At 33.8% G+C, this 60,948-nt stretch overlaps 4 protein-coding genes across 8 annotated transcripts; 2 read left to right on the plus strand and 2 right to left on the minus strand.

Moving 5' to 3' along the window:
* The first annotated feature begins 27,799 nt into the window (after positions 1-27,799).
* LOC147394618 (transcription factor BIM2-like) lies at positions 27,800-40,690 on the plus strand. 2 transcript variants are annotated; one of them, XM_086453209.1, is made up of 13 exons: positions 27,800-28,041; positions 28,184-28,409; positions 28,514-28,812; positions 29,165-29,242; positions 31,571-31,984; positions 33,992-34,067; positions 34,160-34,281; positions 34,581-34,686; positions 36,546-36,615; positions 36,719-36,814; positions 38,165-38,622; positions 39,464-39,593; positions 40,256-40,690. In XM_086453209.1, the coding sequence occupies exons 3-13, from the start codon at positions 28,776-28,778 to the stop codon at positions 40,364-40,366; spliced, it is 1,698 nt and encodes a 565-aa protein (XP_086309335.1). In that variant the 5' UTR covers positions 27,800-28,041; positions 28,184-28,409; positions 28,514-28,775; the 3' UTR covers positions 40,367-40,690. The 2 variants fall into 2 exon arrangements, with proteins under 2 accessions (XP_086309335.1, XP_086309336.1); XM_086453210.1 differs by having other exon boundaries at positions 28,519-28,812.
* A 2,028-nt stretch (positions 40,691-42,718) lies between these two features.
* LOC147394619 (uncharacterized) lies at positions 42,719-45,246 on the minus strand. The gene is made up of 4 exons (XM_086453211.1): positions 45,130-45,246; positions 44,991-45,055; positions 44,846-44,906; positions 42,719-43,035 (listed from the first exon to the last, which is right to left on the minus strand). Exons 1-4 carry the CDS (start codon positions 45,239-45,241, stop codon positions 42,884-42,886), a joined length of 390 nt encoding a protein of 129 aa, XP_086309337.1. The 5' UTR covers positions 45,242-45,246; the 3' UTR covers positions 42,719-42,883.
* A 3,496-nt stretch (positions 45,247-48,742) lies between these two features.
* On the plus strand, positions 48,743-52,162 carry LOC147394620 (Alpha-L RNA-binding motif/Ribosomal protein S4 family protein). The gene is made up of 4 exons (XM_086454634.1): positions 48,743-49,075; positions 49,199-49,306; positions 51,596-51,670; positions 51,802-52,162. The coding sequence occupies exons 1-4, from the start codon at positions 48,942-48,944 to the stop codon at positions 52,031-52,033; spliced, it is 549 nt and encodes a 182-aa protein (XP_086310760.1). The 5' UTR covers positions 48,743-48,941; the 3' UTR covers positions 52,034-52,162.
* A 3,128-nt stretch (positions 52,163-55,290) lies between these two features.
* On the minus strand, positions 55,291-60,558 carry LOC147394621 (uncharacterized). 4 transcript variants are annotated; one of them, XM_086454288.1, is made up of 6 exons: positions 60,130-60,557; positions 59,459-59,526; positions 58,224-58,327; positions 56,858-57,675; positions 55,649-56,013; positions 55,291-55,554 (listed from the first exon to the last, which is right to left on the minus strand). In XM_086454288.1, exons 3-6 carry the CDS (start codon positions 58,231-58,233, stop codon positions 55,446-55,448), a joined length of 1,302 nt encoding a protein of 433 aa, XP_086310414.1. In that variant the 5' UTR covers positions 58,234-58,327; positions 59,459-59,526; positions 60,130-60,557; the 3' UTR covers positions 55,291-55,445. The 4 variants fall into 4 exon arrangements, with proteins under 4 accessions (XP_086310414.1, XP_086310415.1, XP_086310416.1 ...); XM_086454289.1 differs by having other exon boundaries at positions 59,459-59,529; XM_086454290.1 differs by lacking the exon at positions 58,224-58,327 and having other exon boundaries at positions 60,130-60,558.
* Between the last annotated feature and the right edge of the window lie 390 nt (positions 60,559-60,948).

Raw genomic sequence — 60,948 nt, forward strand, 5'->3', positions numbered from 1 at the left:
TATTGAACACTAACTTGAGTCCATGTTTGAAAAATGTAATTTAATCGCTTTTTCATGGTAGATTTCCTTTCATTGATTATTTGGTTTCTATCTGGTCTTACTTCAAACCGAAGTATTAATTGAACCTATTATTACTATATCTACCTAATCTTAATAGTGTGACTTTATTAGTCGAGCGTCCAGTCCAGTGATACACGTAATTTTTTAAAAGCCCTATAACACACTTACTTGACGTGTCGGCATATAATTTTGAATTTATAACCTCCCCTCTACGTTTCTATGAATATTAAAGATACCTCCTTCTATTTTCAAACTAATGACATGCCATTTTTGACCTTGGTCTTCTCTTTTAAACTAATATAAAAAATTAAAAAAAACTAATATCAATACCCTCATCCTCACCATCATCATCATCACTACCTCCATCATCATCCTCATCATCTTCATCTTAATCTTTGTTATGTTATCATCACCTTATCATCAGGATTAGCTTTTTTTAAAAAAATTAACAGATTTTAAACCATTTTTTATTAATCTATAAGTGAAAGACCAAAGTCAAGGGGCATGTCACAAATTCGAAAACATAGGGGTAGTCAAATATTCATTGTGGCGTGAAGGTGCCACATGTCATTAGAGGAGGAGTTTTCCCCCCAAAGATTTTTCCAAATAGTTTTTTGTTTTTGATTGACTTGAACAACTACTATTATTAATGTTAAACTTTTGAACATGAATTTCTCTGAAAACAAATATGTTTGATAGGGCCTAGGAGATACTTATTTAGTTTGATTGATCTTACTTGATAAGTTATTAAGTATAACGTCATTACATGTGACTGTTACTGACACTCACCAAGAAACTACCCTTAAAAAGCTTCCTAGAAACTGTGGGGTATAATACAATTGGGTCAACTAAGGATTATTATAGTCTAAAAAGAAATTCCACAATTTCTAAACTCTTTCCTTTTTAGCAAACCATACCATAAACCTTATAATAGTAAACTTGATCATCAAGAATTCTTAGCTATATAATAACAAATGTGGTTTCAACAAAGCTCAATAACCAAGCAAGCAAATTACAAGCCAATCTACAAGAATTCTTGGTCTGTCGAGCTAAAACTTTCTTGAGTGTCTTTGTTATAAGATAAAGTGTATATAGTACACACGAGCGAAAGATGATCAACAAAGAGAAGAAAGTGCGATGGTACACGATGCTGTTTAGATCGATGTCATCGTGGTTCGACCTTGATGGAGGTGGCGATGTGAAGTGTTCGAAAACTGTATGGCCCACTGGGCCCGAAGCAACCATGGTTGCTGCTGCTAAGCATTTCTCTACTTCACATAAAGTTCACTTGGGTTGAAGATCTCTTTGTTTTCTTTTTCTGTAAAGATTGACTAGTATTGTTAGCTTCTTTTTAATTGAATTATAAATATCTTCTTTGAAATAAGGCACTTATGACTTATGAGACTCCTCCAAGTGGGAGGAAATTTGATGCATTTCTTAATGCACATCTCGAAAAAAATATTCCAAACTTTCTCACAATGGGTTTGGCCAGGCCCAAAAATTTCATTGTCCCGATGCAATAATCCTCACTTTGTAGAATAAACAAACCACTCTCATATAGACAACCACCATTAGCAATCACCAAAGAAATAGACAGAGAAAAAAAGCAAGAACACAAGATTTATGTAATTCAGTGAGATTGCCTAAGTCCATGGCTGCGTTATAATCTCTCTTCCTCAGAAAAACTGAACGATTCATTATAGGATATATATATATATATATATATATCCATACAAATGCCGAATTGGGGAATTGGGGGGGTGGACTGCACCCCGAGCCCCTCAATAGGGGTGCGCTGATCCCAGATCAACTACCCCCAACAACAATACAAGGCCCATCCACACATTTACGACATAGTTTACATAAATGTTCAGTAATTTTTAAAAATGAATCAGGATCCAGAACGGTGTCCCATTACTATAGAATAGGAGCGGTGTCTACGTGACATGATTTCATTTGTGTTTAAAACACATTGGGTTCCTAAACAAGTTTTGTATGCAGCCCTATGTATTTTAAATCCAACCAAAACGCACCACATAAGCACTGTTTGTTGCTATAGGAACAGGACACTGTTCTGCTGGTTCACGACGCTTTAAAAATATGTAATTGGAACTGTAACATTTTCAAAGAGGAGAAAAACCTCATATCTTGGGAAAATAATGGAAGACTTCTGATGGGTTCTGTGTGGGCATAATTTAGTAGCTAGGGATAGTCATTCGATCATCCTAACAGAGATGGATTATATTAGTGAATATCTTTTTGACATTTTCCTTGTTCAATCAAATGGTGAAATTGATTTTTCCATGACTATTTTTTTTTTCAAAGGAACCCATATTTCTTTGAAAATGAATTCCCAACAATCATAGATACCTTAAGAAATGCCGAAAAAATTTCGTCTAAAAGATAGACACTGATTCAAGATTGCTTAGTTTTGTATCACAAAATTTCATACCTTGAAAACTGTGAGAATTTATAGAGTTTTGGAAGGCATACCAAGGCCTTAATATGATATATTAAGAAAAAAAAATCGAATCCCTAGAAATCTCCCCAAATCTCAGCCTTATGTTTTATGCTCTACTCACATGTTTGAACTTTCAACTAGAAATTAAAAATCCAATAAGAAAATATTGTAATTATTGTACACTAATATGAGTCCATATTTGAAAAAAGAATTTTTATTATTTTCTTCATGTTTGATCCCCTTTTGTAGACTACTTGGTTTCTATCTGGTCTTACTTTAGGTCTTAGCTTATTCTTCAAGCCAAAGTATTAATTGAACCTATTATTACTATGTCTACATCATCTAAAAGGTTTTTTGTTTTCTGATTGACCAGAACTACTATTATTGATGTTGAAGTTTTGAACATGAAATTTTTCTTTAAAAAAAGAAAAAAAATTGTCTTATAATAGGGCTTAGGAAGAGAAAATTATACAAAAGTGACATCCTAATAGTTAAGATTTATTAAGGTTTAGTTTTATTGATCTTCCATACTAAAAATCAGGTTATATGTTATTGCTCCAGACAAACTCTAAGCATTCTCAGCTATGTTAACTTGGTAATCAAGAATTTTCAGCCATATAATAACAAAGGTGGTACAAATTAGGGTTGGCAATGGGTCGGGTCGTATTCGTATCATGTTAAGGTAAGGATATTATGAAAATTTATCAAACCCAGATCCAACCCATTTAATAATCGTGTTGAAAACTTAAACACAAACCTAACCCATTTATATATAACCTGTTTGATAAAATTATAATCTTTATTGGGAAAAATAAGTGTCATTTCCACCACCAAAAATAAGATAACATTACTAAAAATAAAGTCGCGCAATCATAAATCAATATCTACCAACATAAATTAAGTATTACAAAACATAAATTAAGTTTTATCACAAAAAATAGGTAATTTAAAAAATTCTTAAATATTTGTTGATATATTTAAAACTATATGTTAATGATAGAATAACAAAACGGGTTGATGCCACTAACCCAGTCCTGACTTATTTAATAATCGTGTTAGATGGTTGACACTATTATGATCCAAACCCATTAATTTCGTGTCGTATTCGAGTCGTGTTCGTGGGTCATGTTAAAATTGCCACCCGTAGAGTACTAACAAAAGTCAACAACCAAGCAAGCAAAACTACAAGAATTGTCGGTCCATCCAGCTAAAGTACGTTCCTAAGTGTCTTTGTAAGATTGTAAGGGATAGTAGACAAGAGAGGAAGATGAACAAAGAGAACAAAGCGAAGTCGTTGTGCTTTTATGCTTTTGACGAAGATGGTGATGTGAAGTGTTCCAAAACTGTGTTGCCCACAGGGCCCTAATCAACCATGGTTGCTGCTGCTAAGCATTTCTCTACTCCAAATAAAATTTGGTTGTGCTAGTTTCTGTTCTGTGTACTTTAATGAAGTTTGTGGCTTTGTGGCCTAGGGCTGAAAATGGGCCAATATTTGGACCGGCCCGATATTTATTGGGTGTGGTTATTCTGATGAAGCCCATTTAAGAATTGGGTTGGGCTGGGTTTGGACATTTAAGATAAAACCATGGGGTAGCTCTTATAGGCCCAGCCTGATTATTAAATACATGTATAATTTAGTGGTATTTCCTAAATAAAAGATCATCATCAAGATGAACAAATGGTGATCACTCTCTTGAAGATCTCTTTGTTTTCTTTTTCTATAAAGATTACTAAGTACTATTGTTAACTTCTTTTTAATTGAATTGTAAGTATTTTCTTTTAGTATATTATAAATGGTGATGACTCTCTCTAATCAAAATATCAAAATTACTGTGTCAAATATGTTATGTTTACGCCTTGTCTTTTGTTGGAGATTGCAAGGGACTAATAGGGGCAAATATGGTATTTGAGAAGGAATATGAGTTCGTCATGGTTACGGGAAACCTACGATTTTATCAATAAGGATTTATGGTTCTTGAACTTGTTTTAATAGGATTAGAAGTTTCAGGATGTGCTGATTTTTGGTGAGGATGATCTCCTCATTGTAGAGATCATCCTCATAAAAAATCAACTTATTCCAAAAATTTTAACCCATATAAGACAAAATAATTTAGCAATGGTATAGGTTTATTAATTTGTAGGGTGCTTATATACTAATGAAGAGATCATCCTCACCAAAAATCAATTCATTCTAAAATTTTTCACCCATATATGACAAAATAATTTAGCCATGGTGTGGGTTTATTAATTTGTGGGGTGTTTATATACTTATCCATGGGATATAAGAGGTAATATCCTTTTAAGAATAAGGGCATACTTGCCCATGCTCAAAAAAACGAAGAGAATACTTGTCCGCATCTAAAAATCGAAGTGCTTATCGCTTCAACACTTTTTTTCAGCATCAATATAGTGCTGAATTTTTTTCGCTTATTTTCAGCAATAAGCACTGAAAATATAAAATAAACAAACACGTTATTTTGACAAAAAGTGCTGAATTGAATTTTTTTTAGCAATAAGCGCTGAAAAATAGTACAAACAAACACTGCCTTACTTGACGTGTCGGCATATAATTTTGAATTTATAACCTCCCTTCTACGTTTCTATGAATATTAAAGATACCACCTTCTATTTTCAAACTAATGACATGCCATTTTTGACCTTGGTCTTCTCTTTTAAACTAATATAAAAAATTAAAAAAAAACTAATATCAATACCCTCATCCTCACCATCATCATCATCACTACCTCCATCATCATCCTCATCATCTTCATCTTAATCTTTGTTATCATCAGGATTAGCTTTTTTTTTAAAAATTAACAGATTTTAAATCATTTTTTATTAATTTATAAGTGAAAGACCAAAGTCAAGGGGCATGTCACAAATTCAAAAACATAGGGGTAGTCAAATATTCATTGCGGCGTGAAGGTGCCACATGTCATTAGAGGAGGCATGTTCCCCCAAAGATTTTTCCAAATAGTTTTTTGTTTTTGATTGACTTGAACAACTACTATTATTAATGTTAAACTTTTGAACATGAATCTCTCTGAAAAAAAAATATGTTTGATAGGGCCTAGGAGATAATTATTTAAGATTAATATTATAAGCTCCCAAGATTTAGTTTGATTGATCTTACTTGATGATAAGTATAAGGTCATTATTATATGTGACTGTCACTGACACTCACCAAGAAACTACTGTGGGGTATAATATAATTGGGTCAACTAAGGATTATTATAGTCTAAAAAGAAATTCCACAATTTCTCAACTCTTTCCTTTTGACCTTATAATAGTAAACTTGATCATCAAGAATTCTTAGCTATATAATAACAAATGTGGTTTCAACAAAGCTCAATAACCAAGCAAGCAAATTACAAGCCAATCTTCAAGAATTCTTGGTCTGTCCAGCTAAAACTTTCTTGAGTGTCTTTGTTATAAGATAAAGTGTATATAGTACACACGAGCAAAAGATGATCAACAAAGAGAAGAAAGTGCGATGGTACGCGATGCTGTTTAGATCGATGTCATCGTGGTTCGACCTTGATGGAGGTGGCGATGTGAAGTGTTCGAAAACTGTATGGCCCACTGGGCCCGAAGCAACCATGGTTGCTGCTGCTAAGCATTTCTCTACTTCACATAAAGTTCACTTGGGCTGAGACTTGGCCTGGGCTAGCTGACATGTTCCTTGAAGATTTCTTTGTTTTCTTTTTCTGTAAAGATTGACTAGTATTGTTATCTTCTTTTTAATTGAATTATAAATATCTTCTTTGAAATAAGGCACTTATGACTTATGAGACTCCTCCGAGTGGGAGGAAATTTGATGCATTTCTTAATGCACATCTCGAAAAAAATATTCCAAACTTTCTCACAATGGGTTTGGCCCGGCCCAAAAATATCATCGTCCCGATGAGATAATCCTCACTTTGTAGAATAAACAAACCACTCTTATATAGCCAACCACCATTAGCAATCACCAAAGAAATAGACAGAAAAAAAGCAAGAACACAAGATTTATGTGATTCGGTGAGATTGCCTAAGTCCACGGCTGCGTTATAATCCTTCTTCCTCAGAAAAACTGAACGATTCATTATAGGATTAATAAGTATATATATATCCATACAAATGGCAAATTGGGGAATTGGGGAATGGGAGGGGGGGGGGACTGCACCCCAACCCTCAATAGAGGTGCGCTGATCCCAGATCAGCTACCCCCAACAACAATTCAAGGCCCATCCACACATTTACAAGATAGTAGTTCATGTAATTTTTAAAAATGAATCAGGATCCAGAACGGTGTCCCATTACTATAGAATAGGAGCGGTGTCTACGTGACATGATTTCATTTGTGTTTAAAACACATTGGGTTCCTAAACAAGTTTTGTATGCAGCCCTATGTATTTAAATCCAACCAAAACGCACCACATAAGCACTGTTTGTTGCTATAGGAACAGGACACTGTTCTGCTGGTTCACGACGCTTTAAAAATATGTAATTGGAACTGTAACATTTTCAAAGAGGAGAAAAACCTCATATCTTGGGAAAATAATGGAAGACTTCTGATGGGTTCTGTGTGGGCATAATTTAGTAGCTAGGGATAGTCATTCGATCATCCTAACAGAGATGGATTATATTAGTGAATATCTTTTTGACATTTTCCTTGTTCAATCAAATGGTGAAATTGATTTTTCCATGACTATTTTTTTTTTCAAAGGAACCCATATTTCTTTGAAAATGAATTCCCAACAATCATAGATACCTTAAGAAATGTCGAAAAAATTTCATCTAAAAGACGGACACTGTTTCAAGATTGCTTAGTTTTGTATCACAAAATTGCATACCTTGAAAACTTTGAAGAAAAATAAAATCAAATACCTAGAAAATTAGTAGGAAGTCTATGTTGTTCCTCAAATCCCACACGTGCATGTTTGATGCTCTGCCCATGTTTTTTAAACTCAATTTCACTTCTCATCTGATCCATGCCAGATACCGAATCGTCTTGGACGAGTTTTCCGATACGTTTGAGACATTTCATTCAAAAATGAGAAAAATGAACATGAGATTTTAAATCTCATTTGAAAAATTGACTCCATCCGTCTCATCCATACCTGATATTGGGATAACTTGGGTGTTACGCCTCGGTCTTGGATGAGTTTTGAAACCATGGATCTATTTCACATATGTTTTTAACCTAGAAAAAATCCAATAAGAAAATATTGACATTATTGTACACTATTGTACACTAACTTAACTCCATGTTTGAAAAAGATAATTTTAGTCACTTTTTCACGGTAGATCCCCTTTCATTGATTATTTGGATGGCGTTTGGATAGGACTCCTTGGCTACTTCTGACTCTTGCGCGGAGTTAGAAGTCGTTTGGATAATTTAGATAAACAACTCTTTCGAAGAATTACTCCGCACAAGAGCAAAAAATTGCTCTCTGTAAAAAAGTCGCTAAAACCTATTTCTTAATTTCACATCTTGCGGGGAGTAATATTTTAACGGCTCATTTTATTGAAATACCCCTAACTTTATTAATTTTCTACGAAAATACCCCCGTTTTAAACACATTATATTAATATTTAATATTTTAAATATTATATTATATTAATATTTATAGTTAAAATGTCAAAAACAGTATAGTTTGAAGGCATATTATGATATTAAAAAAAAAAAATAGTAACTAGTATAATATAAGGGTATTCTGGTCTTTTTTCTAGAAGTCATGAGAAGTCAGTATGGCTCCCAAACAGACTTCCAGCACAAAAGTACTTCACAGAGTTGATTGCCAAACGCCCTTTCTGCACAGAAGTACTTTTCCAACTCCTCCACAGAGTACTCTAGCTCCTGCTATTTGAAATAGTAGTTCTGCTCCTGGTATCAAAACACGCCCATGGTTTCTATCAGGTCTTACTTCAGAGGTCTTGGCATTTACTTCAAACCAAAGTATTAATTGAACCTATTATTACTATATCTACATAATCTAAATAGTGTGACTTTATTAGTCGAGCGTCCAGTAATACACGTATTTTTTTAAAAGTCCTATAACACACTTACTTGACGTGTTGGCATATAATTTTGAATTTATAACCTCCCCTCTACATTTCTATGAATATTAAAGATACCTCCTTGTATTTTCAAACTAATGACATGCCATTTTTGACCTTGGTCTTCTCTTATAAACTGATATAAAAAATATAAAAAAAACCTAATATCAATACCCTCATCCTCACCATCATCATCATCACTACCTCCATCATCTTCCTCATCATCTTTGTTATCATCAAGATTAGCTTTTTTTTTAAAATTAACAGATTTTAAATCATTTTTTATTGATCTATAACTGAAAGACCAAAGTCAAGGGGCATTTCACAAATTCGAAAACATAGTGGTAGTCAAGTATTCATTGCGGCGTGAAGGTGCCACATGTCATTAGAGGAGGAGTGTTCCCCCAAAGATTTTTCTAAATAGTTTTTTGTTTTTGTTTGACTTGAACAACTACTATTATTAATGTTAAACTTTTGAACATGAATTTCTCTGAAAAAAAATATGTTTGATAGGGCCTAGGAGATAATTATTTAAGATTAATTAGTTTTATTGATCTTCCATGCTAAGTGTAAGGTTATTATATGTAACTGTCACAGACACTCACCAAGAAACTACCTTTAAAAAGCTTCCTAGAAACTGTTAAGTATAATATAGTTAGGTCAACTAAGGATTATTATAGTCTAAAAAGAAATTCCACAATTTCTCAACTCTTTCCTTTTTGGCAAACCATACCATAAACCTTATAATAGTAAACTTGATCATCAAGAATTCTTAGCTATATAATAACAAATGTGGTTTCAACAAAGCTCAATAACCAAGCAAGCAAATTACAAGCCAATCTTCAAGAATTCTTGGTCTGTCCAGCTAAAACTTTCTTGAGTGTCTTTGTTATAAGATAAAGTGTATATAGTACACACGAGCAAAAGATGATCAACAAAGAGAAGAAAGTACGATGGTACGCAATGCTGTTTAGATCGATGTCATCGTGGTTCGACCTTGATGGAGTTGGCGATGTGAAGTGTTCGAAAACTGTATCGCCCACTGGGCCCGAAGCAATCATGGTTGCTGCTGCTAAGCATTTCTCTACTTCACATAAAGTTCACTTGGGTTGAAGATCTCTTTGTTTTCTTTTTCTGTAAAGATTGACTAGTATTGTTAGATTCTTTTTAATTGAATTATAAATATCTTCTTTGAAATAAGGCACTTATGACTTATGAGACTCCTCCAAGTGGGAGGAAATTTGATGCATTTCTTAATGCACATTTCGAAAATATTCCAAACTTTCTCACAATGGGTTTGTCCCGGCCCAAAAATATCATCATCCCGATGCGATATTCCTTGCTTTGTAGAATAAACAAACCACTCTTATATAGACAACCACCATTAGCAATCACCAAAGAAATAGACAGAAAAAAAGCAAGAACACAAGATTTATGTAATTCGGTGAGATTGCCTAAGTCCATGGCTGCGTTATCATCTCTCTTCCTCAGAAAAACTGAACGATTCATTATAGGATTAATAAGTATATATATATATCCATACAAATGGCGAATTGGGGGAGGGTGGGGGGGACTGCACCCCGAGCCCCTCAATAGAGGTGCGCTGATCCCAGATCAGCTACCCCCAACAACAATACAAGGCCCATCCACACATTTACAACATAGTATATATAAATGTTCACGTAATTTTTAAAAATGAATCAGGATCCAGAACGGTTTCCCATTACTATAGAATAGGAGCGGTGTCTACGTGGCATGATTTGATTTGTGTTTAAAACAACATTGGGTTCCTAAACAAGTTTTGTATGCAGCCCTATGTATTTTAAATCCAACCAAAACGCACCACATAAGCACTGTTTGTTGCTATAGGAACAGGACACTGTTCTGCTGGTTCACGACGCTTTAAAAATATGTAATTGGAACTGTAACATTTTCAAAGAGGAGAAAAACCTCATATCTTGGGAAAATAATGGAAGACTTCTGATGGGTTTTGTGTGGGCATAATTTAGTAGCTAGGGATAGTCATTCGATCATCCTAACAGAGATGGATTATATTATTGATTATCTTTTTGACATTTTCCTTGTTCAATCAAATGGTGAAATTGATTTTTCCATGACTATTTTTTTTTTCAAAGGAACCCATATTTCTTTGAAAATGAATTCCCAACAATCATAGATACCTTAAGAAATGCCGAAAAAATTTCATCGAAAAGATGGACACTGATTCAAGATTGTTTAGTTTTGTATCACAAAATTTCATACCTTGAAAACTTTGAGAATTTATAGAGTTTTGAAAGGCATACCAAGGCCTTAATATGATATATTAAGAAAAAAAATCGATTCCCTAGAAATCTCCCCAAATCTCAGCCTTATGTTTTATGCTCTACTCACATGTTTGAACTTTCAACTAGAAATTAAAAATCCAATAAGAAAATATTGTAATTATTGTACACTAATATGAGTCCATATTTGAAAAAAGAATTTTTATTATTTTCTTCATGTTTGATCCCCTTTTGTAGACTATTTGGTTTCTATCTGGTCTTACTTTAGGTCTTAGCTTATTCTTCAAGCCAAAGTATTAATTGAACCTATTATTACTATGTCTACATCATCTAAAAAGTTTTTTGTTTTCTGATTGACTAGAACTACTATTATTGATGTTGAAGTTCTGAACACGAAATTTTTCTTGAAAAAAAGAAAAAAAATTGTCTTATAATAGGGCTTAGGAAGAGAAAATTATACAAAAGTGACATCCTAATAGTTAAGATTTGTTTATTATAAGCTCCCAAGGTTTAGTTTTATTGATCTTCCATAATAAAGATCAGGTTATATGTTATTGTTCCAGACAAACTCTATGAATTCTCAGCTATGTTAACTTGGTAATCAAGAATTTTCAGCTATATAATAATAAAGGTGGTACGAACTAGGGGTGGCAATGGGTTGGGTCGTATTTGTATCGTGTTGAGGTAAAGGTATTATGAAAATCTATCAAACCCAAACTCAACCCATTTAATAATCATGTTGAAAGCTTAAACACAAACCTAACCCATTTATATATAATCTGTTTGATAAAATTCTAATCTTTATTGGGAAAAATAATGTCATTTCCACCGTCAAAAATAAAATAACATTACTAAAAATAAAGTCGCGCAATCATAAACCTATATCTACCAACATAAATTAAGTATCACAAAACATAAACTAAGTTTTATCACAAAAAATAGGTAATTTAAAAAATTCTTAAATATTTGTTGATATATTTAAAACTATATGTTAATGACAGAATAACAAAACGGGTTGATGCCACTAACCCAGACCTGACTTATTTAGTAATCGTGTTAGATGGGTTGATACTATTATGACCCAAACCCATTAATTTCGTGTCGTATTCGAGTCGTGTTCATGCGTCGTGTTAAGATTGCCACCCATAGAGTACCAACAAAGGTCAACAACCAAGCAAGCAAAACTACAAGAGTTGTAGGTCCATCCAGCTAAAGTACCTTCCTAAGTGTCTTTGTAAGATTGTAAGGGATATTAGACAAGAGAGGAAGATGAACAAAGAGAACAAAGCGAGTCGTTGTGCTTTTACGCTTTTGATGAAGATGGTGATGTGAAGTGTTCCAAAACTGTGTTGCCCACAGGGCCCGAATCAACCATGGTTGCTGCTGCTAAGCATTTCTCTACTTCACATAAAATTTGGTTGTGCTAGCTTCTTTTCTGTGTACTTTAATGAAGGTTGTGGCTTTGTGGCCTAGGGCTGAAAATGGGCCAATATTTGGACCGGCCCGATATTTATAGGGTGTGGAAATTATGATTAAGCCCATTTAAGAATTGGGTTGGGCTGGGTTTGGACATTTAAGATAACACCATGGGGTAGCTCTTATAGGCCCAGCCTGATTATTAATACATGTATAATTTAGTGGTATTTCCTAAATAATAGATCATCATCAAGATGAACACATGGTGATCACTCTCTTGAAGATCTCTTTGTTTTCTTTTTCTATAAAGATTACTAAGTACTATTGTTAGCTTCTTTTTAATTGAATTGTAAGCATTTTCTTTGAGTTGTACACATGCCCCCATCACAGAACCATTGATCATTTGCCTTGGGATCGACAAGAAAAAGATTTATGGTTATGCTTATCCCGAGGAAGATGATCTACGGTTCTATGTTAAGGGCGTAGGGGGGCGTCAAAAAATCATTCTTTATTTTCTTTTCAAGAAGGCACTTATGAGACTCCTCAAAGTGGGAGGAAATTTTGATGTATTTCTTAATGCAGAAATTGAAATATATATATATATATATATATATATAAATTGCAAAGACCCCCAATGGATTTGGCCCGTCTGGCCCAACGTAAGCAGGCCACGCTAGATGCAATCGGGCTTGGATATAGATATTTTTATTTGACCCGACTAGGACAGCCCAGACCATTGACAACCCTACATATAGCCATTTGATTTGATCATTTGTGAAGCTCTTGAACAATTTCGAAGGCTAGAAATTATGGTGTAATTCAAGTGTATAATTCAATAATTCACAAAAATTCATGAACCATTAACGAATAATATACGAATAAATCTATAATGATTGATTGGGGTGAAAATATCAAAGAAAAGAAATCCTAGAAATTGGCACGATCTACTACTCTCCAAAGAATTTCCCAAGGAACCCTTTGGATCATATCTCAACGGACCAATCAATTACTCCTTCGGAATGCTAGAAAAAGAATTACTTGGTATTTCAACTATAAAACATTCGCTTTCGAATATTAGTAATAAGCATTCACATAGTTTTTGTGCCCTATCCTCCTTTTCATAGGTATATGTATTTTACAAATTATCACAAATCAAAGACAATCATCAGTTTAGCCATCTTTTGTTTATCACTTGACTGATTGTTGTTCTCCAATGGTAAAGTTGTCGTTCATCGTTTGTGGCTCTCCACCCTCCCTTTGATATTTATTGATTTATTTCTTTTTCTCATGTATATGACAAAGTCAGGGTTCGGGAATAATTCGGCAAGAAAAAGCTTCGGAAAAAGTTAGTAAAAGTCAATGAAGTCGGAAAAACATTGGATTAATTAAAAAGTATATATATAGGAGAATGCTAACAACCAAAACTTCATGAGGGACATTAGCATTCTTTAATACTTTTTTTTTCTTCAATAATACCCTTATCCCATTTTGTCATTTAGTGAAAAAGACAAGGGTATATTAATCTAATGAATACTTATTTATGTAATAAATATTTGTTTCTTTCATAATAAATGCTGAGGGATTTAATCTTTAAAATTAAATGTCTTGTTGCAATAAATGATTTGACAATCAATGCAAATAAGCATTTATACCCTTATTTGTTTTCACTAAAAGACAAAATGAATAAAGATATTATTGAAAAAATAAAGTGTTGAAAAATGCTAACGTCCTCCTAAAATCTTGGATGTTAACATTTCCCATATATATAGAGAGTCCACTTGTGGGGGGATAAGTGTCACATCCAGCTACAGTGACCCACTTTATTGCTTTTTTCCTTACTCTTTCAATCTTATCGTCTTTACTCTCTTTCTTTTCCACACCGTTTCTTTTTTCAATAATGCCTCTCTAATTTTATTATATTTCATTTTTTCCTTTCAACCCTAATGATTTTTTAATAATACCCTTTCAATTTTATTATTTTTTCTTCTTTTACCCACTTAATCATCGAGAGGATGCTCGTGTCATAGGCATAGGCAAACTCTAGTATATATATACATGATATTAAATGAAAAATGATACTTAAAAAAAATATTAAAACTAAAAATAATCATTGATTAATCATGATTTTTTGAAAATTCAAAGATTTAAAAAAAAAAACTTGTTTATTTTAAAAAAAAATTATGATAATTGTATTTTTTGATAAAAAAAATTCACAAATTTTTGTCACTATGTTCTCAAGTACACCATCACTAGATAATTGGGATGAAGAATCATGTAACATTAAACCAATAAATGCTTGAACATTATGTACCATTTAGTCTGTCTCTCTTCATGGATGAAAATTTTCAATTAACATAATTAAGGTAATGACCATTCTGAAGTTTATTGTACATATGAGCCGATATTGTTTGTCCTTTTGAGGCAAAGTAAGATTGCACAAGGAAAATTGAGGATAAAAGGACTTTACCGCAAAAAATATTATTTTCATGTATATAATTGTCCATTTTCCTCAAGAAAGGAAAATGTTAGGAAAATTACTTAATAGTCTCTGGTGCTAATTTTTCTTTCTACTTTAGTCCATGGTATTTGCGGGTTTTTAAAATAGTCCATTTAATAAATCCCTCCTTAAAATTGAGTCAAGTGTCTCGAAGAAATTGATAATCCATCTGCGTAGTATCAAACTTAACTTACATAGACACCACAAAATTGTTACAAACCATGGCAGGCACTAGTTGAAACCAAGCACATTGACAAGTCTCACTCTCGTTTATTCAAAACCCCTAAACAATACTTTATAGATCAAGCACTCAAAATAAGAATGTTCAACACATGTCCTATGTAAAAAATCGAGAAGGGAGCACTGTTCAAAAACAAGTCAAAACGATAAAAAAATAAGTCCAAATTAATTTGTAGATCGAAAAGTTGTTAAGCTCAATCTTAGAGTTTCAGACATAATGAGACAAAGAATTTAAGATGATTAGAGCTTTCTCATACGCCAAATCCATAACATTAAATGTGATATCTGAATATACTTATCAAGTCAGGAGTGGATATGATATTGTTCGACGCACTCACTCTAAACATTGATATCATACCAACTCAACATTAATTGCATTAAGACACTGTTAATCAAATTTAAGTGTCAGCATTAATGAGGCATGAGTACAAAGCTCAAGGGCAAAGTCAGCAGCCTTTGTCCAACTCTCGCCTTACTTAGCTTACACCTGGATCAGTTGTGTGATAATGTGTGTCCATGTATTTCAGCTATAAAATCCCCCACTCAAAGACTTAGAGAGGGTTCAAAAGATCTGATTTCTCCCAAGTATCATAATTTCAAAAATCATTTCCTACATTGTTCGTCATCTTCTCCATCTTTTACATTAGTTTCTATATTTCTCCATCATTATCCCCTCCATTACTAGCTTAAGTTTCAGAGGATCTTTGGGAGTGTGGTGAGATCCCATCATCCTTCTCTCATTCTTACCTTCATCCATCAAAAAAGCAATGGAAAAGTAAATATCGTCTAAGTCATCACCAATAAAGAGAAGAAGTTGTTGATCCTGATCAAACTACCGTCAGAAGATTGTTCACATCTCAAGGATTGAAAGTCCCAAAAAACTCTCCACACCAATGAAACAGCATCCAAGACTCTTGAATAACGTTTGGTTAGTTTTCAAAATTACAAAATTATCATTTTTATTATGTAATTTTCAAAATCCCTTTTATCAATATTTTATATTACAAATAAGCCATTTTGATACATGTGCATTTTCAATAGAAAATAATAATAATTGTTAAATATAAAATTATAACCATATAAAAAAAATAAAAATAAAATCATTTTTAACGATTTAAACCATCTAATTAGACAATGAGTCAACTCGATCTCGGTGGGTGGCGAGACGAGTTTTACCAGGTTTGAGCCACTTATTACACAGAACGATCGAACAGCCGTTTAACTTCTTTTTCCGCGTATGGCACGAGTATGTAATAACTCTTTAAAGAACAAGGCGAGTTTCGACATTCTAACTCTCGGCAGGGCGACAACTTAACAGACGTTAATACTCCGTTTAACTTAACACAGCCGTTGACCAACACTAACGATCGTTACATTTCCATTTAAAAAAAAAAATTAAATTAAAAACCCCACAGGCAGTTGTCCCCCAGTCCCCACCGCACGCGAGCAGGCCGCCATGTTGCAGCGAACGAGAAGAGATGGGATCACGTGAGCTTCATCTTGTTCCATTACTCACGTGCGCTCAACACGTCATTAACTCTTGTGTGGGCCCCACTTAAAAGATCGAGCATCACATGCCTACACCCCCTAAAAAGTAGAAAAAAACCACTTTCATTACGCACCAAAACCCCTTACCCACAACAAAACCGCTTAGTTGTATTAAAAACCGCTTTTTTTCCTTGGGCCCACCATACCACCACCCTCTGAGTTGGCCACGTGATTTGGGAGGCGACGATGTGGTAGGCAGACATATTAAATCACATGATGCGGCGCGGCTTCCACGGGGAAAGTGACACGTGTCCAACGAAATAGTTTTAATTATTTAATCCAAATTAAGAGAATATTATCCTGAAAACTATGAAAGTAGTTTATAACATTATTTACAGATCCCTAAACGGATTCCTTGATCAGGGAATGTCCATGTTAGGGGGGAAGGAGTTGTGTAAAAAGTTTAAAAAATAAATAAATATAAAATATTATAAATAAATACTTATTTAAATGAGAATTGCTGGTTTTAGGATAATTTAAAGGAGATTACTAACTTAGCTGTTTTTTAATCTCTTAAAGATACTTCTCTTACTTTCTGTTCATGAACTTGATGTTTTTGTGTGCTTTTTGTACTATAAATGGGGAATCTTTGGCTTTCTATTGTTTTACTTTGTTTTTGTTATGGTTTTAAATGTTGGTTGTTGGTTTCATGTATCCCTATCCTAGGATTATTAAAATGATTTTTCTTTTTTTTTTTTTTTTTTTTTGAATTTGTGAATAAAAAAGATAGAGAAGAAACACATGTCAATTATGACATCTTGTTCATGAATAACGAGATGATTAAGACGATTCTAAAAAAAAATTTAAAAGGAAAATGTTGAACTAACTGCAATAGGCATTGTGCACTCAACACTGTGCTGACGTGGTAGTATCTTCAAAACCATTGATTTTTCATATTGTATCTCGAGAAAAAAAAATCTATGATTTTTTGGGTACTGCCACGTCAATGTAATGTCGAGCAAAGTTAGTTTAGAAGGATTATTTTTAAAATCATTATTTTGAAACCCTAGGCTCGTATAATATATGTTATATATATATCACTAGAATGAATTTAGTTACAATAATAAATAAATAAATAAACATACACTTAAAAATTGATTTTTTTTTAATATATCTTGTTCCAAATGAATTTATTTTTTTCACAATTTTTATACCTTTTACAAGAAATAGGATTGACATAAGAGGAAGAAAAACCTCATAGAGTTACCTCATAATTAAATTATGTGTTGAAATTTGGTATCCACTTAACTTACGCAGTTGCACATTGGAAAGTTTTTGTGAGGTTGAGACATGCAACCATATGGACAAATCCCATCCCAAGAGGATGTGGGGGGGAAAATCATGTAATATTAGTAAAAATATAAGCGGAAAAATGCAAAATTCTTATAAATTAATTATAATTTTTTAGGGGTAAATATAGATTTTCTGTGGAAACATTTTTATGAGGAATTGATAGAAATATTCTCCCAATGCAATAGGTTGTTTTTTTTTTTTTTTTTAAACTCATTTGAGATCGATTTCTATCTCAATCGTGCATTTGATAAAAACCTTAAACTTTGTTTAAGGCGGAACCATTTTTCATTACTATGTTTCTTCCATAAATATTCTCTTTAAAATGATTTATATTTCATCGGTACAACTCATCATAATTAGGATTACCCAACAAACTTTGAAGTCGAGTTAGATTTAAATTTTTAAGAGAAAAATAATTAAATTATTTTCTTATTATAACTAATGGATTTTAATTTATTTATTTATTTGGTTGATGGGGTGGTGGATATTTAGTATATTATTGTTGTTGCTTGTCAAAAGGACATAATATACGGTTGCTTCTTCGGTGAATATTATATAATTGCTTCCAAGTAATTATATAGACGTGCCACAATATTAATAATATATGGTTGTTTGTTTAACACTTGCCTTAGAGAGCTTTCCCATATTTTAATTCCTTCATTTAGCAAAATTAAATGTCGTTTAAGTGCTTGTGTTTGAATCCATCCCCCCAACCTTTTGTCCTACACGTGCCTACGAGTTGGCTTCGCACCTGATTTACAACAAAATTACGTAATACAACTTGCATGTATAACTTCTCAAAATGGGGATTTTATTTTATTTTTTTCTCTTATAGGGTTTGGGTTGGGTGAGACTAATCTCAAGGTCAAACGCATCACCCCCTTGGAAAGTCTCACATGCAAGTAGTTGAGTCGAGGGTCAACCAGACCTTGGAGAGTGGCCCCAAGGAAATCATTGCTTAATGGGGTTTCGAACACTTGACATACCCTTCTTGAACAGCTTATCAAGGCTCGTCTTGTCACTAGGCCAACCCTTTGGGGTTAATTTAAAATCTCAAAATGGGGATGTTACGAATCGCGACATGGAATTTGAAAGATTGTCACGTTGGTATGGATCGGATTTTGGGTGGGATCCGATCCATTTACAGTACTAGTTCAACCTACAATTTTACCTTTGTAAATCGAGTAATGATTTTTTTGACGCCCTCCTCTGACATATGTACGTCGTAGATCATTTGCATCGGGATACACACAAACATAAATATTTCTCTTGTGTATCTCGAGGCAAATGATCCTCAGTTTTGTGATGAGGGTGTATGGGTCGTATGTCAAAGGGGGACGTCAGATTATGACGACTCTTGTAAAACTAAAATTGTTCGGATCAAATGACAAGCATCGTATGGATATAATCAATGTACTATGTTGACGTGGATGATCGTAATCATCAAAATCTTATCACAAAGATTTGGGGACGTTCGAATTTTGATTCTCTTTAATTTTCTTCTAACTGGCACTATAATTGACGATCTTTGCAATGATCAAACTATCTCAATTGATATTTTCCTTAATTATTGTCAATTGAGACTATTATATTTTTCACGAGTAAATTCATTCCAGAATCCCAAAAATCAGATCGAACTGGTGATCCAACTCCGATCCTGTATGTTACTAATCCTCTCCCACTGTAATTGGAATTTTTATACAAACTTTTGTTCATAATTTCCTTGATTTTAATTTTTGGAGTTTAAACCATAGTTCCACATCTTAAAGAGTCAATGGAGAAAGGCATGGATTTGTCAAGATGACTCATTATATGGATTAATTGTGTTATATTTAATAACTATTTTGTAAACTAAAGTAGTTGAAATATGGCTTTAAATTTTAATACTTTATGTATACTAGACTTTGGGTTGTATGGATCGAAGGACCACCTATCCACATGGATCGCATGTTTATGTGACACTTAAAAATCATGAGTGGGTTCTACATGGATATAAAGCACAAAAACTTGAGAACTTAAAAAGAAAAATAAACAAAAATAGTTTTTCATCCTTGGCGTTGAAATTAAATTTGAGAATTCAATGGAAAAAAAAAAATTTATTTTAATTTTTTTTCCTTTTTAGTAAACTTAATCTAGACCATGAACCCTAGAGATCGATCAGATTGAGATGTCATTTGGGCCAACATGGCCATGCATAACAATTGAGGACCTCGGTTCAGATTTTACATGATCCTTTGGTCTATCTATATATTTCTTTTAACTAGCTAATAAAGGCTGACTGATCCAGAGTGGAATTAAGTCTTAAAATATTGGTTGAAGAAGTAAATTTTATTCTTCTAAGATAATCAACTTTTGATATGGATGCATTTAGACATCATGATTATGATGATGAGTGCAACAGCACATGTACAATGACACAAATACAATCCTCCTAGATTTGGCCAGCTTGGAAGGGTTCACACATGACAGCTTAAACAAGGAACTTGGGTGGTGTGTTTGTGAATAAAAACTACTTGTAACACTAGTGAGTGATGGGCAATATATAACTTTAATAATCACTTAATAGAGTTAGTAGTGAATTGGAAGGAATGGCTGAGGTAGGGCTGGTAATGATCCAAAATATATTCGATATCCAAATCGGTCTAAAATCCAAAAAAACATAAAAAAAGAAAAGAATTTTTTAATCAGATTCATATTGAAATCTTAAATCCGAAATAATTTTGAATCGGGGTCGGATTTACCCTAATCCGGTCCAAACATATTTCAATAATTTACTTTATTATTCTTAATTTCATATAAATATATATAGATAAAATGTTTTAGTCTTTTTTATTTTCCTCTATATTTGTAGTAGGAAAGTAGATTTTTAAAATTTTTGAACATTGATAATTTAAAAATAAGGCATGAGATCGGATTGGTTTCGAATTAAGGATGAAATGAAATGGATCGGATTCAGTTCACATATTCATTAATTCATTCGGATCGGGTACATCTTAAAAAAACGGATAGGATCGGAATGATACTGATCCGGAACCGAACTGATCCGTTATCAGTCCTAAGCTAAGGAAGGTATATCAAGGTCATGGTTTAAAATTTTGTACTGTAGTTGAGATATCAACATCAACAAAAGACTAAATCTACACTCTTTAAATTTAAAAAGTTAAGGACCGTTTATTTTTAAAACCATGGATCGTGATTTAAAAAAATTTCTTTTATCGATTTAAAAAAAAATATATGATGTATGCTTGATAAACTAGATGAAGTTGGTGTTATTGAGTTTAAAAAATTCGTTGTAGGAAACAACAGGAAAAAACTGCTACAAAGGATCCAATCCCATAATTCATACCCTCAATACAAATCTCAAATTGATATGTGTATAACAATGATTACACTACGTGAAAATGGAAAATTTGACAAGAAAATTCGATGGACCAAGGCCCATAGTAATCGAATTTCAACGGCCATATGTGTATAACAATGATTACACTACGTGAAAAATGGAAAATTTTGACAAAAAAATTCAATGGACCAAGGCCCATAGTAATCAAATTTCAACGGGCCATGGCCATTGAAATTGCTTATGTTCCCCTAATTCGATGGCTTAGAACCATCGAATTTCTCTCATCCTCCATTAATTTAACGATTTCAATCAATCAATCAAAAAAAAAATCGACGCCTTAATCCATCAAATTTTATGAAATTTGACAGACTTGGATCATCGAATATGGACTTTTTCACGTTGTGTTGGATGCATTTTTATTTTATTCATGGTTAAGTTGGACTAACCCCCCATGACCTCAAAGTTGTTTTGTAATTTCTCAAATCATTAGAGCTATGGGCATAAACCCAGATGCATTTCGATCAAAATTGAAATAAACATTAATCCCGAAACGTTAAACTTATTGAAATTATTTAAAAATATCTCAAAATATCTTAAATTAAATTTGTTTTCGTGATCAAAATTTTAAACCTAATTGAAGTTCAAACCAAAGATAGCATGGTTTTGATGCAAATTTACCCCATTTGACCATACCACGCACCCCTTCACGGGACAAAGAAAGACATTATTTTGTCTTTAACACGGTCACACAATAGAGGTCGCGGTGTGATCAGGAAAAGGTCGAAAAGTTGTTCTTGACAATAAGGTGGATCTCAAATGGGTCCACCAAAAAAGTGATGTTGATTGGTTGATTTGATCTTTCATGGCGATTTTCGTGGATTGCACACTTGAATAAACCCTAGCATGTATAGGTTGGGACATGATGAAGCCACTTGCTTTCCAGCACGTGAGTCATAATGGGTTCACACAGTCTTGACTAGTGGCATTAAGTAGGATGATAGAGATGCATATTTGCTACAACGTTGCTACAGTAAAATAAGAAGGTTATATTTGTCAGATAAATTACAAATGCACGTGCGACAGGAACATGTCACCTCTTCTGTACCAACCGAAACATGTGTACTGACTTAACACTAGAGAGATGAGACAGCATTTGATGAATGGAGGCTCAAAAGAAAAGAAGAAAAAAAAAAGAGTGAAGTCTGTGGACCCCTTGGGCCATTAAATCCAAAGTCACGTTTATGTCACACCACCTTATTTATGTTTTTCAAATTCTCACCAATTTTTAATTTTTTAGGACTTGTTTGGATCGAGAAGTTGTACTCTATCTTACGTTTAATTTTTAAAAGTTGACAATAAAAATTAATCATAATTTTAATATTTAATTGTCTGTGAGAATTCATCTTAGAGTTACAGAGAACTCTTAACTCTAGTACTTTGTCAATTTAATTAGATTGTGTAGATCTTTCACTAGACTTAGGAGTCGATCTGGAGAAATTACTATAAATTTTTTTTTTAATTTAAAAAATTAAAGATTTTTTGGCAGATGAGGGATTCGGATTTTTATAATTATCTCTTAGATAGTCGAAGATGGTGATCATCATTGTGTGGATAAAAATCTAAAATTAGGAAGGCTAGCAATAAGTAGTTTCTTTGTAGTCGTGTGTTGTAAGAGGTCTAGATACCTCTATTACCAAAAATAAAAGCTTCTTTGTCAGTTCGATGTGATCTTAATATAGTGGGGTCACCAGCTCCAACTAACTTTAAGATAATTAAGATGCAATAACGATAGACTTCATAAACAAACAATGACCACCAACTCAATTAATTTTTGTCGACGACATTAAAGATTAAATTAGTGAGAACAAGATCAACATCCCACGCGAGTTCAATACTCTGTATGAGTATTAATTCCCTAGGGCAACTTGTAAGAGCACACCCTCACTTTCCTGGTGCGTGTGATGTGTGGATGTTGCACATGCCCCCAGGACTTGTACTTGGACAAGATCATGGTCTATGGACTGGACAAAACTCAAATACAATCCTGGTCTATTATCTTCAAAGATAACTGATTATCAAAAAAAAAACTTGTGATAGCCCATTCAAAGGAACATATTAGAGTATTAAAGTATATGATCTAATAAGTTTTATAGTGGTATATCAAATTATCTTCTCCCCAAGTTTACAAAAATAATTATATTAGATTAGGTACTATAAGATAAATATACGATTAGAATCAATTAGCTTCAATCAGAATTCTTTCCATTATTTTCTATGTAAATCCTAATAAGATTCTTGTTATTTGGGATCTAATAATAAGACAAGAGTGGTGATAATCTGATGCTCATTTCATAGATCGTAAATCACTTGCCTCGGGATATACAAGAAAAAAAATTATGATTCTACGTATTCCAAGGCTAATTAACTACCGTTCTATGATAAAGGTGTATGTCAGAAGGGGGGTTGTCAGAAAATTATTAATTTTTTTTTCAAACAAAAATCAATTATATAGCATGAATGGAGAAATCAAAAACAAATATGAACTAACTTCTAAGTAACCGAAGATGCGATTCTAGACAAAATGGAACAGAGGATTAAGATTCATTGAATCTATTTCCAAATCTCTATTACAACTTTGTTATTGATTGTTGTGTCTGAACATTTTTTTTCTTTTTTTGAAACATTGACTAATGAAAAAAATACAAAACTTGGTCCATTAAAACACGAAATTAAATCTTCAAAATGTATCTTAGTGATACACGACAACCTATTAAATGCGTGTTTTACCTATGTTGTTAGATTTTGTCCACTTATCCAAAACTCTAATTACAAATTAATCAGCCTATTAAAACATTTTAATACCATGTCAAGTACACCCAGAAACGAGTGCCACGTGTCACAATATCAATGATTGTCAAGTAGTTTTCAGTGACTTGTAGCAGTTTAATGGATCCAATCATGTTCCCATTCCACTGGAATTTTATTTTATTTTATATTTTTAAATATCATTACAAGCTGTTTGCTCGTAGACATGCACCCCAATGTGAATGCTCTCCGTGATTATCGAAACTAATCTCCCATTAATGCCCATTTGTTAAATAGTTTATTTAGATTAATAAAAAATTCATTTTATAAAATAAAATAAAAAAAATGTTTGAAAACTATTTTGAAACATTGATAAATATTTAAATATAATGGTTATTCGTAGTGTTATTTATTAGTATAATTAAAACATTTTTTAAAAGAAAAAAAATGGTGGTTTAGAGATACCCCTCTCTATTTTAGTGAATATTTGAATTGCCCTTTGTTTTCAAACTTGCACCATGTCCCTTGACTTTAGTCTTCTCTTATGATTAATAATTAAATGACTAAAGTATTCTATAAATCTTCAACTTCTAAAGAAAAACACTTGATTTTTTTTTTCTTCTAAAAAACCTGTCTTCTTCAACTATTATGATAAATTATTTTTAATTTCAAGAATACAATCGTTTTCAACTTCGCCTTTAACAATTTTAGAGAATCTATGATATATACCAAAACTTTCATCATTTTTTTACTTCTTTGAAAACTATCGTATTGTTGAATGTTTGAAAGGTGGAAACATAAAGAATCTTAAAATATTTTACATGAGGATAAGATTATTAATGTTTTGAAGAAAAATTAATGACTTTTTTGGGCACAAGTTGAATATCAGGGAATCAGATTAATTTCCAGATTTTCTATAAACACCCATCTATGAAATTGGCAATATTAGGTTTTCCCCTCCTTGTCTTAACACCCCCCCCCCCCCCCAAAAAAAAAAAAAAAAAAAAAAAAAAAAACACACACACACACACACACAAAATGCAAGATTAGGTTCATCCCTCTATCCAAAAGTCAATGTCCAATTTTGTTGATAAAATAATGGTGAAATTTTGATATATTAATTCAAAATTTTAATGGGAATTTTGAATAAAATAAAATAAAATATTTCCTTAATTCATCAACAAAAAGGAATGTTGATTTTAGGTGAAGGGGATAAATATAATCTTGCCTTATTTAAAGAGTTGTGATAAATTGACGATAAAACTGATGCTCTTGACGTAGCAGTGCACAGAATCATAAGAAAAAGATTTATGATTATGTTCATTTGTGACGTCAAGAGCATTAGTTATCATTAGTTTTATTTTAAAAATTATTAATTTTTTATATATCAATTAAAGAAGACCAAGGTCAAAGGGCATATCATTAATTTGAGAACAAAAAGGACCATCTCAAATATTCACTAAAAGTAGAGGGATGTGTCTAAATCATACAAAATAAAATGGGAGGAAAAGGTAAGTGGGGGAATCTGATGCACATGAGAGCTCGTTTGGACTTTGGAGCATGCCCGCGTTTCACGCACATGTGTAGGGCCCACCATAAACAGGTGGCGGACATCACGTGACATTTCTCCTTTACCACCAACATGCTCAGAGTCCGAGTCAGAAACTCTCTGAGTCAAAGCTTATAAAGAGTTTTAGTTAAAAATTGGGATCAGCACCCCTAATCATCACCACTATTATCTGTTAAAAGTCATTTGTCAACGAATGCAACCCCAGTCAACTATATTAACCTCTCACGTGACACATTCTCTCTTTTTGGACACTTGGCGTACACCCTCAGGAAAATGTCCTCCTCAGTAAGGTTGGAACTTTTGTATGTTCGATTGGCCTTTGATATTGAATCACGAGGAGGATTCGATAGTGGGACATAAGGAGTACATGTTATTGACGTGGATGACAATACGGCTTGTTAATGTACTCCTCTGATTGCATGCTTCAGGCTTTGTCGGTCCTATCTATCACAGATCTGACCTCATCACATCATAAAAACTTAGATTACGTAGACTACGACTGCAGTAACTCTTTTGCTACAGAGGGTTGATTTGTTGCATCACAACCTACCGAGTTAAATAACATTAGAACGGGTTTTCAGTTACACGTGGCAAGATTTTTTATTTTTATTTTTCTTTTTAAAAGGCTATTATTACAAGAGTGTGATTGAGAAGACATCTCAACATCATTTCATATGGAACATGGTGGTGGATGAGTTGGATAGTACCAAGTCATTGAGGATTCTATGGAGAATAGCAATATCAAAATTTAGCATTAACATGTCTAGAATGAATTGCTTCCATGATTTTGAGCCATATGTTTTGGATTTCAATATCTAAAATAATTAATACTAATGAGAAAAAGAGGTTAGGGTGCATGCATAAAAAAGATAATTATCCAAGATCGCCTATATTAGTACTACAACTTGAGTATACTAATTCAAGTTTAACCTGATTGATGGACGAGCTTGGGTCGAGTTATGTAGAATATGAGTTTAACTTTGGGGTTGAATAACTCAATCCAACCTTAATTTAAGTAGAACTTAGGTTGAAGGTTCAAGCAACCCATTAAACCAAGTCTCTCTCTTTCTCTCTCTCTTTATATATATATATATTGTTAATCAAAACAAAATTAAGCTTGTTCAATGAGACCAACCTATCTCGAACTACTTAATTCAAGCTAATCCAAACTCAACCTGAGTTTAGAAGTTTAAGCTCATGTTTAGCACAGTTTAATGAGTTTAGGCTTAATGTTAGAGTTTAGTTGATCTTGGGGTTAAGGGTTGTGTGAGATGAGTTGAGCCTCAGTCTACCCTTTAGTCCACCCACCCCTCCTAGTTTGTAGTCCTATCTATCATTCAACATGTAACAAGACATGCTTTTTTTTTTATGCTCAATCCTAAGGGATTAGATCACACCACACAGCCAATCGAAGGCTGTTGTAAGTTGAGAAGTGCATAATATAAAAAATTGACATAAATCTAATATGAATGAGAGTATGCAAAAAAGACGTCTTAAGACCTAATGTCATGATCAACAATAAAATCTTAAAAGATTGTGACAATGAGATATAAGAATCAAAGAAGTTTTCATGTGACCAAAGTCGAATGCATGTGAACAAATCTATATATATATATTTTTTTTAATCAACGAACAAAAAAGAATCGACACATATCAAAACATGCGAAGGATCAACATAAACTTGTGACACAATTCAAAACACCCACACATACGAGTAGTGCAATATAATCATGGGAACAAATGATTCAAACAAGAACCTTTAAAGAAGGACACACAATATTAGTCTTTCTCACTAAAATCTTATCTAATTTTCTATTGATTTGATCGTTGAAGTATTTTTAAATGAAAATAGCTGAAAACTCCTAAGAAAAAGGATCTAATTAATATCCAAACATATTAATTCATATACAGATCCTATTTTAACACACAATAATATCATCAGACGTTGATATCACGAGTGTTAGTGATTTAAGTTACATCTTATCAACATTAATGGTTGTACCCTAGAGTGTAGTATTATATTACAATGGCAAAAGAACCATCGGATCATTTAAAATTTGTCAAAAAAAAATTACGTGTGTGGTAGAGTGGGAAATTCTTCGTCCAAGAAAACGTTTTGAGTAGCGTCAATTAGAATTTTAACGCCGTTATTCTGCCGTAACCATGTTACGATAGCGGCGTTTCGCGTGACGGAAAGAAAACGAGAAAATTATAAAAAAGAACAAAAGGGTCCGTATAAAGATCTTACCAGAGAGGCCCTCCGACCCACACAGACCGAGAGAGAGAGAGAGAGAGAGAGAGATTTCTCTGAAATTGGAGTGAGATTCTTCTGCATTTCGTCTTTCCAATTGTTCGATCGCACTCGCTTTATAGCTAACCTTCTGCTTCTACGTGAAATTCAAATTTACTTACTTTTATTTCGATTTCATCTTTTTTTCTTTTGAATTTCATACGCATTGGAGATCAATTTCACAATTCAGATCGAAGGTACGCATCTGTAATTTATTTTTTCGAAGTTGTTTTTGTTTTGGATGACTTTTCCGAATTGTTAATCGTATAAATTTTCAATTCTATGTTTGAATCTACGAAACCTGACTTGCTTTTGGTTTTTCATGAATTTTTCTTGCAGATTTTTTGTAGAAATATTTGAAATTCGAAATTCCATTTCGTTCTACACAAGTGGAAGATTTTTTAGTAGATTAATTCTCTTTAATTGAGGTCTTGGCCGAAGAAAACTTCTAATTCCAGCTTTCTGCTGATATTTTGTCATTAAAGGAATTAAGAATTGAGATCGCTTCAGCAAATCAAGCTTATTTGAATCAGAAAGAGAAGCCAAAGCGCCTCCGATAGAAGGCGTACGTTCTTTCTCTAAAGATTTGAACTTTGCATCATTACTTTTCAGATTAACACTTTGAGAGATCCGATTTGGAATTTAAATTCTTTTGTTTGATTTTTCAAGTCCAGGAGAGTGAAAATTTCCAAAAAGCAGATTAAAGTGAAGATAAGTTGAAGAATTTGGTGAATTTCTGGGAGAAACCTGTGAATTTTGTTGTATTTAGCAGGAATTCAACATCTATCAGGAACGAGTTGACTCATCATCCATCCTGAAACTTTTTGGAAATTAAAGATTTTATTTCGGAAAAAAAGGTCGTGGAATATTCTTTTTTTATTTTATTTTCTGGAGATTATAGGAGAATAAGAAGATATATAACTCATCATTCATGGAGCTTCCTCAACCCCGCCCTATTGGAACCGAAGGTATCATCTTAAATAGATCTTTTTTTTTTTCTTCTTTCCTGTTAGTGTTGATTTATCAATATTTTAGTTTCTAAAACCAAATTATTTTCATAATTAAATTTTTTTTACCAGGGAAAACAATTAGGTTCAATTACTAAAATATTCTTCTCGAAATGTGATGTTTAAAGCAAACACTAAGGGGTATTTTAGTAATTTAAACCAGTTTTTATTTTTATTTTAAAATTTTAATTTGATAAAAATTTAATTTTAAAAATGGCAATTTACCATATTTGCAATTAAAAGGAATAGTGCACTTTACAGGAATTTCATACTTTTTATTTTTTTTAATATTAATATTTTAACATTTTTACAGGTAAAAAAACAACAGAAGACTTTCTTTCACTGTACAGCCATTCATCTTTCCAACACCAAGATCCAAGGACTTCTCAAGGTATCTTCACCACTACTAGAGTCCATAATTTGATTAACTTGTTTATGAATTTTATAATTTTTAGAGAAACATCTAATATTACTTTGTGGGTAAAAATTTGGATCCAACACATCAATTAAATGATATTTTTCTAAAAATAATTTAATAATCAAGTTAGTAAAAAATTTGATAGAGTTTAAGGCCATTTAATTAGACCTCCGGATCTAGATTTTTTACCCACACAATAATTAGCTATCGTGGACATTACATCGACCTCAACAAAGTTCATTGTACACATTAGGGATTTAAATCGTACAAGGATTTGGTCTAATAGATCAATTACGTTAGAAACAAAATCATCGACTTGGGTAATACTCATCGAGAAAAAGATTAAAAAAATATGTGGATTAAGATAAACATAACTTTGCAAATACACTTGAATAATTAATTAATGAATATATATATATATATATATATATATATAACTTAATTAAAGAAGGAATAGGTTTCGTTCAAGTGGCCGAAAATGTTTACGATAAAGATTGGATGATGTAAACAAGATATAAAATATAGAGGAAATTTGAGGTGTAGGTCATTAATATCTATCTGTCCTGCTTTAAAAAATTGTTGATTTTGACATCCCCACTAAATTTTAGTGAATATTTGAGATACCCTAATGTTTTCAAACTATTGACATACCCCTTGTCCTCGGCTTGTCCAAAGAAACTAATAGAAAATGACGTAAATACCAAACCTTTCAATCTCTCTATCAAAACTCTTCTAAGATATTCTTTTTAATCTATATGAACCTCATCTTCAATTTATTGCTAAAAACCCTTGATTTTGTTTTCTTATTCTCAAAAATCCATCGACTTTAATCCTCCCAAAATCCTATCTTGTTCTCAACATTTGAAGGATGAAGATAATAGGATCTTGAGATTGGAAACTAGGGTAAAAGTAATTTACACTAAAAGTTGAAGATGACCGATTCAGGAGAGAAATATCATGGGTATTTTGCTAGAGCTTGAATACAAGAGAATTTTGTTATTTTTTTCTACTCCAAGACTTTGATGTCAAGGGGGTATGTCATTAATTTTGAAAACACTGCAATCTCAAATATTCGCCAAAAACAGGCAGAATTATATCTCAAATGTTGACTTAAGCATGTTTTTTCCATGTTACAAAATTATTACTATATCTTCACTACAAAACCCTAATTTTTTCTATTAGAAGACAAGATAGAAATACCTTATGATGGTAAATATTGAAATATATATTTGTGGAGGATACTAACAACCACATCAAATCTTATATGCTAGCATATCCTACCTTCATATTGCATACCAAATATTGCCTAGCTTTAGATTTGTTAAGAGTTTGATCAATTGTTATGGTTGGGTGCTTCGAAGGATTGAACCAATGCTCTTCAATGCACGTACATCCAGAATTATCCGAATAATAATTTCTTTTCAGTTGCCATGACTCGGTTAATTACATTAGCTCCTAGAAACATTGTCGAAAAAAATGGTTGCTTTCATTTTTTTTTAAGGTAAGCTTATACATCAAAGCTTTTTCCCAAATTATCGGCACTAGTCACCCATGACTATTTTGGCCTATTAGTTGGTGAGCCTATACTCAAGAAGTTTTTTTTTTCTCATTTGACTTCATCAAGTGGTGGGTCAAATATTCGGGGATGATGTTCCTATAATTAAAATGTTTACTATACCAAATAAAACAGGTTTCCTAAAAACAATGTGTCTAGAGTGTGAGACGAAGTCTTAATAAAATATCTGGCAAAAGCTAAATCAAAATTACTTTGGGTGGGCCCACTGAGTTGCTACACAGGAATAACAAATAATCAGACCAAATAACATGTGGTCTATGGTACTTAGAAACCATCATATCTCAAGCTGTGATAGCTAGATATCTCCAAGTCTCTTTTGGATTTTTAAAGTGCAATAAATACACTTTGAAAATTAGAATCTAAGGATATTTTGGTAAAAAGCAATTTTTTTAAGGTCAGTTTTTATATAAACTCTTATTTTCCAAAGTGTATTTATTGTACTTTAACATGAGTTGTCCTCAACACCTAAAAAAATTGCTCACAAAAAGATTTCAGAGAATCTCAGATTAATCAATCACACGATTCCACATGCATTGGGGGAATCCCCAATTTGCAAAAATGTTCTCCTTCGAGTTATTAGGGATTCTTTGAAATCTCATATTAACTTTCTTATGAGAAAAAAAATATCTCCATGGCATACCAATATAGAGTTGTTGTAATATAATTGTTCTCATTAATTTATTGAAGTGAGCCTATTATAATAATAGCTAATTGGGTTTTTGCAGGAATTTATCCTAAGACACGAAATTTTCTACAACCCCTTGAAATGGTGGGGAAGAATAATGTCAAGGGAGACACCATTATTGAGACATCTACAGTTGAAAAGCCACCACCAGTGCAACCTCCTCCTCTTACTAGTCTTCCTCTTCCTCCTACAGTTGAGCACATTCTCCCCGGTGGTATTGGAACATATAGTATAAGCCACATTTCCAATTTCAATCAATGGGTTCCCAAGGTTGAGAGTCCCGTGTTTGCTGTTGTTCGAGCAAGTAGTGCAGATGACAACGAAGAAATTAATAAGGCCAACTCGAATAGCAATTCTTGCAGTGGAGGCTCGTTCACGTTATGGGAAGAATCTGAGGTGAAGGAGATGGGGATGAGAGGGAAGTATACCACCGGAGAAAGACAAGTTATAAGAGGTAAAAAAAAAATTATTAATTAAAGTATTGCAAACTTGTAGACATGGTTTTAAGAATTAGATTTGATACCCATTGAGTTTGGTTTGATCCAACCGATCTTGCATAACTTGGTTGTGTCAAACCCTCCCAAACAGATTTTAACCTATTGGTACTGAAATTCCTCCTGGTAAACCTAACTACAAATTGGTACAACGCAATCTTGATGTGGATTGTTTTGGGTTCGTGGAATACACCGAACCACACACCAACAAATCTATAAATCCAATCATTGTTCATTGTGATCAACGAATAGAAATGTAAAAGTCAAACTTATTTTCTTAATAAATTTGATTACATATATATAAAAGAAAAATAATTAAGAGATTTCTATAATGTTGTTTTCCTTCTCTTAAAGACATCTTCAATCTCCTTGTAAATTTTAACTTAGGGTAGTGTTACACTTAAATTATTACCAAGAGTGTCTAGCATTATAGTCAAATTTTTTTTGTATTATATGAGTTAAAAGTTTTAGAATTTGATGATTTTTATTGAAGATGATCTCTATGATGAGGAAATCATGCCACCAAAAATCAGTCCATTTCGAAACTTCTTACCCCATTAAAACTGGTTTACAAAAAAAATAAACGATTTATGATTCTTCAACCTATTTTGATGGGGTTAACATTTTTGGAGTGGTCTGATTTTTGACAAGAATGATATTATCACTATAGAGATCGTTCTCACAAAAAAATCAGGTCATTCCATAACTTTTAATCCTTGTCAGACAACAAAAAATTGGCATGGAATGGGGTTCCCTTGATAATAATTGGATTGCCTTAAACACTATCCTTTAACTTATTTTTTGTGGATGAGTGTTCATCAATGAACAACCTACTTAATTCTTTTAATCATCTTCTAGCCTCATCAAAAGAACAATTATATTTTCCCATGTTTTTTGAAATATGAAAATTTGATTAATATTTAAACTTTATTGATGTAATATTTTTAGGATGTTAGTCTTTTTTTAGCTTCATTTTATTATTTTAATATATGGATATATTATATTTTAAATAAAATTTTCCATGTCATATATTTTTGAACTTAGATCATATTATATATTTCTTTCTACATAACATAGAAAATACCCCACTCCCACTCCCACCCAAAAATAATAATAATAATAATAATAATAAAAATAAAGAGTGTCAATGTCATAAAGGCCTTCTTGTAAATATATAATAAAAAAAATCTCAGATAGTTGTTGTTATTTATAAAATTGTCAAAGACTTTATTTTTTTCACTAAAAGTTAAAATAGTAAATACATTTTAAAAACAACTAATGGGACAATGGGAAGAATAAGTGAATCAGCCAAAATTCATTCTACATGTAAAATTAAATGAAGAGATGTCTTTTAATGAAAGAGTCAATGATTATATGACTCTCCCTTGGCACACACCCTCTCTACTCGTCTTGCATGGTAACTTTAGATTTTTTTTTTTTTTTTAGGATATATAATTGCATATATTTATGGGATGTATGATTGTGTATCCCAAGAAAAAAAAATATAAAAGAGAGTCAATTTATCATTATTATTTAATGAAATGATGGGTAAATGACGAAGAAGAAGATTTAGGAAAGGAAATAATTACTGTGCCCATCTACTCATTAATTAATTAATGATTCATCATTTTCAAGTACCACATATAAATAGACATATTTCACGATCACGTGAAACCCACTTGCTGACACGTGACATCATTTATTTCTTCCTCTCTTTAATAATATATCTAACGTAAGCCGGATAGGGTACCGGTTAAGGACGTGTGAAATGCACCTCTTACCGAACCCGTGGAAGGAACCAGAAACTAACAACTGTCAAACAAGCGGAGAGCCGGAACTCAAACTGTTACAAACGATATTTAACGAATTTAAAGAGTTCCGGTTTTAAGCGGCAACCCACTCCTGACTCCCTGCGCACGTTAGTGTCGAGCACAGTAGAATTGAGTCACCATTTTTTTTTTTTGCAGAGCCAGCTGAGAAATTTGGAAATTGGTCGACGGAGCGGCCATTACAGACCCCTTTCATCCATAGCAACAGCTTGAGGTGTTTTGTCTTTTTCTCTTAGTTTCTTAGGGTTTCTACTGATCTCTTTGTTCTTAATTAAAGGTTTTAATGGGGTTTTGTTAATTTTACAGTCAAAATTCACAGAAAAATCGGAGCTTTATGGAGATGATGAAACCCGGAAAGGGTCTTCCGGAAGATGAAGAAGATGACGACGAAGAATTCGTTTTGAAGAAAAGTGGTTCTTCTCAGAAAGGTATTTTTGTGGAATTCTAGGGCGTGAAACGTAACTGTTTTTATATGTAGAGCATGCGAGAGGTTTTTTTTTTTTTTTTTTTTTCAATTTTTTTGTTGTTGTTGGATTCAGAAACTTCTGTGAATTTAGAATTGTAACAATCTGTGGAGAGAATTATGTGTTCTGTAAAGTTTTTAAATTCTTCCTAGAACTCTGATTATCATGTTTTGAATTTGTTTTCTTCAATAAAGTAGTGTTTTTGGAACCAACCCAGTTCGTAATACTGTTTTTTTTTTGGTTTTTTGGGTGTTTTCTTGCAGAATTGACGGTAAAAGTAGATGGGAAGAGCACTGATCAGAAGGCAAACACACCAAGATCGAAACACTCAGCTACAGAGCAGCGTAGAAGGAGTAAGATCAACGACAGGCAAGTTCTCTACCAATTTTATTTGTCTTGGTGGTTATATTTATAAATTTTTTTTGGATCGATTGTTGGTTAAAATAGAAGAGAAAATAAATAGATAGAATCTTAAAATATTTTACGTAAGAGAATAAGATGTCCGATTTTGGGAATAAAAATCAAGGGTATTTTGGCTACAGGTTGTATATAAGGGAATTTAGATTATTTTATCATTAGTCTGGTAGAGAAGACCAAGGTCAAGGGCATGTCATCAGTTGTACTACTAGTACCATTGTATGACGTACAACCCAAGAAAATCAGCTGCAATTGAAGTGAAAGAGTTATGGGTTCTGATTTTCAGTATATTTTTTTAAGGGGTCAAGTAACCCCACTTTCTTTTTTTTCCTGCTTACATGGCCTTTTCTACACATTGAAGAGGTGTTTGTCATCTACAATCAGATTGTTTTAAGAGATCTCCATGTGTGACCTTTGTTTACTATTGCTTGGAGTGTGCAAATTCCATATTGTCTGTACCACTTGATCAACATAACTTATTTAACCTATCAAGTTCTTAATATATATTTGTTTATTAATTACTACCAGTGGGAAGCATTTGCATTGCATGTGGTGCATAAGCAGAGGAGTTGGCCTCGTATCCTGTGTTGGAAGCCTAGAAATCATCAATTAGGCTGATTATAGGGTGTGAAGGTCAGATAAGGTGTCACGATCTTGTGGTGTGATTTGAATTTTATTTTCACCAATTCACGAGGAAGCTAGAGTAAGGGTCTGAAATGTTCTAGAATGATCTAGTCAAATCTGGGAGATTATTTCACCAAATTGTGGGGTTGACTAAATGAATCTTATTCTTCTATTATTGCAAGTGTGTTCATATCCTTTTTGCCTATCTCAATCACATTCTTTTGGGTATTTCTCTTGCTTTTGTAGAACTTTCAACTTGCAGATTCTTCCTTACTAGTGCTGTAATCAGCCTTTGTCGCATATGACTTAACCATCTCAATCAACTTTCTTTCAGTTTATCGCCTATTGCGACTACTAACATTTTCATTAATACGTTCCTTTCTAATATCCTATTTCATAAGCTTTTTCTCACCCGTCTCAGCTTCCTCATCCCTGTTATGCTCTATCTATTAACATGTTACTTCCTGATCTCCCAACTCAATAGGTCCATATCAAACTAGTTTTGGGTTGAGAGAAGGAAAACTAATTGCTTTCTTGCTTGGTCTGCTTCTTTGGGTAGAATTCCAAAAATGGATATTCTTATTTACCCATTGTTAGATTATTTGTGTACTTTTGTTCATTGTGCAACATTAATGTTGAGTATGCTCCTTCATCACTGCAACTTGGCATGGCAGATTTGGGGATCTTTCTTTACCCAGTTGTTTTCACTGGATCGTGTCATGCTCTGTTAGACATGTATTCTGTTTCTTGTTGATATCTCTCCTTTTGCAATTAATTTGGCATATTCGAAGGAAAGAAAAAAAGTGAGTGTTCGCAGATGAAGATTAAGATCTTCAGAAAATTGTATTTTGCATTATGGGGTTCTTATTCAATGGTTTTCAGTCCTTGGAGAGTTTAAAGGACTGTCTATTGAGGATTTTGTTTTTACATGTGACGATGTTGTTGCTGAAGAGGGATAGCTATCGTATTGTTGTTTTCTTTTCTTCTTTTTTTGTAATTGTAATTCTCTCCTTGGTAGGTTGCCTCACAATCTTTTTTAACCTACTTTCTTTGATCAATAAATTCTTAGTACTTTTCAAAAAAAAAAGAAAACTTAAGATGGTGGCGTATTGTCGTTAAAGTCCTCTTCATGGACAACTTCTCGTACTTATCAACAAATCTCATTATTTTTTCACTTTGTTATGCAGGTTTCAGATATTGAGAGATCTCATACCCCAGACTGATCAAAAGAGAGACAAAGCATCATTCCTATTAGAGGTACTCATAGAATTCTAGGAATATCTTATGTCATATTTTTTCATACTTGATGACAGCTTCTATTCTTTGAAATTGTTGACAAAATATTGATATCCATGCGCAGGTTATCGAGTATGTTCAGTTTTTACAGGAGAAAGTTCATAAGTATGAGACGCCCTACCAAGGATGGAGTCAAGAAACCTCAAAGTCACTGCCTTGGGTAAAATCCTAATACTTTGCTTTATACATTCTTTTTAAGTGTGAATATAAATGTATGCTTAGACTGGATATGCTAGAGAGGATGCTTGGGTATCAGATGAGTGGCTGGAAGATCAGGGATGGGCCTGGTTCTGTCCACTTCTGTGAAACTACATGCTTGCATATGTATGGTTGCATGCTGGTGGTGTGTGCGTGTGCGTACTGTTTTAAAAACCAGACTGGATCTACAGTCCGACTGGGAGTTCAATAAAATTCGGTTCGGTTCACTAAGAACTGTTGTTCAATCAAGAACGGTCGGTTTTTTTAAAACCAATGATTTAACTGTGAAAACCGTCCTGTACTAAGGACCGATTTTGGAAATTCTAAAATATTTCTAACAATTCGGTTCGGTTCACTAAGAACTGTTGTTCAATCAAGAACGGTCGGGTTTTATAAAACCAATGATTTAACCGTGAAAACCGTCCTCTACTAAGGACCGATTTTGGAAATTCTAAACTATTTCTAACAATTCATTCTTCGATTCTCTTACAAAAAATTAGATAAATCTTAGAAAATCTGGAAATTAATCCTTTTAGATTTGTATTCAATTTTATTATCAAATAAATATAGAAACCTACTAAAACTAAAACTCTAACAACTATATTAATAAATAAAATCTGTAATTTACTAAATTATTTTTATATTTCAAGGATCTTTAAATAAATACAAAAATCTTCTTAAATCTTAATTAAATAAAAAATCTACAATGATTTTTTTTACATTTTTTAGTTATCAAATATCAAGTTACAAACTTTTTCTTAGGACTTTTACATAAAGTGAAAAACTGACAATTGACAAATGTTAAATAAGCTTTGAAGCTTTGGAGAAAAATAAAGATATTTTATTTTTTAATCTTTTTATTTTGTTGATTTCTTGATTAGGATTTTATGTATTTATATATATAAATTAATAGAAATTGGTCCGACCAAATTGATCCACGGTCGGACTCCGGTCTGACCAGTTGAGCAAAATTTTGGTTTGATTATCTGGTCTGGTTTTTAAAACAACACGCTTGGATTTTGTGATCTGATGTATCAGTTTGGGGCTTCCTCTTGGTCTCAAGAAATAATTTATGCCTGAGATTGTTCTGAGTACAGCCAGGACATATGAAGGAGTATTACAACATTTGTGGATAAGTGAATGATCATTGTTTGCATCTGGAAGCTGGAATGGGCTTTTGTTACTCGCCTAAGAAATATTCTCTGGCAATGAATAAAAAATGGACACTAAATCAATTGAGTTTGGGGTATTTATTCCAAAATTTCCATCTTTTAAAGAATTTAACTAAACATCATTTATTTGTATGAAACAGAGAAACAGTCATGGACCTGGAGAAAGTATGATTGATCCTTCTCGACTCCCAAAGAATGGCTCTGGTCAAGGTTTGATGTTTCCTGGAAAATTCCATGACAATAACATCAATATCACCCCACCCATGCTTGCAAATGCACATAACCCGGTTGAATCTGATCAGAGCATGGGCACCGCTTACAAACCGATGGATCACAACCCTGTACTTGCAAACAAGGCAGTACCCGTGACAGTTCCTTTGCAGCCTAACTTGTTCGCTTCTGTTGGGAGGACTAGTGGGCTTGCCCAACCACTGCAGAGACCAATCCCCGATGGAGAGAACATGGCATCGCAGGCCCCTCCCCATTTATTGCAGAATAGACCATGTGCAACCGAGTGCCCAACAAGTGATGCACTGAACGAAAAGGATATGAAAATCGAAGGGGGGACAATTAGCATCTCAAGTGTCTACTCTCATGGGTGAGTGTTTACGAGCCTTCTAATTTACCTGTTTCTTTATATTAATATCCATGGTTTAATTTGTTCGAGATTTAGAGCATGACCTGCAAAGTCTGATTGCCAATTGGTCTTGGGATGGATCCATTTCCATTGGCTTTGTTTGCAAAGCAAGTGTCAGCCGTACTTATCTGCAATTACTTAACTGTTCCTGTTAAGACTGATGAACAAATACAGTTCATCATCATCGAAGAAGCCTTATCCCAAAAATTTGGGGTCGGATGAACAAATAATGTCACTAAAGTAAATATAGGTCTCCTCACATCTCTTAATAGATATTGATGCTCTCTCCTCGAGGATTGGGATTGTCCAGCATGAAACCTAAAAATAAGCCAAAGTTCGTATATATTCTAGAAAGATGGATTTCCTGACCTTGTATCATGTTTGCAGGTTGGTTTTATGTAATGATTGATAGTTCCCCCTCGAGAGTGACTTAGTATATTCCAGCATATAATCCAAAATAAAATGATGTTCATATCTATTTTTAAAGCATTTATTTCCTTAATACTTTCATAAAAGTTTTACGGGCATGCATGGATCTTATTTTCTTAAGCATTTTTTTTTCCAGTATAGACACCATGGCCATGACATACCTTGGTGGTATCTCTGCCTTATCTGAGTTACATCTCTATAAGCTTCCTAGTGGTATGGTGACAAGAGTGTTAATTTCTTGGCTTTTTCTTATAACCTTATTGTCTAATAATATTTCTTATCTGCAAACTCACATAATCACCTACATGATATCGTTTGATATTGCATGTTAATTAAAAGTGGTTTACAAATGTGGGATTTGGATTTTGAATAGGTTGTTGAATAATTTGACACAAGCACTGCAAAGCTCTGGTGTGGATCTTTCGCAAGCCAGCATCTCAGTTCAAATTGAACTTGGGAAGCAAGAAATTAGTCGGCTGACCACTACAACATCCAGCACTAAAGTAAGTATATTGCATAATTAGTATCTATTTTTCTCAAGCACCACTTTTTATGCATTCCCTACACATAATGGATGAACTACAGATGGAACTGTCAGTCTGAGATCAACATACTATCATATCACTATAAATATGACATAATTTATAGACTATTGGTCTCTTACAATCTATGCAAACCATGCGACGCCCTAGTGTTTTTACATTGTTTTTTTTGCTCTATTGGATTTCCCCGTCACCTGAACTTTGAATGTCTTAAAAGTAGACTGTTTTGATTAGTTTATGTTGAAGGATATTTAAGATAGGCATTAATGTGCCATGTGAATATGCTTTTTTTTTTTTTTTTTCCTTCAATTTATGTTTGACAAAGTGTCCTACACTATAAGCTGGCACATTAACCTTATATTTTCACATTGTCTATTGAGCTCTATTGATTTTCCTTCCTGTCTTAATATCAAATGTTTAGTTCGTGAGGAAAGAATAGTAAATGGTGCATTAGAATGTCATGACAATGTTCTTTCTTCTCCCCTTTATTTTGGGTATTGTTCATACTAGTAATGCCTCCCAACACCGTAAAGTTGATAAAGTTTACATGGGCTTTTAATGAATTTCCATATTGTTGCACAAACAATCTGGATATAATTTTTCTTTCATCTATCTTTCCCCAGGATCATGAGGACCCTTCCTCTAGCAATCGAGTTAGGGCACATTCTAGGGTTACAAGCAGTGGTGAGGACTCGGATCAAGCTCAAAAGAAGCTGAAGAGAGAAAAGAGATAGTATGGCACTCCTTATCCTGAATCTTCTTTCTTTTCTTTTTGTTTCATTTGGGGGGGTTTATCTGATCCTTAAACAATCCAGTCGAGATCGATTGTACATGCCTGGATTCACACTTATGTATTTTACACAAAAAGGATCCTTTACAAACCAATATGTATTCTTTTATTTGTATTTCTCTTTCTCACAGAAACTTCCATGAAGTTTTAGAGAAGCTGCTTTTCCTTCAAGGCTTCCATTCAAATGTGAAGTTCTCTTTCCCTGTCTTATTGTTTCATTACAATACTTTTTAATCAAATGCAAGTGATCGATTTGTTTTCTTTTTCTTACAGAGTGCCTTCTAAGCTTTTTGACAATATCATGGCCTGTTTTAAGTTAGAATAAGCATTATGAATGCATATTTTCAATCTTGTTGATTTTGTCTGTCATTCAATTTATGGGCCATATTTATCATGTTTGAATATACATCAGATAACCATTTTCATTATATATAAAAATTATGAAATTGGGTATATAGCTCTTTTCGTAAATATATATATATATTTAAAAAAGGTCGGTTCAGTAATTTTGACCAAACAGTTAGCTGTTTTAGTAATTTCTCCTTTTTCTTTTTTGGGAAAGCTATTAAATCATACTAAGGGTAGTGCCCAATTATCAGATTACACAATCAATATGTATATATATATATATATATCATAATAAGCAAGGACGCTCGATAAAAATTAAAAGCTGCTCAATCTTATTGGGCTTATTTGGTAACCTTTCTATTCTGGTTGATATGGAGCCAAACCAAAATCGACCTGTTTAAGCCCCACCCCAAGAACAGCTGACGACAGATGGCAATGAATGACGGCTATCCTTGTATGGCAACATTATCTTGATAATTAGTTTTTCCTAATTCTTTTTCTAAAAATGAATTAATATGAAGAGTGTGTAATGTACTTTGGTAACATGGATTGCTATCAAACTTGATGCACCACAGGTTACTAGATAACTATTTAAAACATTTTAACTTATATATCACAAACGAACATTTATACCCAAGTGTCATAATATTGGAATTTTGTGGAGGTTAAAGTGTCAGATACCTCCAACAATTAAACACACGCTCGTGCCCTTGTTCTATTTCATCCAGTTTTCCTTCTTTTTCTCTTCATTTAAATACAAGCACTCACACTCACACTCACACTCACCCACAGACAGGATTTGATCTCCCCCCACCCCCACCTCCACACCACACACACACCCCTTCCACCCCAAAGGTTTCTTCTTTTAAAAAAAATAAATAAAAATCAAATGAGCTCTATGAATTTGTTGTACGGAAACGTAACAAGAACAAGAATGGGATCAAAATTAGAACTGCAACGTTAGCAAGCTAGCTCGAGCTCGACCTGATTTATGGTTGAGCTAAGCCGGGCCGAGTTATGGAGAACATGAGTTGAGCTTGGGTTAGAATAATTCAACCCAAATTTAATTGGGGTTGAGAGCTCGAGCAAATCAGTTTTAACCTGAACTCGTGGCTATACAATAGTATATAAATATTTTTATCTTCAAGGTGCTTTTTAATTGTTTCTCGTAAGGAAAAAAAAATCTATTTTTAACATTTCTTTCTATTAACCCTTGGGGTTTGGCTTAATGGCAATTTTAAACTGATAAGCAGTCAAAGTTCGTAGGTCGTGAGTTAGATACGCAATTTGAGCATTAATTCCTTAGGGCCACCCATGAGAGCATACCCTCACTTATCCGGTGCATATGATGCACAGGTGTTGCACATGCCCAAGGAAGAGATCCACACGCCTTGGCCCAGCCTAGTTCTTTTGATCCCACTAGTTGGATGTAAGTTCAAAAGCCCCCATCATAATAAAAAAAAGGAAAAATTATATTTTTTACTTGTGAATCTATTGTTATATTTATGTTTACAAATTTCTTGAAGATAAAGTTCAGGCTAAGCCTAAGATCGAGGTGAGTTTGGGTTAATGAGTTCAAACTCGATGCTTGGATTGAGGGCTCTACCACTTAAGTCGAGCCTAGTCTACCCTCCACCAACCCACCCAGGTTGGAGTCATATGGCAAATTGAACACTTGGAGGGTCACTAGGGTCTATCAATGGCAATGGACCTCACATGCATATATACATCATACAAGAGAAAACTTGTTTAGAATATAGTGCTAGTGGGTGCCACCTGATATAACATACAAAGAAAAAGAGGGGGATGTTGTAACTTGTGAGAGAACAAAGAACGAAATGTTGGTCCTTGAGTCTCTTGACTATCTGTTTGTTGTTCTTATAAGACATTTTAATTAGAGAGAAGTTTTAAAGTTCTTTTTAAAAAAGAAAAAAAAAATAAACCCATCTCAAATGCAACAAATCTTATAGGGTTTTGCTCCATGGTGTCGGCCACCAAACAGCTTCAAGACGACGTACTCCTTGTTTCCTTAATTACAATAATATTTATTACTTTTAAACACGGTTTTGCCAAAAAAATGGAGTACAGTACTCCGGAATAAGTGGATGAGCTATCACGGTCCAACCGGCACGGACCTGTTGTGTATGGGCCGTCGTCTTCTCACGTGCGCATAATCCATAGTATAATATTCCCACGTGTTCCCCTCCACCCAATTCTGCCTGGTCCCTCTTCTTCCATCTGGCATCACTTCGTGATATGGCTTACCTGTAAAATATTGCATAAAATATTAACAAGATTTTAATAGAGAATTGCTATTGCCGCACCAAGTTTTACTAACTCCACACCAATTATGTGCAATTCTTTGATGATTTATATAAGAATTGGTGTGGCAATAGTAGCTCTCTTTTAATATTAGGGACCAATTAGTTGGACATCACTTAATACCTATTGCACTCCAATCTTTAAAATAAAAATAAAAATGCTGAAGTGATCTCTTATGGCACTTTCCTGATGTCGAAGTGTATAGGAAATATAAATGACAAATTTTTACCCCTACTTGTAGATCATGACGCTTTGGTGTCGTTGTTCCTCTCTAATTTTTAAGAAGAAAAAAAGTAGTGCAACTTTTGTTTGAAAAGCGATCATACCCATGGAGTGCAAGGGGTTTTTCAAACGATGGGGTGCAACTCGTACTTGGGTGATGTGAATTAACAGTCCTTTAATATTATTATATACTAATAATAAAATTAAGGATGATTTAAGCATGCACTCCACATTTTGGTGAATATTTGAGATACTCCTATATTTTAAAATTGATGACAAGCCTCCCGTGACCTTAGGCTTCTTAATATACTAATAGGAAAACACCCCCAAAGAAGATGTCCATGGAGATAATAAAATCAAATATAATTCTCTTTCAATAAAAAAAAAAAAAAAACACGACTCTGGATAGAGTGGAATAAGGCGATTGAATTTATTAAGCCGACCTTATCAACTTTTTGGGATCAGAATTCGAGGGTAAATAATAATAATGATGATGGTGATGACCAATGCTTTGTATGTGACACATGTGAAAACTATAAATAAGAGTGGGACATTGATCATTCTTTGGAAGGATTCCCACTTCTTCCTCTGGGTTCAAATGCACATTCAATTATTATTATTATTTGAAGAATTTGCTGTTAAGTTATAGCTTTTCCCATTAAAAGTATTTCTTTATATGGGAATTTATACTATTTTCTGATATTTTCATATAATTTTTTAATTGTAAAAGCTCCTTTTTAAGTAATTTTTTTTTTTAAATAAAAAAATTATAAACACTTTAATTTTATAAATAGCCTTAAAAAGGGCCAAAAAGGCACCCCTATAAGGTGGTAACAAGTACGACTAATATTCCTAAAAGACCGCATGCACACGGTCTTGGTATGCGGTTGGGTACGCGGCTGACGTGATAAGGGCACAGAACCGATCGTTTCATCGAGATACACAGGAAAAAGATGTGCGGTTTTGTGCCTTTGCCACATCAGCATACCCCACCACGTCCATTCATCCCTATTCTTCTTAAAAAGCTTGATAATATCTATTTTTCAAGAAAATAGAATTGTTAATATTTAATTGACTTGTAGGATGTAGTACTAACTCACTAAAGCATTACAAGGAGAATTTCTTTTTCTTAAAAAAAAAAAAAAAAAAAAAACGCATAGTCAACCATGTGTAAGAAACAATTGGAGAAATGATTCCACAGATTTACTACTCCCATTATTTTCATAAATAAACCAAAATCCAAGCATTGACTTGGTTGAAAATGAGACATTCCCCCATTGACCATGCATGAAACCATGACCCCAAGCCAATATATAGCTTGAATTTGGAGAATTAATGCAGTTTTGAACCAAGGTATCATCTTGCCTCAAAAAATTAGATACAAATACACTTTCCAGACCAACTTAGTAAGACCTTTTTTACATACTAATTTAGTCAGGCTAGGCTTACTCAATTAGTTTGAGGTTGGAGTGTATGTGTCCTCTTTACTAGGGTTTTGTGACTGAGAAAAACATGTTGCATGGATTATCACCTGGCAGAGCTCCCTTTTGATTGGTGTCTTGTATGAAATCCTTACTTTCAAAGCCTTTAACCTGCATTTGGGTGGGGGGGTGGAATATGAGTTTTTTTTTGGGAGTTATGCATGCTGTAGTAGAAAGTATGGAATGGGTACTTACAGTGGGTTCTTCAAAGGGTCTCAGCTTCCTTGGCAGTTTAGTGAGAGAAAGCCCAAGATCATAGACTGTTCAAGTTGCAAAGAAAATATGACTTGAAAGCATTATTTAGGAGAGAGAGAGAGAGAGATGAAAGCTTTACCATGTTCATGAGATGATATTAGTGGAGTCTGGTGAGAAGCACAAGGAGTCATCAAAATAGAGAGGAACATGGACACTGTTGTGATAGCTGTTATTATCTCCATCACTTGCATGAGAGATTTTCTATGTCTGTGGATTCGAGTTTATATCACCAAAGGAACATGAGAGAGAGAGAGAGAGAGAGAGAGAACAAAACACAAAAGCTCAAGAATCCAAATTTGATACTAACTATTTGTAGGGACCTTACCTTATTTATTTATTTATTTTTTTGTTACATCACCATCTACCATAGTAGTTTATAAGAATAAGTTAGATCTTTGCTGCTCGAGCATTTATTTGATGTCACCCCCCCCCCCCCCCACACACAAAAAAAAAAAAAATAATAATAATAAATAATAAAAATGTAGTCTCTGTTATCCCACTAACTGTTTCTCCAATCCAAGACCCATTTCTCACCATTTTTTCGGTCTTAACATTTTCGATAAACTCATGATGAATGCATGCGGTTTTGGTAGGTGGTTGGGTACACGGATGACGTTGCACGGGCACAGAACCATAGATCTTTTTCATTTGGATACACAAGAAAAAGATGTGCGGTTTTGTGCCCTTGCCACATCAACCGCGTACTAAAATCGTGTGAATTGATCATTATTCTTTTCGATGCCAAAAAAAGGTATACCACATAATTTATCAAATCCGGATCCATATATAAAACATATATGAACTTCATATATTTAAATAAAATATACAATATATACATACTTCACATAATTTATCACATTTTATGGGATTGGGGCTCTATTGGATCAGGGCATGATGATTGATTTAAAACTGATCGATAGATTATCAAATTGAATCCTTATAAAAATTCAAATCCTCAACCTAGATCCGAAATTATCAGATCAAAATGGATAGTACTTCAGGTTAGGGGTGTTCAACATAGTAATCCAATCTGAACCGAATGACTGTATGATACTTTGGGGTGGGGGGAGGGGGGGAGAGTTTGATTTTAGAGGCCCACATGGCCACATTCCTATTTGTCCACTTGTATGAAAGGACATTCTAAATTTGTAAAAATACCCACGCTGGGAGAGAGTTTTTATTTTTATTTTTTTCTCATAGTGAGCAAATTTGCTCATAGTGTAATAGCCATTTGACATGTGGCGCAAATGACATCAGCACTAAGAGAGGAAATTTCTCCCTCGTGCCACGGTTGAAAAGGAAAATTTCCTAATCTCATCATCTTGTGGCACTCAAAAAACATAATCCGATCCCACAAAAATTTCCTAATCTGATCACCTTGTGGCATTCAAAAACATGATCCGATTCCAGGGAGGTGTAGAGGACGAAATTATACGAATTTAAAATATATATATATATATATATATATATATATATATATAAAAGCCCTTTATTTTTCATAGTTGAATTTTAATTTTAAGTTTGAATACTTGATAGCTATCCATTTTAGATTCCATGAATCAAGCTCTAAAAACATTTTTTTTTTTTTTAATATGAGTTTTTTCATAAAATTAGGAAGGCTGTGGTGTTAGATTGACAATGTGATATTCCATGTGGTCTCAATGACCAATTTTAAGATTTTAAATCTTAATATTGAAATTTGTGGGCAGACGATGTGCGGACAGGAGAGAAATTTTCTCTCCATTGCTAATGTCATTTGCGGCACATGTCAAACCATTGTTGGATTGTGAGCAAAAAATCATTCACATTGGGAGCCCTTCAATAAACGTGGACCAATAAAAATGTGGGGTTTCCAAAATGCAAGTCATCGAAACCATATTTTGGGGGAGTGCAATTTTGAAGATCCCACAGTCTCATTGGTCCAAGTGTATTCTAGGCATCTCAACAGAGATATAGTATGGGTACTTTTGTAAAATTGTATACCCTTCAATACACATGGACCAATGAGAATGTGAGGCGTCCAAAAATGAACTCATTTTGGGAAGGGGGGAATGGGAGGAGGGGGCTGGGTGTTTTAAGAAATGGGTACGGATTATATCTATGTTGGATCGATTTGGGTTTAGGGTCAGGTTTTGAGTATGTTTTTTATTTGGGTTTTGGTTCGGTGCCAAGCACCCAACCCAAGAGGAATTGAATTTGAACGGGTTGATCTCGGGTTCGATCTGGTTCGGGTCCATTGAGTACCCCTATTTAGGACTGTAAATGGATCGGGTCCAGGATTGACCCAATAAGTATCAAATCAGACCCTTATCAAATCAGGTTTTTTATTGGATCTCAATATTAAGATCCATATCTGATCCAATAAGATTGAAACCTTATTGGATCAGATCCTTATCTATATCCAAAACATTGATCCATATCCGAAGTTATCGAATCAGATTCTAGGTCTAATTAGATTCATTGACAGCCCTACCCTTCAGGGTTGGCAATGATTCGGAATTGACCCGGTATCCAATTCAAATAATTGGATTCAGATTTAAATATTTAATTTTTGGATTGGATTTGAGTTGAAATTACAAATCCAGTAAAGTTTTGGATCGGATTCCAATCAAATCCAACTTAAACCGATCTGTTTAATTTTTTAGTATAAAGGGTAATTATAAAAGCACCTCCCATGAATTAATAAGGGTAACCCACACATATCCCAATTGTTTTGTCTTATATAGGTTAAAAGTTTCAGAATGAGCTGATTTTTTTAGAGGATGATCTCTATGATGAGGAGACCATCCTCACCATACATCAATCAATTCCAAAACTTCTAATTCCATGAAAACTAGGTTATAAAAAAATGGACGATTTACAATTCTTGAACTTATGTTGATGGAGTTAAAAGTTTCGAAATGGAATGATTTTTGGTGAGGATGATGTCCTTATCATAGAGATCATCCTCACCAAAAATCAGCTTACTCCAAAACTTCTAACCTATAACAAAATATTCGGCAATGGTGTGGGTTGACCTTATTAATTCGTAGGGTGTTTTGATAATTACCCTAGTATAGACCCTCACCCCCTCTAGCCCCCCTCTCTCTCTTCTCTTCTCTTATTTTCTCCGATGCAAGGTAGTTTTCATAGATTTTTTTTTTGTTTGTAAAGAGGAAGGATCTGAATCTTATTTTGAACATGGAAAATCGATGTTGGATTGAGAGTACATTTAGTCAGATTGGATTCGATTCAATTTTTTTTCAGATCGGATCAGGTCTGGAGTATATGGCTAAAAATTGGGATTGGTAGTAGTTTGGTACTAATCCGATACCGAACCAATCCATTTCCAACCCTACTAAGTACTACCCTTATTTTAGGTTTGATCATGGTTTTAAAACTCAATTTCGCGTCTTGTCTCGTCTCTTCCATGCCAGATGTCGAGTTGTCTTGAACGAGTTTTCCGATACATTTGAGACATCTCGTTCAAAAAAATTAAAAAAGAACATGGGGTTTTATATCTCGTCTGAAAAATTGACTTGTCCATCCATCTCATCCATGCCTGATACCGAGACGACTCGAACGAGTTTTGAAACCATGGGTCTGATTCGATCCATTCAATAGCACTAGTAGACGAGGGCATATCAGTCATTTTCTACCAGTCTCGAGTAAATGAAGAGAAGGACCAACCGACCAAACCCTAAACCCTAAATTTCTCTCTCTCTCTCTCTGGCCCAATCTCACATTTTCTTTCTACCTCTATTGAAATTTTCAATTTTTTCTTCATTGATTAAAGTAATTGAATTCTTCTAATAATTGGGAAGAGATTTTGAGCATCAGTAGAAAACTTTGTTTCATTCTCTCTCTTTCTTAATTTAGGATTAGGCTTAAGGTTTCTACTCTTCTGCAACCATGAGGAAGCTAAAATTTCATGAGAAGAAGCTTTTGAAGAAGGTTAATTTCCTTGAATGGAAGAGAGAAGGTGGACACAGAGAAGCTCTTGTTATGCGTCGTTACCATGTCACAGGCCGAGATGATTACAAGAAGTAATATTGATTTTTATTGATCTATATTTCGATTTTTCAAGTTTCAAGACCCAAATTTTTTTCTTCTTTTTTTTCACAAATTATAGTAATTTTTTCGTATTATTATTTGAATTTGAATTTTAGGTACTCGGGTATATGTCGGATGGTGCAGAAGCTCGTTAACATCTTGAAGCAGATGGACCCACGAGACCCATTTCGGATCGAGATGTCTGATTTGCTCTTAGAAAAGCTGTGAGTTCATATGTAACACTAACTAAATGACCCATTTATTAAAATTGTGAATTTGTTTTAGGTTTCAATTAATTTTTTTATTATGAGTATTTTAAAATTCAGTGTTGCCATGAGCCCATGACCTTTCATACCGATCGAAAAAACTTCTAGTATCGTATGTTATATTCTAGTTTAGAAGTAATTTGAGGATGATAAATTACCTGTCGAACTTAAAACACGATACATAAAGTCTTAAATAGTTGAAGGAAGGTATTGCAGTTGATGAATACAAACAAATTACCCAAAAAATAAAAATATATGGTAATCTTAGGAATAATTGTTTTTGTGAGTGATGAAGAGAATGACTTATTCAAAAGTTACGAGCAGTGAGAATTACATATGTATCAACAGGGATCCCATTCATTATGATCTACATAGATTAACTGGAATTTTACCTAAATAGAGAGGGGCTGAGGGATTCAATAGCTTGTTCAGACGATGATTTTTCAATTATATTTCATGTCGTAGTAAGTTTTACTTGTTAAGGTTCATCAAGATGTAGTTTCTTTTGTAGGTGCCTGCTAGCTTAGTTGAAAAAACAAATCCCCTTTTTTTCACTATATCCAATTTGTGCTTTATGTCTAAAGGATGATGACCCTTTTGGTCTTCTAGTGCAATAATTGTGCAATACATTTCTAGAAGAGGTTTCTCATTTTTAATATCTTCTTAGTTTTTATACTTGTTTCATTACCTTTTTTTATTTGGACCAAAATTTTGCATTTTCACTCTTTATGTCTATATTCTTGGGTATCCTACACCAATTCACTGCAAGACAGGTGGGCCAAGGTTGACTTGTAAAATGAAGTCTACTGGGAAAAATTGTGCAAAGTGTAATGCCAAAAATATAACAATTTATTAATAAAAATCTTTGGGATAAGGCTCCATTGATGATGTTCACAATTTATTAATAAAAATATTTGGGCACTTTAAAACTATTTGTATGATATCGAATCATTTTAATTCAATGGTTCGTACAGAGTTTTTCATTTCATTTTTACATCAAGGGGTTTTTTCACTCAGCTCTCTAAGATGTACCTACAGTTTTGTTTCATATCAAACATATGAAACAAGTGGTATATCTTACACTTTTTGTCTACTTCTGTTATGTTTCTTTATTTTTAAGTGGTAAAGGGTGTTCATCTAAGCATATCTCTAAAATAGTTTTTGTATTGTATACATCCAATTTTTATATTTAGTATTGTATGTTTTGTGTAGTTGTGTTGCCATATTCAAATTTTCAGAAGTAGGCATGCTCAGGGGTGGAGCTAGGATTTTGTCTATGTGGGGGAAACATAGACCTTTAAAATAATAAAAAATTAAAATTGTGGGGATAATGGAGGCAGATTTGTATTCTGCTGCTGTTCTTAGTCACAGTAGCATATAAATCATCATAGTTTTTAAAAAATTATTGTGGGGCAAGTGCCCCCAATGTAAATCCATCCCCTGGGCATGCTAAACACCTGCAGACACACCTTGACACTAGGCATCCACGCTACATGTCTGAGTAACATGGGTTTTCACAGATTAATCGTAGCTACATCAAAGCTCTTAATTTTGTATTCTATAGCTTACATGCCACAATAAAGGTTTGAAACACAAGAACACCAAAGGGTGGGGTGACTGTAGTTGTGCTAGTGTTGCCATGTTCTCTTTCAATTCATCGTGTTCAGGATAGCACATGAGAAGCAATCTAGTAAGTAGTAGGATTTATACTGAATCACCATCAATTCTAATTTCAACTTTTATTTGATAATCTATCAGTTTAGGGAAATTTTTAGAAGCAGAATATCTGTAACGTGGGTCTGATTAATTACCCGAAATAATGTACCTCTGAGCATTTAACATGGACATATCATTGAGTTCTTATTCCAAACCTTCACTGTTGATTGTTTGGTGTTTGACTTCCATTCTTGCCTTCTATATAAACTGATTAAGTCCTATCAATTGATTTTATTGTGTCTGCAATGGCCCCGATGACTCGGCCTTTTCTTCGCTTGATACTCCACATTGGCAGACAACTATCGCTACATAACTCTTCATATCTGATTTCCTTCTCACTTTTATAGTTTATAGAATCATAATCATTTTCAAAAGATTGATTCAGATCAATTCCATATAATTGAAAATGTTGACCTCATTATGATAGAATGTTGAACTTACAGTGGTCCTTATCCTTCAGTTTTTTCGGGATATGCAATGCTGCTGAATTTCACTTATGACACCTTTGATTAATTTCTATGCCAATGCCAGGTACAACATGGGTGTCATACCCACTCGAAAGAGTTTGGCTTTGTGTGATCGCTTGTCCGTGTCTTCCTTTTGCAGGTACTTGTATCTGTCACCATTCCTCTGATTTTGAGCATCATTTGTGTTTCCGGATGTCAGAAGAAAATGTTTGATATTTCTTTATAATAGTGTATCCATATGTGTGTGTGTGTGTGTGTGTGTGTATGCAGGCGTAGGCTATCAACTATTCTGGTAAGGTTGAAGTTTGCGGAGCATCTGAAAGAAGCTGTCACATACATCGAACAAGGGCACATCCGAGTGGGTCCAGAGACCGTCACAGACCCTGCCTTCCTCGTGACGAGGAACATGGAAGACTTTGTTACATGGGTTGATTCATCTAAGATAAAGAGGAAGGTGTTGGCTTACAATGAGAGGTTGGATGATTATGATGCATTGAACTAAAGGTATCATGTAAATATAGGATGGTTTGCCCAATGTCTCAACATGTGCTTTCTAAACGTTTTGTTAATTATGTCTGGATTGGAGATAACTTGAAGATCATTTACATGATAGATCTGAATTTCATCTTAAGAGTGTTTTTTCTTTTTATTTATTTATGGGTAAGCTGGACTTGAACTCATGACCTCAAAGTTGCTTAACAATGTGTCAAACCAACTGAACTACGGGCCCAAGGCCATCATTTTAGAGTTGATGATGTAAGATAGTTTTGTGAACCCAAACAAGAAAAGAGAAAGTAATGCCTCTAATAGAGGGTATTTTAGTTTTATAAAAAATTGGAAATAAAGATCAAGTTAGATTAGTTTATTTTCTAGAAATGCCAAAGACCAATTTCAATGTGGAGAGAAGAAAAGTCTTCATTTTTCTTTTTTGGCTTATAAACAACTTGTAGACATGTTCAAAGGGTTAAATGGAAAAAATAAATTCTAGATTTACTTGATCTTTTATACAAGTCGTGTTGAATGAATGTGGTATATCATACACGGTCTGTATTGGTTAATGTGGCAAGGGCACAGAACCCCAGGTCTGTATCCCGAAGAAAAAGATCTATGGTTCTGTGCCCTTGCCACGTCAACTTCATACAGACCCATATAATTTACTGCTCGCATTCACCACGACTCTTTGTATAAATACAGGAAAAAGGAAGATGCAAGAGGCATAATTGAATTTCTTAAAAAAAAAAAAAAAACTAGGCAACAATATCTTCACTATTTGCTTTGTCAAACCCAATGATAAAAAATCCAGTTAACCGAAGAAATTGGGTTCAAAAATTGATTACTAGTGGTTCATCGCATTCTATGAATGCAATAAAACCTTACCGCAAACTGATTCGCGGCTCCATCTAGTAGGAAAAAAAATCTACCAACCATCTTCCATCCCTGTATGGGCATTTGAAATATGAAGACATGGGCCTTCCAATAGGATCGACCAGATGCGTTAGATGGCAGTATGGTTTTCAATAGGCCAGGACCACACTTGGCTTTTGATATATTTATTAAGTCTGTGAGAGACCCACATTAACAACACCAACATTGCAGATGAGCAAGAAATCTTCATTTAGTAGGAATAAATATTGATTTTGATCTTGGTAAATGTCTTCATCATAAGTAGATGAACAGATATTAATCACGTTCATGCCTTCATCTTCTGACCCTCCTCTCTCTCTCTCTCTCTCTCTCTCTCAAATAAGATGAAGACACAGGGGAGAGGTGGTCCTTTAAGGTGGAATTTGGATGTTAAAGGATGGTGATGGCTAACGGTCATTATTATTCCCAAAGATATTTGATAGACACCAAATCTTAGTTCCAACTACATCTGATTATTATGTGTTATGTGTCAAAGGCTTCAATAAAGTCTAGATCACAGGGTTTACTTTTTAAAACTATTTTTCTTAGATTGAATTAGTTGACTTACATCTGCGGATCATGTTTCAAAAGCATCAAATGGTTTCTTTAAACTCAAGAGTGGACTTTATCAAAAATGTAAGTTTCTAAACCAAATCAACTCTCTCTAATCTCTCTATAGATATGATTTGGTGTATTGTTGTACATCTTATTACAATGCTTCACATCTAATACTCTAACAATTAATTATAACAAGATCATGAAACGAAATTTGTCATTTGTCTTGATTACCATCCATTGTCTATCTGAAATATATATCCAATGGGTGTGAATGGAATACCCATTTATCCAGAATAATATATATATATATATATATAATATATATATATAGTCAAGATAATTTACACTCTAAAATGTACGTGGTTGATGTGGCAGTGCACATAACCATATATCTTTTTCTTCGGGATATATAAGAAAAAAGATTTACAATTCCGTGCACTTGGTACATTCTAGTGTGTCAGTTTATCATTAGTCAAGAAAAATTTATCCTAGTTCCAAATCTCTATTTTTTATATCTATTTAGAGTTGGGTCTAAAAGAAAAATAAATTAATTGGGATCCAAACCATTTGATTCGATTTGGCGGGTACATCTAGAATAGATTTATTTTGTCATTCATATTTTATACTGTAGATGGTTAAAGTCTTTCCTATCTATTAATGTTAATAAATATTACATAAAATTCTTCAAGTTTTCATATTTGAAAAGTATAAGCTTTATTTCGACTTGAAGCAAGCTATCTCTTCTAAAAGTTTATTACTTCTAAGAAATAATTATAAAATATAAAAAACATGATCATATCTTTAATAGACCAACTTATAATTATAGAGAGCTACTACTGTCACACCAACTTTTACTAACGCCACACTAATTCCTTTATAAATCATCAAAGAATTGCACACAGTTGATGTGGCAATTACAACTCTCTAATTATCTCATTGATGCTTTTGTAGATGATGTATCTTCGTAGTCATCATGATCATTTATTTTCTGATATTAGGGTTCAAGTTGTACAACTATCCTGTAATAAGACCCAAGTTCAATTCCCACTAGCACTGAGTTACTGATGTTATTAAAAACAGGCTAACCAATGTTTTAAAAAAAAAAATGTAATAATTCTCATTTGATTCGTGATGAATGCATGTGGTTTGGATACGTGGCTGACGTGGTAAGGGCACAGAACCACAGATCTTTATCATTGAGATACACAGGAAAAAGATGTGTGGTTCGGTGTCCTTGCCATGTCAGCTGCGTACCCGACCGCGTGCATTCATCATTATTCTTCTCATTTCATAGGTAGAATTGGAGTTGCAGCTTTCTAAAGTTGAGCATCCCAAACGCGGACAATATAGCAATTTCTTTGAGTTGCCAACTTTCACCCACAACCATCAGGTCCCAAACAGACCCTAAAATAAGGAAACAGTTACGCGCACCAGAAATCATTCTTTGAGGCAACAGGAATCTGCACAGTATTCCTTAGGTGTTAGCGCTTGGGGAACACGACACATATTGTTGTGTGGTGCAGATTCCTCGAACACATGAATTTACTGCAGATAAACAACATGCACATGCCACACCAACCCTCATGTTTAAATGTCACCTAATTTGCATTGAAATTGTTCACAAACCATAAGTATGTGCATGGCACAGCATGATTCTGTTCTGCAAAGAAAATGTCGGAACAAGTCGCAATTGAAATGTAACAACATGACTAATGTGAATCTATGAAAATTATTTTTACCATGTAAGAACTTAAGAACAGATCTGCTAAAATGCTCATTTAACAGGATACTCATGCATTGTGAAAGAATAATTATAATTTTGATAATAAGCAAATAAAAGGACCATAGTCGGTACAAGATGTAAATATTTATGAAACACAACAAAATACTATATTTGTATGAATGGTATGTTTTAAACTCAAACTAAGGAGGATAAATAGGAGCAAATGCAATCAAAATTTACAGCAGAGAAGATACTGCCACCAGCCTTGTTGCCTTCTGTAGTGTCTCCTATCGGCTTTCGCCATTCTGACTGGGCTGCTATTCCATTCTGAAGGTAACCTACATATTCCATTAACCAAGACAAGTTGTTAGCTATTCAATCTGATAATCTGAAAGATATAAGAGAGATCAAAAGAAATAGTAAGTAGTTTACTTGGGGAAAGCAAACGAGTGTGTGCTTGTTGTGCTGCTATCCGACCGAACAGAGAGACTACCCGAATATGGTATAGGTCCTGAGTGTTCTACTAGACTTGATAGAGGACCCGAACCCATCACAGAGAAACTTGACTCTCCATGACCATGTTGAGTATAAAAGCTTCGGCTTGAAGCAGTTTGACTATCGAGTGCCTTCTCTTCGAGAATTAAAGAGTCCAAAGTCGGAAAATGTTGCTGAAAATCTGCATTTTGTGGGTCTTCCTCACTCTCCATCTTACTGTTCAAGGGAATCTCGATGGCATTGTGGCCATCTGAGTTTTCAGTAGCAGAATGTACCATGGGCATTGCCTCTTTACTTGTATCCTGTAATATTACATAATCAAAGTCTAAGACGTTATAGATCATCCACAAACTCATGTATTTGAGCACTTCTACTCATTATATAGCTCCTAAATTTTAGGCAGGGAAAATTACCAAAACAACGTTAATTTTGTTATTTATTACTCAAAAAATAATATTTTTTAATAAATTACTAAAAGAGATTTAAAACTTGGACTGGCCAACGTTTTTAACCTCCCATCTTTTTTGAAAAACACTTTCCTATTAACTTAGTGAGAGTTGAGATCTTACTAAGGGTCGTTGAGCTCAAATGGATTACTACATTGGCAATCCAACACCACATCCCCTATATTTCATCGAAAACCAAAAACCAAAAACCAAAAAAAAAAAAACCATGTTTTTGTTGGCTTGATCCGTGGTTTTGAAAATAAACAGCTACTGAACTTCCACAGAACTCCCAAATTTAAAATTCAAATTCAACAGTGAAAGAAAAACTTTTTTTCGAAGTTCACAAATTTTTGTCCTCTACACTGTGGCCTTCAGATCACGTTTTTGAATGCCACAAGTTAGTAAGATTAGCCTTATTCATCTCCAACGGTCAACCTTATACGCTGGACAGCTCAGCAATTTTACAAAATGCTGTACACTCCCACGTTTTAGATTGTTTTTGGTAAATTTTTAACATTTATAATATATATTTTCTAATTAATAAGAAAATTAACTCTTTTTGGTAATTTTCCCTATTAGGAAATACATGGATGTATCAGTAATCTTAGGAAATACTCATCAAAGATAACTAAAGATAGATTCTCTGCTACCATGAGAAAGTTAAAGACGTTATTAGGCAGAAACTTTGCAAATCAAATACCTCATCAGAATGTTGTTGACCTTCTTCTCCATCCAAATTGGATGACTCGGAACAAGAGTCCTCCGCTTGCTCTAATAGCATACTTTTCGCCACAGCCTTCTCATTGGAGACTTCATTGACAATTTTATCTCTTGAACTAAACAGTTCATCTTTATCCAACAAATTCTTTGAAGAGCACTTGTTAACAACATTCGTCTCGCAATCATATTCAACCAAAGGTTTCACCTCGTCTGAAATAGGTGCTACAGTTGCCACCATTCCTTTGATTGAGCCATTATCTAAATGCAATTCAGAGTTTGAGAAACTGAAGAGTCCTTTGGGGCAAACCTCAGCATTGTCAACCGAAATCTTGTCAAGGAAAGGTACTCCCTCATCGATGCAAATGTCCTTGACAACATGATAAGAACCCTCTTTAAAATGAACAATTAGCTCCGGAAGTTTAGATTCAGTAATACTCTTATTGGTATAAAAATCTGCTCTTTGCTCGGGCAGTTTGAGATCATAGACAGGTATTGTATGCGGGGAATCAAAATCGCCAGACTTGTATTCTCTTCCATTTACTGAATCTTCTGTGTCCATGAATCCATGCAGTTCTGGTACGTTCCCAATATCTACATTTGTCTTCTCAACTGATAATGGTTTTGCATCCCCATCATACTTTTGGCTTTGTAGATCCGACATGATCCCGTTCTTGGCTTCTCCCATGATCTCATTGTTCACCTTCAGTCCTTCCGTCTCAAAGGCATCATTGTTATTTTCAAACAAATTGGAATCAGGCTCATGGGCTAGAGTTGAATGGCCACACATGGCTTCACAATCTGCCGATACAGTTATATAAACGTTAGTCAATACTAAAGAACAGGTAGAATACTAAAAAAACTGGGTACAAGATCATTTACAGTAACCGATCTTGCAATGGAAATTACAAATAAAATAGAATAAGCACCAAAATTTAAAATAAAAAACAAAGGTTTTGTTACACCTTGGAAATAAGCATTTGAGGGTATTTATGGTTTAGAAAATCTTTCGAGGACATTTTCTGTAGGATTTAATGCACCAAATCTTGTGGCCTTATGGCACATGTTAACAAAACCCAAAAACAAACATATGAAAGATTATTTCTTTCATAGGATGTAAAACTCAAGGTAGGGCTTAAAAATTCAAACAAATAAGGGTTCTATTAACATGTGCCCTAAGTGCATTAAATACACCTTGGGAATTGATTTTCGTACCAAAACTTCCCTCAAAAAAAATTCTTACCAAAAATACCCTCAAATGTTCATTTCCAATGTGTATTTAATGCACCTAGGGCACAAGTCAACAAAACCCGATGAATAATTCATAATGGGTGTGAATAGACGATTACCAAGTTTCATGGTTTACATAAGTTGAAAAGAAAATGAGCGCCTTTAAGCACGGCTGCTGAGCAAGCATACACTACTCTAGCAGATATGTGTGAATGGGACCCACCTATCAGAAAGAATGATCGATTAGGTCAATGACCACTTATAAATTACCTTAACTTGCACAGCATTCAAACTCTAGATATTAAACAATGAAATAAGATTTCAAACTCAAGGAAACAAATGATCAAATTTAGGAGGGAAATCCAGTTCAATAAAGCAAGTCATACGCAAATATGAAACTGTTCGAACTATTGTTCCTCAGATACTTGTGAATCAGCACTTCCATCATACCAACCACAACTAGCTAATTAAGAATCACCAATCACAGATTAATCGTCGTCATCTACAAATTCTTATTGGGAAGGAATGATGAGGAACCAACCATAATCCAGGGAACTACAACAAATTATTTACAACCTTAAATGACCAGACTAAATTAGGTTCAATCTCCCTTTCTTTCTTTCTAATCTCTTTGGCATTTAAGCTGGGAGCCAACCAGCAAACCCACGGTTGTGACAGAATACCATTGAATTTAGCCAACTACTCAAACCAAAAATCATAAATCAAAACAGTAATCAAACAACCCAAAAACAACACATAACGAGCAAAAGGAGAAAAATAAATTCTAGAATAGAGACAGTAATCTATTTTCAAAAAAACTACGACGAAAATTTCCTTTTGCCTTAGTGGATGAGCTGGAATCAAACCCAATACCATGGTACTTCAACATTTGGGTAATAAATCGTAATGGCCCCTAGAATTTTCTAAAAATCGATCTACAGGCAATTAACTTGTGGGAGAAGAGACTAGAGATGTATTTTTGGATCACCACGAGATCCAAACATACCCTTAGAGACAATTAAATTTTGCTGAACAAAGACAATAGAGAATAACTTTCCCAAAAGTTTCATGAGCACCAACACCTTCACCAACTAAACCATAACATAATTACAGAACCCTAAAGGCCGAACCTTTTACTAACTATTCCTCTTCTTTTTGTCAGTTAGCTCTGCTTAGATTTAACCGATTAAAAAAATTAGGGTTTCTACCCACACATGGAGAAAAAACTCAAATGGGATCATTCGATAAAATCCAAAAATGATCTAAGGTGATATACAACAACTTCACTTCCACTACCACAACAGAACAAATGAATGATTTCAAACCAAAATCAAAAACAAAAACAAAAACTTACCTTCGATCATCTAAAATTCCATCTTCTTTGCGTTTATCTCATCAGAACAGAAACCCCATTTGCCTTTTCTGCTAAAAAAGAAAAATCAGAAAGAAGAGAGAAACAAACCCTAGAAGCAAATTAGAACTTAGAAGGGCCTTAATAGTGGTAGGTTTTAGCATTAAATATCATAACTGGAAGAAATTAAATAAAACAGAGCGCCTCTTCCCAATCTCCAGACAGATTTACCATTGCCCTGAAAACTTTCTATTTTTGTCTCTGTTGCGTTCAGAGATACAGATCTCCCCACCGAAGAATGATCGATTTCTAGCTAGATTAAATTAAGTTCTCTCGGGAGAAAAAGATTCCAAGTTCGATTTCGCCTCTCAGAGAGTGATTGAGAAATGGTTCTCTTGACTTCAATCGATTGAAACCTCCGAAGCTCTATAGTTTCGATTTCGTGATAAATTTGATGCTTCTTCAGATTTTTTTTTTTTTTTTTTAAAGACTAGATCTTTCGAAAAAAAAATGAGATTTTTCGGTTTGTTTAAAAAAATTACAAACATAAAATAAGGAAATTAGGTCCAGAGATCGTGTCGGATCTCGAAAACAATTCTCGATTTCAGCAGATTTAAAAATCTTTAGGAAGCTTCTGATATTTGAAATTCTAAGGATTCAGATGAATCTCGTACCATATTCTTTCGAAACTGAAACACTCATTCAGTGAATTCGGAATCTTAGTTCTTGGCCGGAAATCTGACACCTTTTCTTCTCGGAATATTCTCGAGTTACTGAATTTACGACTCGGTCAGTTAATACTCGGAAATCTGACACTTTTTCTTCTCAGAAGATTCTGGAGTAACAGATTCCGACACTTTTTCTTCTTCGAACTTTCTCGAGTTACTGAATTTGAAAATCGGCCGGAAAAAAACCGGAAATCTGACACCTTTCCTTCTCAGATGATTCTCAAGTTGCTAAAAAGCTGACGCAAAATCTGACAACACCGCCGGAAAATAAGAAGAAATCTGCAGTTTTGTTCACCGAGAAGTTCGTCTCTGTCGCCGGAAACTGACGCAAAATCCCAGGAAAAGTTTTTTTTTTTTTGGGTGAATCCGACGTAAAGAGATCGTGTGGAATGGATGAGCAATTCTTTTAAAATCATATGAAGTCCACTATATGGACACGTGTAAGAAAATAAGAAGATGGGAGTAATATTTTGAAACATATGTTCAACAACAAAGTTTTTCTCCCATTTATTCTTCCTTTTCAGTGTAAACATGTTTGTGCTCCCACGTGGCAATGGACTATGCATTCTGATAGTATATACCGATAGCGGACTGAAAAGCGAATGATAACGTAAGAAAAAGTTCCACGTGGCACATTATCTGGCCTACTTACATCATGAAGTTTTGACCAATTTTTAATCGTACTATCTATCACACGAAATTTCCTATCCCGTATTTTGTGGGAAAAAAATCATGATCAATGAGTCCAAATAACTTCCACGTGGC

Source organism: Akebia trifoliata, chromosome 9 (genome assembly GCF_017979445.1).
Source record: "Akebia trifoliata isolate Shusen 1 chromosome 9, ASM1797944v1, whole genome shotgun sequence".
NCBI classification, from domain to species: domain Eukaryota; kingdom Viridiplantae; phylum Streptophyta; class Magnoliopsida; order Ranunculales; family Lardizabalaceae; genus Akebia; species Akebia trifoliata.

What these genes read in the sequence shown, in the direction of transcription:
- LOC147394618 (XM_086453209.1), top strand. Translation starts at nt 28,776, where the DNA reads ATGGAGCTTCCTCAACCCCGCCCTATTGGAACCGAAG. An exon ending in ATCCATAGCAACAGCTTGAG is followed by an intron (nt 34,068 to 34,159) that starts GTGTTTTGTCTT and finishes TTAATTTTACAG; the next exon opens with TCAAAATTCACAGAAAAATC. An exon ending in TCAAGTGTCTACTCTCATGG is followed by an intron (nt 38,623 to 39,463) that starts GTGAGTGTTTAC and finishes GATTTTGAATAG; the next exon opens with GTTGTTGAATAATTTGACAC.
- LOC147394619 (XM_086453211.1), bottom strand. Translation starts at nt 45,241, where the DNA reads ATGCAAGTGATGGAGATAATAACAGCTATCACAACAGTGTCCATGTTC. An exon ending in AATATCATCTCATGAACATG is followed by an intron (nt 45,056 to 45,129) that starts GTAAAGCTTTCA and finishes CAACTTGAACAG; the next exon opens with TCTATGATCTTGGGCTTTCT. An exon ending in TCAAAAGGGAGCTCTGCCAG is followed by an intron (nt 43,036 to 44,845) that starts GTGATAATCCAT and finishes AATATTTTACAG; the next exon opens with GTAAGCCATATCACGAAGTG.
- LOC147394620 (XM_086454634.1), top strand. Translation starts at nt 48,942, where the DNA reads ATGAGGAAGCTAAAATTTCATGAGAAGAAGCTTTTGAAGAAGGTTAAT. An exon ending in GATTTGCTCTTAGAAAAGCT is followed by an intron (nt 49,307 to 51,595) that starts GTGAGTTCATAT and finishes TGCCAATGCCAG; the next exon opens with GTACAACATGGGTGTCATAC. An exon ending in TCCGTGTCTTCCTTTTGCAG is followed by an intron (nt 51,671 to 51,801) that starts GTACTTGTATCT and finishes GTGTGTATGCAG; the next exon opens with GCGTAGGCTATCAACTATTC.
- LOC147394621 (XM_086454290.1), bottom strand. An exon ending in GTCAACAACATTCTGATGAG is followed by an intron (nt 56,014 to 56,857) that starts GTATTTGATTTG and finishes GTAATATTACAG; the next exon opens with GATACAAGTAAAGAGGCAAT. An exon ending in CACTCGTTTGCTTTCCCCAA is followed by an intron (nt 55,555 to 55,648) that starts GTAAACTACTTA and finishes TGGAATATGTAG; the next exon opens with GTTACCTTCAGAATGGAATA.